The sequence below is a fragment of the Balaenoptera musculus genome, chromosome 14 (assembly GCF_009873245.2).
Source record: "Balaenoptera musculus isolate JJ_BM4_2016_0621 chromosome 14, mBalMus1.pri.v3, whole genome shotgun sequence".
Taxonomy (NCBI): Eukaryota; Metazoa; Chordata; class Mammalia; order Artiodactyla; family Balaenopteridae; genus Balaenoptera; species Balaenoptera musculus.
This window is the reverse complement of record NC_045798.1, coordinates 59,920,884-59,992,972: the sequence shown is the minus strand read 5'-3', so window position 1 is coordinate 59,992,972 and position 72,089 is coordinate 59,920,884.

Here is a 72,089-nt window from a genome sequence, read left to right as displayed (position 1 = left end):
TAATCCCCCTTCATCAAAACCACGTATATACTGACCTTCCCCCCTTTCTTTTTTGGAGCAGTTTCTCAAAGCTATCTGAAATGCTGTCTCCCAGGTTATTGTCCTCATTTTGCCCCAAATAATGCTTAACTTACAACTCTCATGTTGTGCTTTTTTTTTTTTAAAGTCAACATGCTTAATGAAGAGAAAGAGCCAAATCCATAATAGAAACTTTGCATTATCTGATGAAAAATAAATAAATTCCTTAAGACAGATCAACAATAAGAGTGTAATAGCTGATGCATATTTCCTGAATTTTTCAGATGCTAAAACCACCAACAAATGGAAGAAATTAACTATTTGATGATCATGATATTGATCATCTGATCACTATCAACCAGAGAATTGTGCACAAACTGGTCACATACTCTGGGATGCCCCTCCCTCACCTTGCCTCTAAAAATATATACACTACCAAATGTAAAATAAATAGCTAGTGGGAAGCAGCCACATAGCACAGGGAGATCAGCTCGGTGCTTTGTGACCAACTAGAGGGGTGGGATAGGGAGGGTGGGAGGGAGGGAGACACAAGAGGGAAGAGATATCGGGATATATGTATATGTATAACTGATTTACTTTGTTATAAAGCAGAAACTAACACACCATTGTAAGGCAATTATACTCCAATAAAGATGTTAAAATTAAAAATCCTTTGCTGAAACTCTTGGGGAGTCTGTGTTCTTTTGAGCAGGAACCACCTCTTCTCCTTGCTTGACCCTGCAAAAACTTCCTCTGCTCCACAATCTGATGTTTCAGTTTGTTTGGCCTCACTGTGCAGGCACACACACTTGCATTCAGTAAAAAAAGGATGGTTCATTGATATTCACAATTCCCAAACCCTGGTGAGTTTACAATTCCCAAAACTTGTTGAGCACTGGTAGATTCTGAGAGGATGGTGTTTATAGCTTGGTCTCAAGTTATGAGCCTGATTTGGGTTGTTTTGATTATGGATGAGTAACCTCAGGCATGTATCAGGTTCAGAATGAATGGCTTTAAGCACCTTTTTCTTTTTTTCTTTTTTACAAAATTTCAATTTGGCAAAACTCAAAACATTCTTTTTTTGTCAAGCATTTTCTCTTAATTATTAAACCCATGTGAATGCTAATGGAAGCTTAATCCATATGTTTCTCATTCACTTGCATTCAATTCATCAGGTGCTGTTTTGTAACAGCCTTTGACATGAAAGCAGCATTCTTAGAAACAGGAAGTGCCATTCTGCCAAAAGGTAAATGAATTCTAACTCTCAAAGATTTAAATTCCTTTTGAAATGCTGAGGCTAAAAAAGAAACACAGGATTTAACTTGGCAACAAATGTTCTCTAACCATTCATTTCTTCAATTTTAGTTGTGGAAAATTACGTGAAAATTAGGGTGGGTTTGTTTCCTCTTTGCTGATACCACACAGCTCATTGTCAAGTCAAATGGAGGGAGAATATTTGTTCTGAGTATGGCTGATGTTCCTGTGCCCAAAAATATTTGATATGTTGTTGGTGAAATTTTCTTCACCTTCAGGAAGAGGCTGTAAACAGGGAAAGGAGAAACCCTGCATTCTGATCAAACCCTACTCTATTTCAACCATCAGATAATTATTTCTCTCTTTTCTGGATTGGATAATCAGCTAAAGGTGTAAGGCTAATATGAATTATATTAGCATAAGTTGCTTTTATTCTCTGGGGTTCTCTAGAAAAAAAAAAGGTTCTCTAGGCATCTTTTTCTAATTTTTATTTTTTTATTCCCCAGAATGATTACAATGCGCAGTCAAGTTTAAGAATGGGTCTCCAGTTCCCATGGCACTCAATATAAAATCTTCACTCCTCCCCTCGAAAACCTACTGAATCAGAATCCTCTGCTTAAAGATACCTTCAGATGATTCATGTGAGCATTAACATTTGAGAAGCAAGCTTTGAAAATGTCAATGCCTAAATCCACCATCAGAGATTTTGATTTAACTTAGCCTGGGCATTGGGATTTTTTTCAAACTACCCAGGGATTTCTCATGTGGCAGAAAAATTTGAGAAAGAGTACTCTAAGATACTTTGTGGAATCTCAGGTTCAATGAGTTTAAGAAAATCACTGTCAGAATTTGATGATAACATATTTCTGACCTAGCAGGGTAGAAAAAAATGGCTAATGATCTCATCTTGTGACATCACTGTCTATTTCTAGGTTGAGTGTATCATCATCCAGGTTAAATGGCTGCCCTAAAAAGAATTCCCTAATTATCACCTTTAAGAAATACCACATCACTGGAAAAGCCGTCATTAATGTTTTATTTTTTTTCTTCCTCAAATTTCTCTTCCAAAATACAAATCTTCCCATGAAGGTCAATATTCTTATCACTGCAATATAAATAAGCATGTTCAATCACCTTTCTCTGATTCACTGAATTATCAGTAATAACTCTGAAACTGAACGTCATGTTGTTGAATAAAACTGTGTTAATCCCCAGGTTACAGAAGAGGAAGAAATGGCAGCCACTCACAGCCAATGAAAGAGAGCTGCAGTGTCTGAACGGTGGTGTGGGGGTGTACTTTGAAAGCCATCTTTTGAGAGATTATCTGGGTAGGACTACAAGGCCTTGGGAATAATTACAGTTGATTTGTAAGTGATGCCTGTAGTGGCAGTAAGGAGTAAAGGGCTGGCATGAGGAAATCTGAATTTTAGGATTAAAATAGTAATAATCAATGAGAAACCTGGCAGGCCTTTAGAATGGAGTCTAGAGTGCAGGATTGGTTTTATTAAATGAATAAATGAAATGGGTCATAATTTTACAAACCAAGACTCGGAAGAAACAGAAAAGTGAATGGTGAAAAACAAATAGCAAAACAATCAAACTGAGAAGCATGAGTAGAGGACCAAAAGAAAAAAAAAAAGAAAGTAAAATCAAAGTTGGTTCACAAATCATAAGTGTGTTTATAAAAAGGTATTTAAGGAAAAATAATTGGAGTGGTTTTTTTCCCTCTATATTACCCTCTACATCTATTCAATCATTATGTTCCATTGAATTTATTCCCTATATGCTTTCAAATTCTCTCATTGGAATATTCCATCAGCACTAAATTTTCCCTTTCAGGTTGGTCTTACCATCCCATTCCCCACATAGCATACAGAGTGGCATACAACTCCAAAATACACAGTTATCAAACATACATGAAAACATTTATAAAAATTTAACCTTATATTGTGCCATAAATGAGTCTCAACAAATATCAAAGCATTGAAATCATACAGAGTATATACTCTGACCACAGTGCAGTTAAGCTAGAAATCAATAATAAAAAGTTAACTGAAAAAATACTGTTTAGAAATTAATAAATAATCTTATAAAATAAACCATGTGTCAAGAATAGATTGGGGAAAAGGAAAAGATTGAATAGAATAATATCACAATATGGTTATGCAGCTAAATCCATAATTAGAGGGAAATGTGTAAAATTAAGCAATATATTTTTTAAAAAGAATAACTGATAATTAATGAAGAAGTTAGAAATAGAACAATAAAATGGATCACAATAAAGTGTGAGGAAAGAAATGACAAAGATGAATGCAGAGTTAAAATAAAATTCATGCATGCAAGATAGATAATCTTCAAAGCTTAAAATGAAACAGCATTTTAAATTCATAATCTCAGACAGGATTAATCATCAATGCCAGGAATAAAAAGTAGCCAGCAGTACCAATTATACTATTAATAGACAATAAGGGATACTAAGAAAATATTTAAGAAATATTATAACTAAGAAAATAACTAAGAAAATTATTATGGAAAATAATTTGAAATGTTTGGTAATCAACATTGAAATGATGAAATTTACAGAAAAATATAATTTTCCAAACTGACCCACCCATAGAAGAAATGGAAAGTCAGAAATTCACCAACACTGAATTTTACCAAGCATTTAGGAAAGATATAATGGTTATTACCCAATGCCCAAATTCTTCAAAATGTAAGAAAAAAAAAAAAGGAAACAATTACAAACTCATTTTATGAAGCATCTTTTATATGTAAATCTGATAAGCATATTAACAAAGAGGAAATTGCAGCCAATCTAAGTGTTAATAAATTATATCTGTATATGTGTGTGTATGTATGTATACATATAGATGTGTAGAATAATGTCATGAATAATCTGAAGTTATTCTGTACATTTGACTGATTTAAAATATCAATATAATTTATTACATTAACATAAAATTGACAGAAATAATAGAATCTCATGATTGAAAAAAAATTTTTTATAATTTCAACTCATATTAGTGATAAAAAGTACAATATCCAAGTTTAGAAGAAAACTGTATTAATCTGATGAAACATCACTGAAAAAAACCCTGCAATAACCATTACATGTTAATGGTTAACCATTACATGCCAACATAATAAATGTTGAGTGACAATAATCCCCACTACTATGCCTCATACTCAGTATTGTTCTGGGAACTCTATCTAGTGCAAAAATGAAGACAACAAATAAGTTTGTAAGCATGAAAAAACTGAAAAATGTCATTATTGTAGATGATATAATCACAAATAAGGAAATCCACCAGAATGTAGAGGTATGTTATTAGAAATGACATATGAGGTTGTTGAGTTGACAACAGCAAGGTTGTTAGCTACAGGTCAATACAAAAAAAATCAGTTTTATTTTTATATTCAAGCAACGAATAGAAAGTGTAACTTTTAAAAATATTATTTATAATTGGAAGAAAATCAAATGGCTTAGAAAAATATTTAATAAAAGATATGCATATATCTAAATAGAAAACTATAAAATATTGATAAAAATAAAGACCTTAATAAATGGGGGGAAAACCATTTTCATGGAATGGAAGGTGCCAATTGTCACTAAACTAGTCTCTAAATGCAGTTCAGTCCTAGTCAAAATCCTAGCACGTTTCTTTTTTCCTCTTGGTGTGTGTGTGTATGTTTGTGTGTGTGTGTGTAACTTCAACTAATTTTAAAATGTGTGTGACAATGCAAAGAGCCAAGTATAATTGAAAAATCTTGAGGGAAGAGAAATTCAGTGAGTATATGTTGTATCAGATACCAATACTTTTTATAAAGCTACAATAATTAGATCAAGGTGTAATCAGGCTGAGAATAGGCCTAAGACCAAGGCTTAAGAGCAAATGAAAGAGAATCTAGAAGCAGACCAATGCCTATATGGACATATGATGACATTCATTTCTAGGGGACTGTTCCTCTAGACAGAATATACCAGGACCCAACTCTTCTGGAGTCAGAAATGAATAGGGAGTCTGAATGCCATATAATTTATGTCATCAATCATCAGAATCAGAAAATACACTTGACTTAGACATTCTTTTTGCTTATTTCTTTATTTTCCCATAACATCCTATTGTCAACTGAAAAAAAAATGCACCACCTAAAAGTTGAGAGCTAAGTTTTATTTGGTGGACAAAACTGAGGACTTAAGCTTGGGACACAGATAATTTTAAGAGACTGCTCTGAAGGGGATGTGACGAAGCCAGGATATATAGGAGTTGTTCAACAAAACCAAATAGTCAAAACATCAAAAAATTATTGTTAATAAAAGAAAACCAGATATCTCAAGTTAAGGAATTCAGCACTCTTTTATATATTGGAAGATGCAAGAGTCTGGGCTCACTGAAATCATTCCTTTGCTATGCACCTCAGCCATCTGGGGCCAGTATCCTCTTTTCTCAACTTGAGTTCCATCAGGATGCAGCATCAGAAGTGACTGCAGCAGCTGACTGCTAGATGGGCTTGGCAGTGGGCAGCCCAATTGTCTCCATCCTGAGTTCCCTCAGGGCTCACTGTCTAGTCAGCTGTAATGTGATGGTTTGAGGGCTGCAACATCCTTTGTTTACTGATATGGCAGGTAATATTTTAGTTTACACTAGCAAAGTTTTGTTTTCAATGCTTCTGTTAAAAAAAGAGAGAGAAAGAGAGAAATAATTTTCTCAGATTTGCTAATGGTTGATATGGAAAATTGTGGGATAAGACAAAAGAGAAAAACATCTGACTGTGCTTTATCAGAAGAGCTGGGGTAAGCACAGCACCTTGGAGACATGTTGAGATCATGCCAACTGGAGGGTCAGGGTAAAGTGGGAGAGGATAAGTTCTCCATACCAAGGGTACTGCTGGGAATAACTGAGATGGCTGTTTTTGTCTCTTAACTATTAAAAAAAAAAAAATATATATATATATATATATATATAATTGCAATTCAGAATGTTAAAAACTGCCCAGATGCCCCTTAATTCATTATCTGAATTATTTTCAGTCTCTGAGCATCTTCCATTATTGTCATCTTTGCTTGGCCTTGTGGTGTGAATTCTATACTTCTCCCCAAGAAGTGCCACGGAAGTTGTGAAGCACAGCTATTGCATATCTAAAAGTTATATTCAAGATTTAATTAATGGTAAAGGAGAGTGTCCATATAAGCCTAAAGCAAGGAAGAGGAACCACTGGAAGAAAACAAGGGGAAGAACCCCTCAAGGCAACTCTAAAACCCACCTTTTTAGGCCCCTGGCCTGGTATATCTTTATTCTGCAGAATAGAAGCAGCAGGGTGGGGAATAAAGTTTTCTCAGACATTTGAGTATAGATGAGTGCATAGCAGCTTACAGGGGGTCTCTGAGAATGCCCTCTTCTCTAGACATTCTGGGGCATAGATAATTACCTTATTAGCCTCAATGGACTATGTTAAGCTGAAAGAATGATTTGACTGCAAAATGAAACCATTTTAACTTTTAGCTTTGGCTGAATAAGTATATTGTCAAATCTCCCCAGAAATCAACTATGAAGCTGGGTAAAGTTGACAAAACAACTATTTTGGTGCTCTGGAAATTGATCAAATATAGATAATAATCTGAGAAGTATTTATTCTTGAAAAACTGCTGAACTTAAATTATATGTGAACTGTGGAATCTGTGGCACTCTGGCCTGGGCAACTCCCATCTCTGCAGCTTTGTTAACATAGGGCAGGGCAGGGCATGAGGAATGGCATCTGCCACTATTAAAAGTATCTCATTTCACAGGTTATATGCTTGTATTTCCCCTTCCATAAATGCCAGAGAAAATTATCCTTATCAGAAAGAACCATATATAGAGAAGTGTTAGTACTTTTGGTACCCAGCAACCCTAATGAACTCTTGAGCTACAAGTTCTCATGAATAATAATTTCGCTGATTAGATACTCCAACAAAGGGAGGCAGTCTTTATCCAGAGGGACCCCTTGGGATTTTGGCCTTGTCACCTCCCTCATGAATTCCAGGTGCAATCTTTTTGAAAAGTGACTACTACCTTGCTCTTAGCTCTTGTGAAAACTAAACGCCTGACCCATAGGAGCCTTGTGACTGTCTTGCCAGATTAGTTCACTTAGGGGAGAATCAATTCAAGTGCAACAACTAATAAGATGAAAAGGACCCAATAACCCTAGCTTGTCAAATGGAAATGCAAGAAAGCCGCTGTCCTGATTCTACTGACATTTCAGCTTTATATGAAAAAGTGACATTTCAGCCCTACATATAAAAATGGAAGCTATTTCCTTGGAGAAAACTTCAATCCCCCATTCCGCTGTATCAAGCAAAATTACTGGCTCAAGGGGGCCCTCCATTCACTTAGACCTCCCTAAATGCCTGGGCTTCCTTCACTGATGATTCTTCTTATTGAAGTCCAATGGTGTCTGCTGGGCTGCTATGGCTAGAGTCCAGCTCCAGTTACACAGGAACAAAAGCAGACATTGTCTCCCAACTCAGTGGGCAGAACTTAAGACATGTCTCATGACTCTGGACAATACTCCCCTTGATGAACATTGGCATAGTTTTACTCGTTCTTAGGCTATTGCCAGTAACCTAGCTATTTGGTCTTCCACTTAAATAATTAGAGACTGGCAAATTAAAGGCATCCCTCTCTGGGGCCACAAAATATGAAAACAAATAGTGGCTGCCAATTGAACTCTTTGGGTCACACAAGTAGATACCTATGGTAAGGGCCTGTTTTCTGATGAGACTAGCAAGAATTAAGTTGATTCTAGAGGCTGACTGAGCCTCTCTACCACTTAGATTGGCATAATTGCTGCCTGAGTTCATCATGGTACCAGACATGGCAACACATCCACTGTTATAAACTGGATACAAAGTAAAACTCTCTGTGTTTCTGTTAGCCCAGAAGAGACTTCCACTACCTGCCAAACTTGTGACTCTTGCAAACATTTGAACCAGTTGTCTCGTGGCGGAGAAAGCCTTCCCCATCTATCCCTGGCAACTTAACTGTATCAGAATTTTGACTTCCCTCTTGAGGTTTTCAGTGGTACCTCATCTCTGATGACATTTATTTAGGTTAGCATTTTGCTGTTCCAGCTTTATCAGATGGAACATTCAACGCCATTGAGATTTTTGAAACTAATATTTTAAGCTTTCCAAACCACTGTTAGTCTGATAATGGGCTGACAGTCATGGTATTTGATGGAACTTCTTTCTGTCACCCAGAGGCTTTTGGTATTATTGAACATTGGAACAGGCTGACACAAAAATATTCCTGATTCTACCTCCCTTAGCTTCTCCTGATCCACACACCTTAACAGAATATTTTAAGCCATTGAATGTGGCTGTCCCTAGAAAGGGATTGTCTCTTTTCATCTCAAAATAAAAGACCTATTTTGAACGTTTAATGTGCCATCTTGAATACTGATGCTTTTCTTTCCCGTAGAAGCAACCCTAGGCTGAATTTTTGGTTAACCCTCTGGTTGGCAACTTGGCCAAAAGTGGGCCTAGGATATAAAAACTTAATTTTGGTTCAATCGCTTGGATTGTCTTATTGGATTGGCATGGTTATAGTTCATAAGAATAATGACCACTAGGTTGAGTACAGAGGTAATCATAAAAAAATACCCTTTTCCCACTTGCACCTGGCCCTTCTGGATGAAAAGTCTAGGTATAAGAAGGGGATGATGGGAGAGGGGTGTGAAATTATGGCCAGTGGAATAGGATATAACAATTTTGTGGCATTCGAGAGAGAGCAGCAACATAGGCACCTCAGGAGAAAACACACTTAGATCTTGGGAGGAATGGAGAAGGGAGGACAATTAACAATCATTTGTATTTCGATGTTGGCCTTATAGAATTTCTCACAAGGGAAAACACCCTAGTGTCATTCTCCTAAACTGTTGCAAGTAACTGATAGTTGAGTCTGCCATTCACCATGTGTTCAGTAGAGCTCTGAACACAATTTGATCATTATTCTCGTTAACCTTAGTAAGAAGTCTGTCAAAAATAACTGAGGATGGCCCTAGCTCATAAACTTCCTACACAGATTACCTGTCAACACTTATGGATGTCTTCCCCATTCCCATTCTCAGTCATTCTATGAGAGCGGACAAATGTCACCCAGTAGGGAAGAATGAACTTGACCCTCCTTTGACAGCCTTCCAAAAACGAAAATTAGACTCAATTATTACAAGTGAACTGGGAAAAATTATGCCTAAAAACTGTCTGAAAAGCCACTTTAAAGATGTTGTCAATCTGCCCAACCTTTCTCCCCTCAGCAAATACAGTTCCCATTTGGTGTCTCCAACAATTGTTAATAATACTTTCTTTGCAGAAACACCAGGTATATTCTGGGATGGTATTTCTTGTGTGGGATTGAGGTATTAAATGGCCTCACTTCCAAAAATATTGTGACTTTCTTCTTAGGTTTGGCCGTAAAGTGACTACAAGTATGTTAACTTCATGTTCCTGGAAAGCATTCAGTTTAGTCTTAACTCACTGAGAAAAGCTGTTATAGATAGAATTCCCCTATGTTTCCTTACAGCTGTTTTATTTTTTATACATCTTAACTGGAGTATATTTGCTTTACAATATTGTGTTAGTCTCTGCTGTACAACAAAGTGAGTCAGCTATATGTATACATATATCCCCATATCCCTTCCCTCTGAAGCCCCCCTCCCACTCTCCCTATAGCACCCCTCTACATCATCACAAAGCACCGAGCTGATGTCCCTGTGCGATGCAACAGCTTCCCACTAACATTCTATTTTTCATTTGGTAGTGTATATATGTCAGTGCTACTCTCTCACTACGTCCCAGCCCCCTTTCCCGCCCTGTGTCCTCAAGTCCATTCTCAACGTCTGCATCTTTATTCCTGCCCTACCACTAGGTTCATCAGTACCATTTTTCTAGATTCCATATATATGCGTTAGCATAGGGTATTTGTTTTTCTCTCTTTGACTTACTTCACTCTGTATGAGAGACAGGTGAAGGTCCATCCACCTCACTACAAATAACTCAATTTCATTCCTTTTTATGGCTGAGTAATATTCCATTGTATATATGTGCCACATCTTCTTGATCCATTCGTCTGTCAATGGACATTTTGGTTGTGTCTATGTCCTGGCTATTGTAAATAGTCCTTCAATGAACATTGTGATATATGTATCGTTTTTAATCATGGTTTTCTCAGGGTAAAAGACCAGTACTGGGATTGCAGGGTCATGTGGTAGTTCTATTTATGTTCTTTAAGCAATCTCCATAGAGTTCTCCATAGTGGCTGTGACAATTTACATTCCCACCAACAGAGCAGGAGGGTTCCTTTTTCTCCACACCCTCTCCAGCGTTTATTGTTTCTAGATTTTTTTGATGATGGCCATTCTGACGGGTGTGAGGTGATGCCTCATTGTGGGTTTTTTGTTTTTAATTTTTTTTAATTAATTTATTTATTTTTGACTGCATTGGGTATTTGTTGCTATGCACAGGCTTTCTCTAGTTGCGGCGAGTGGGAGCTGCTCTTCATTGTGGTGTGCAGGCTTCTCATTGTGGTGGCTTCTCTTGTTGTGGGACACAGGCTCTAAGCACACAGGCTTCAGTAGCTGTGGCACATGGGCTCAGTAGTTGTGGGTCTAGGGCTCTAGAGCACAGGCTCAGTAGTTGTGGTGCATGGGCTTAGCTGCTCTGCAGCATGTGGGATCTTCATGGACCAGGGCTCGAACCCGTGTCCCCTGCATTGGCAGGTGGATTCTTAACCACTGCGCCACAATAAAAGCCCCTCATTGTGGTTTTGATTTGCATTTATCTAATGATTAGTGATGTTGAGCATTTTTTCATGTGTTTGTTGGAAATCTGTATGTCTTCTTTAGAGAAATGTCTATTTAAGTCTTCTCCCCATTTTTAGATTGGGTTGTATGTTTTTTTGATATTGAACTGCAAGCTGCTTGTATATTTTGGAGATTAATCTTTTGTCAGTTTTTTCATTTGCAAATATTTTCTCCCATTTTGGGGGTTGTCTTTTCATCTTGTTCATGGTTTCCTTTGCTGTGCAAAAGCTTTTAAGTTTCATTAGGTCCCATTTGTTTAGTTTTGTTTTTACTTCCATTATGTTAAGGTGGATCAAAAAGGATCTCCCTGTGATTTATATCATAGAGTTCTCTGCCTATGTTTTCCTCTAAGAGTTTTATAGTGTCTGGCCTTATATTTAGATCTTTAATTGATTTTGAGTTTACATTTGTGTATGGTATTAGGAAGTGTTCTAATTTCATTCTTTTACATGTAGCTGTCCTGTTTTTCCAGCACCACTTATTGAAGAGGCTGTCTTTTCTCCATTGTATATTCTTACCTCCTTTATCAAAAATAAGGTGACTATATATGTGTGGGTTTATTTCTGGGCTTTCCATCCTGTTCCATTGATCTATATTTCTGTTTTTGTGCCAGTACCATAATGTCTTGATTAGTGTAGCTTTGTAGTATAGTCTGAAGTCAGGGAGCCTGATTCCTCCAGCTCCATTTTTCTTTCTCAAGATTGCTTTGGCTATTCACGTTCTTCTGTCTTTCCATACAAATTGTGAAATTTTTGTTCTAGTTCTGTGAAAAATGTCATTGGTAATTTGATAGGGATTACATTGAATCTGTAGATTGCTTTGGGGAGAATAGTCAATTTTACAATGTTGATTCTTCCAATCGAAGAACATGGTATATCTCTCCATCTGTTTTTACCATCTTTGATTTCTTCCATCGCTGTCTTATAGTTTTCTGCTTATGGGTCTTTTGCCTCCTTAGGTAAGTTTATTTCTAGGTATTTTATTCATTTGCAGCAATGTAAATGGGAATGTTTCCTTAATTTATCCTCCTGATCTTTTGTTGTTAGTGTATAGGAATGCAAGAAATTTCTGTGCATTAATTTTTACCCTGCAACCTTACCAAATTCATTGACCAGTTCTAGTAGTTTTCTGGTGGCATCTTTAAGACTTCTTATGTATACAATCATGTCATCTAAAAAGAGTGACAGTTTTACTTCTTCTTTTCCAATTTGTATTCATTTTATTTCTTTTTCTTGTCTGGTTGCCATGGCTAAAACTTCCAAAACTATGCTAAATAATAGTGGCAAGAGTGTACATCCTTTTCTTGTTTCTGATCTTAGAGGAAATGCTATCAGTTTTTCACCATTGAGAATGATGTTTGCTGTGGGTTTGCCATATATGGACTTTATTATGTTGAAGTAGGTTCCCTCTGTGCCCACTTTCTGGAGAGTTTTTATCATAAATGCGTGTTGAATTTCGTCAAAAAGCTTTTTCTGCATCTATCAAGATTCTCATATGGTTTTTATACTTCAATTTGTTAATATGGTGTATCACATTGATTGACTTGCATATGAAAATCAATGTAATGATTGATTGCATTGCAATGAAGAATCCTTGCATTCCTGGGATGAACCCCATTTGATCATGGTGTATGATCTTTTTAATGTGCTGTTGGATTCTGTTTGCTAGTATTTTGTCGGGGATTTTGGCATCGATGTTCATCAGTGATATTGGCCTGTAAGTTTCTTTTTTTGTGACATCTTTGTCTGGTTTTTGTATCAGGGTGATGATGGCCTCGTAGAATGAGCTTGGGAGTGTTCCTCCCTCTGATATATTTTGGAAGAGTTTGAGAAGGATAGGTGTTAGCTCTTCTGTAAATGTTTGATAAAATTCACCTGTGAAGCCATCTGGCCCAGGACTTTTATTTGTTGGAAGATTTAAAATCACAGTTTCAATTTCAGTGTTTGTGATTGGTTTGTTCATATTTTCTATTTCTGCCTGGTTCAGTCTTGGAAGGTTGTATTTTCTAAGAATTTGTCCATTTCTTCCAGGTTGTTCATTTTATTGGCCTATAGTTACTTGTAATAGTCTCTTATAACACTTTGTATTTCTGCAGTGTCAGTTGTTACTTCTCCTTTTTTGTTTCTATTTCTGTAAGTGTGAGTCTTCTCCCTTTTTTTCTTGATGAGTCTGGCTAATGGTTTATCAATTTTGCTTATCTTCTCAGAGAACCAGGTTGATCTTTGCTATTGTTTCCTTCATTTCTTTTTCATTTATTTTTAATCTGATCTTTATGATTTCTTTCTTTCTGCTAACTTTGGGTTTGTTTGTTTTTTCTTCCTCTTTCTCTAATTGCTTTAGGTGTAAGGTTAAGTTGTTTATTTGAAATTGTTCTTGTTTCTTGAGGTAGGATCGTATTGCTATAAACTTCCCTCTTAGAACTGCTTTTGCTATATCCCATAGGATTTGGGTTGTTGTGTTTTCATTGTCATTCGTATCTAGGCATTTTTTAAATTTCCTCTTTGATTTCTTCAGTGATATCTTGGTTATTTGCTAGCGTATTGTTTAGCTTCCATGTGTTTGTATTTTTTACAGTTTTTTTCCATTATTTATATCTAGTCTCATAGCATTGTGGTCGGGAAAGATGCTTAATATGATTTCAATTTTCTTAAATTTACTGGGGCTTAATTTGTGACCCAAGATGTGATCTATCCTGGAGAATGTTCCGTGTGCACTTAAGAAACTGTATTCTGTCGTTTTTGGATGGAATGTCCTATAAATATCAATTAAGTTCCTCTAGTGTATTGTGCCATTTAAAGCTTGTGTTTCCCTATTTATTTTCATTTTGGATGATATGTCCATTGATGAAAGTGGGGTGTTAAAGTCCCCTACTATTATTGTGTTACTGTTGATTTCCCCTTTTATGGTTGGTGTCATTTGCCTTATGTATTGTGGTACTCATATGTTGGGTGCATAAATGTTTACAATTGTAATATCTTCTTCCTTAATTGATGCTTTGATCATTATGTAGTGTCCTTCTTTGTCTCATGTAATAGTCTTATTTTAAAGTATATTTTTTCTGATATGAGTATTGCAGCTCCAGCTTTCTTTTGATTTCCATTTGCATGCAGCATCTTTTTCCATCCCCTCATTTTCAGTCTGTATGTGTCCCTAGGACTGAAGTGGGTCTCTTGTAGACAGCATATACACGTGGGCTGTTTTTGTATCCATTCAGCCAGTCTGTGTCTTTTGTTTGGAGCATTTAATCCATTCATATTTAAAGTAATTATCAATATGTTTTCCTGTTACCATTTTCTTAATTGATTTGGGTTTGTTTTTGTAAGTCATTTTCTTCTCTTGTGTTTCCCGCTTAGAGAAGTTCCTTTAGCATTTGTTGTAGAGCAGGTTTGGAGGTGCTGAATTCTCTTAGCTTTTGCTTATCTGTCAAGCTTTCAATTTCTCCATCAAATCTGAATGAGATCCTTGCTGGGTAGAGTAATATTTATTGTAGGTTTTTCCCTTTCATCATTTTATATATATCCTGCCACTCCCTTCTGGCTTGCAGAGTTTCTGCTGAAAAATGAGCTGATAACCTTATGAGGATTTCCTTGTATATTATTTGTTGTTTTTCCCTTGCTGCTTTTAATATTTTTTCTTGGTATATAATTTTTATAGTTTGATTAATACGTGTCTCAGTGTGTTTCTCCTTGGGTTTATCCTGTATGGGACTCTCTGTTCTTCCTGGACTTGATTGACTATTTCCTTTCCCATGTTATGAAAGTTTTCAACTCTAATCCCTTCAAATATTTTCTCAGACCCTTTCTTTTTTTCTTCTTCTAGGACCCCTATAATTCGAATGTTGGTGCGTTTAATGTTGCCCAAGAAGTCTCTGAAACTGTCCTCCATTCTTTTCATTCTTTTTGCTTTTTTCTGCTCCATGGCAGTTATTTCCACCATTCTATCTTCCAGCTCACTTATCTGTTCTTCTGACTCAGTTATTCTGTTATTGATTCCTTCTAGAGTATTTTTAATTTCAGTTATTGTGTTGTTCATCACTATTTGTTTGTTCTTTAGTTCTTCTAGGTCCTTTTTAAATGTTTCTTGTATTTTCTCCATTCTATTTCTGAGATTTTGGATCATCTTTATTAACATTACTCTGAATTTTCTTTTCTGGTAGACTGCTTATCTTTTCCTCATTTGTTTGGTCTTGTGGGTTTTTACATTGCTCTTTTATCTGCTGCATATTTCCCTGTCTTCTCATTTTGTTTAACTTACTGTGTTTGAGGTTTCCTTTCTGCAGACTGTAGGGTCATAGTTCCTCTTACGTCTGTTGTCTGTACCCAGTGGGTGAGGTTGGTCCAGAGGCTTGTGTAGGTCTCCTGGTGGGTGGACTGCTGTCTTCATTCTGGTGGGTGGAGCTCGATCTTGTCCCTCTGATGGACAGGGCCATAACCTTTGGTGTGTTTTGTGGAGTCTGTGAGCTTAGAATGACTTTAGCCAGCTTGTCTGCTAACAGGTGGGATTGTGTTCCTCTCTTGCTAATTGTTTGGCATGAGGTATCCAGCACTGGAGCTTGCTGGCCATTGGGCATAGCCAGGTCTTAGTGTTGAGATGGAGACCTCAGGGAGAGCTCTCACCAATTAATATTACATGGGGTCAGGAGTTCTCTGGTGGTCCAAAGTCCTGGACTCAACTGTCCTACTTTGGAGGCTCAGGCTCAACCCCCGGCCAGAGCACTAAGACCCTTTTTGGAAGTCTGAGGTCCCCTCCCACGATTCAGTAGTTGTTCTGTGGGTGCTGTTCCACATGTAGATGTATTCTTGATGTATTTGTGGGGAGGAAGGTGATCTCCATGTCTTACTCCTCTGCCACCTTGCGGGTCTCTTTGTCTCATGGCTGTTTTAGGTTGAATTGTGTCTCCAAAATGATATGTTAAATCCTAATAAGCAGTACCTATGAATGTGACCTTGTTTGGAAACAGGGTCTTTGCATGTGTAATCAAATTAAGATGAAGTCATACTGGATAAGAGTGGGTTCTAAACCTAATGATTAGTGTGCTTATAAGGAGAGAGATACAGAGCCACAGAGAAAAGCATAGTGAAGAAGATTATATGATGATTGAAGTGGGGATTGGAGTGATGCATATAAAAACCAAAGAATGCCAAGAATTGCTGGCAATCATAAGAAGCTGGAAGAAAAAAGGGAAGATTCTTCCCCAGGACTTTCAGAGGAGCGTATCTCCATGGACACCTTGCTTTTGGACTTCTAGCCCCTAGAACTCTGAGAGAATAAGTTTCTGTTGTTTTAAGCCACCCAGTTTGTAGTAATTTTTATAGCAGCCCTAGGAAAATAATACATGGACCAAGGTAGTGTCTGGACATTTGCTAATTCATCTTGCTGTACCTGGATAAATGCCTCAGTTCAAGTGAAATGTTCAAGAAGTTAGCTATGATATCTATGGTGAGGGAAAAATGAAGTTTCAACTTACATTTATGAGTATATTTTTTTCCATTTTATCTTTGAAATCACACTCTCTACCTGTAGATATTACTCTGATCTTTCAAGGCCAAGCTAAAAATAATTTACTTCAAGTAATGTCAAAATATCTTAGTAAAATTTAGTATCCCCTTCTCTACATTCCTTCAATAACACTTTCAGAACTTTGTTTTATCCACATCATCTTGCACGAATTATTTGTTTTTGCATATACAGGTCGAATATTATCAAGGTCGAATGGGATCTCCATTTTATTCATTTTAGTGTCTGTTGGAATAAAGACAATGCCTGGTTTATTTTATGCATTCTAAATTGCCAATTAAAAATTAGTGAATGAATCAATGTTTTACACCTGTTTATTCTTCATTTTATCTCTCTTATATGGTTGTACTCAATTGCAATTAAAGTATGGAACTGACAGTCGTAGTCCAGATAGCAGAGTAGGAGGATGCAGAGTTCACGTCTCCTCACAACTAGAGCACCTACCAGGCACTGGTGGGGGAACCCCTGAGCAACTGGGTAGGACATAGGAGGGAGGGAGGGGGAGGAGAAGTGGAGGCAGGATAGAACCGGCACCCCTCAGGGGCGGCTGGGGGAGGGAAGGGGTTCCTACATATGGAGTGGTCCACCTTCAGTGAGGGGAGCCATGGGGATGGGAAGAGACCCTTGAGAGATTGCAGGATCAGAAGGGAATGAGGCCAGCATTTACACTGCCCACTGGGTCCCCAGGAGGCTGCTGAGGTCCTGGGCCTGTTCCTCTACCCTCCGAGGTCTCATCTGGCCACATGAGTCCTGAGAACGTAGGAGGGAGAGATAGGGGGAGAAAAAGTAGATGTCAGATGGGACCAGCACTCCTGGAGGAAAGGAGGGGTTCCTATGCTTGGGAAGGGCGCATCTGCAATGAAGGGATCAACAGGGATGGGAAGAGACCCTCAGGGGATTGGGGGATCAAAAGAGAACTCGGCCAGCATTTCCCCTGCCCACTCGGCCCCCAAGAACCTGCTGAGGTCCCGGGCCTGATCCTCCACACTCTCAGGTCCCCTCTGGCCATGATGAGGCTGCACTCCACCCCTGTACCTACTCCCAGGGCCTTACCTCCAAACTCGGCAATCTATCGCCCCCTGCGGCCATGCTGCCTATGCCGGCCACACTGCATTTTCCTGCCTCATGGGTCCTGAGCCTAAGCCCCGCCCCCCGCCTAAACCCCAGCTTGTCTAATTCCCACCCACACCTAAGCTCTGCCCCCCCCACAGCCAAGGCATGTTCCTGCCTTTTTTTTTGGGTTGTGGCTCTGTCAACCTTGTTGTTATTTCATTTATATTTTTATTTTCTCTAATAAATATTTATTTTTCTAATTTTATTTTATCTTTTATTCTTTTTTTAAATTTATTTATTTATTTTTGGCTGTGTTGGGTCTTCGTTTCTGTGCAAGGGCTTTCTCTAGTTGCAGCGAGCGGGGACCACTCTTCATCGCAGTGTGCGGGCCTCTCACTGTCGCTGCCTCTCTTGTTGTGGAGCACAGGCTCCAGACACGCAGGCTCAGTAATTGTGGTTCATGGGCCTAGTAGCTCTACGGCATGTGGGATCTTCCCAGAGCAGGGCTCAAACCCGTGTCCCCTGCATCAGCAGGCAGACTCTCAACCACTGCACCACCAGGGAAGCTCCTTATCTTTTATTCTTTGTTATTGTTCTCATTTTGTTTTGTACCCCACCCTTTTTTTGGCTTCTATTTTACCTTGTTGTTTCCTGTATATTTTTACTTTTTCTAATATATTTTTTATTTATCTAATTTTATTTTAATTTTTATTCTTTGTTACTGTATTGCTCTTTTTTTTTTTTTTTTTTTGCCATGCCACACGGCTTCTGGGATCTTGGTTCACAGACCAGGGGTGGGTCCTGAGCACCTGTGGTGGGAGCATTGAATACAAGCCACTGGACTAACAGAGAACCTCAGACCCCAAGGAATATTAATCAGAGTGAGGTCTCCCAGAAGTCCTCACCTCAGCACCAAGACCCAGCTCTACCCACCTGCCTGCAAACTCCCATGATGGACACTTCAGGCCAAGCAACCAGTAAGACAGGAACACAGTCCCACCCATCAAATAAATGAGACAACAAAAAATATGTCACAAGTGAAGGAGCAAGATAAAAACCTACATGGCCAAATAAAAGAAGAGGAAATAGGCAACCTACCTGAAAAGAATTCAGAGTAATGATAGTAACGATGATCCAAAATCTCAGAAATAGAAAGGAGGCATGGCTTGAGGATATACAAGAAATGTTTAACAAAATCCTAGAAGAACTGAAGAATGAACTGCGATGAACAACACAGTAACTGAAATGAAAAATACGCTAGAAGGAATCAATAGCAGAATAAATGAGGCAGAAGAACGAATAAGTGAGCTGGAAGGTAGGATGGTGGCAATAACTGCTGAAGAGCAGAATGAAGAAAACAGAATGAAAAGAATTCAGGACAGTCTCAGAGACTGCTGGGAAACATTAAACACATCCACATTCAAATTATAGGGGTCCCAGAAGAAGAAGAGAAAAAGAAAGGCATTGAGAAAATATTTGAAGAGCTTATAGATGAAAACTGCCCTAACATGGGAAAGGAAATAGCCACCCAAGTCCAGGAAGCACAGAGAGTCCCATACAGGATAAACCCAAGGAGAAACACACCAAGAAACGTATTAATCAAACTAACAGAAATTAAATTCAAAGAAAAAAAATATTAAAAGCAGCAAGGGAAAAGCAACAAATAACATACAAGGGAATCCCCGTAAAGTTATCAGCTCATGTTTCAGCAGAAACTCTGCAGGCCAGAAGGGAGTGGCATGATATATTTAAAGTGATGAAAGGAAAAAACTACAACAAATATTACTCTACCCAGCAAGGATCTCATTCAGATTCGACAGAGAACTCAAAGCTTTGCAGACAAACAAATCTAAGAGAATTCAGCACCACAAAACCAGCATTACAGCAAATGCTAAAGGAACTTTTCTAGGCAGGAAACACAAGACAAGAAAAGACACACAAAAACAAACCCAAAACAATTAAGAAAATGGTAATAGGAACATACATATTGATAATTACCTTGAATGTAAATGGATTAACTGTTCCAAACAAAAGACACAGACAGGCTGAATGGATACAAAAACAACACCCACATATATGCTGTCTACAAGAGACCCACTTCTGTCCTAGGGACACATACACACTGAAAATGAAAGGAAAATGACATTCCATGCAAATGGAAATCAAAAGAAAGCTGGAGTTGCAATACTCATATCAGATAAAATAGACTTAAAAATAAAGACTGTTACAAGAGATAAGGAAGGACACTACATAATGATGAAATGATAAAACCAAGAAGAAGATATAAAAAGTATAAATATTTATGCACCCAACATAGGAGAAATACAATACATATGGCAAATGTTAACAGCCATTAAGGGGGAAATTGATAGTAATACAATAATACTGGGGGACTTTAGCACTCAACTTGCACCAATGGACACATCACGAACAGAAAATAAATATGGAAACACAAGCTTTAAATGACACAATAGACCAGATAGACATAATGGATATTTATAGGACATGCCACCTGAAAGCGACAGAATGCACTTTCTTCTCAAGTGCACACAGAACATTCTCCAGGATAGATCGCATCCTGTATCACAAACCAAGCCTTGGAAAATTTAAGAAAATTGAAATCATATCAAGCATCTTTTCTGAATGCAATGCTATGAGATGAAAAATCAATTAAAGGAAAAAAAACAGTAAAAAAACACAAACACATGGAGGATAAACATTGCACTGCTAAATAACCAAACGATCACTGAAAAAATCAAAGAGGAAATCAAAAAATACCTATAAACAAATGACAATGAAAACATGACAATGCAAAACCTGTGGGATGCAGCAAAAGCAGTTCAAAGAGGGAAATTTATAGCAATTCAATCTCACCTCAATAAACAAGAAAAATCTCAAATAAACGATCTAAACTTACACTTAAAGCTATGAGAGAAAGAAAAACAAAGAAAACCCAAAGGTAGTAGAAGGAAAGAAATCATAAATATCAAAGCAGGAATAAATGAAATAGAAATGAAGAAAACAATAGCAAAGATCAACAAAACTAAAACCTGGTTCTTTGAGAATATAAACAAAATTGATAAACCTTAATCAGACTCATGAAGAAAAAAGGGAGAGGACTCAAATCAATAAAATTAGAAATGAAAAAGGAGAAATTACAACTGACACAGCAGAGATACAAAGGATCATAAACGACTACTACAAGCAACTATATGCCAATAAAATGGGCAACCTGGAAGAAATGGACAAATTCTTGGAAAGGTACAACTTTCCACAAATGAACCAGGAAGAATTGAAAATATAAACAGACCAATCACAAGTACTGAAATTGAAACTGTAATAAAAATTTTTCCCACAATCAAAGGTCCAGGACCAGATGGCTTCAGAGGCAAATTCTGTCAAACATTTAGAGAAGAGCTAAAACCTAGTCTTCTCAAACTCTTCCAAAAAATTGCAGAGGTATTAATACTCCCAAACTCTTTCTATGAGGTCACCATCACCCAATACCAAAACCAGACAAAGATCCTAAAATAAAAGAAAATTACAGGCCAGTATCACACAAAAATCCTCAACAAAATACTAGCAAACAGAATCTAACAATACATTAAAAATATCATACACCATGATCTAGTCGGATTTATCCCAGAGTTGCAAGGATTCTTCAATATATGAAAATCAATCAATGTGATTCACCATATTAACAAATTGAAGGATAAAAACAATATGATCATCTCAATAGATGCAGAAAAAGCTTTTGACAAAATTCAACACCCATTTATGATAAAAACTCTCCAGAAAGTGGGCATAGAGGGAACCTACCTCAACCTAATAAAAGCCATGTACAACAAACATCATTCTCAATGGTGAAAGACTGAAAGCATTTCCTCCAAGAGCAGGACAAGTCAAGGATGTCCACTCTCACCACTCTTATTCAACATAGTTTTGGAAGTCCTAACCATGGGAATTACAGAAGAAAAAGAAAGAAAATGAATACAAATTGGAAAGGAAGAAGTAAAACTGTCACTGTTTGCAGATGACATGATACTATACATAGGGAATCCTAAAGATGCCACCAGAAAACTACTAGAGCTAATCAATGAATGTGGTAAAGTTGCAGGATACAAAATTAATGCATAGAAATCTCTTGAATACCTATACAGTAACAATGAAAGATCAGAAAGAGAAATTAAGGAAACAATCCCATTTACCATCACAACAAAAATAATAAAGTACCTAGGAAGAAACCTAACTAAGGAGGCAAAAGACCTGTATGCAGAAAACTATAAGAGGCTGATGAACGAAATCAAAGATGATAGAAACAGATGGAGAGATATACCATGTTCTTGGATTGGAAAAATCAATATTGTGAAAATGACGATACTACCACAGATCCAATGTGCAACCACAGATCCAATGTAATCCCTGTCAAATGTTCAATGACATTTTTCACAGAATTAGAACAAAGTAATTTACACTTTGTATGGAAACACAAAAGACCCTGAATAGCCAAAGCAATCTTGAGAAAGAAAAAGTGGAGGATCAGGCTTCCTGACTTCAAGCTGTACTACAAAGCTACAGTAATCAAAACAGTATTGTACTGGCACAAAAACAGAAATATTGATCAATGGCACAGGATAGAAAGCCCAGAGATAACCCACATGCCTATGGTCACCTAATCTATGACAAAGGAGGCAAGAATATAAAATGGAGAAAAGACAACTTCTTCAATAAGTTGTGGTGGGAAAACTGGACACCTACATGTATAAGAATGAACACAACCTAACACCATACACTAAAATAAACTCAAAATGGATTAAAGACCTAAATGTAATGCCAGATACTGTAAAACTCTTTGAGGAAAACATAGGAAAAACACTCTTTGATGTAAATCACAGCAAAATCTTTTTTGACCTATGTCCTAGAGTAATGAAAATAAAAACCAAAACAAGCAAATGGGACCTAATGAAACTTAAATGTTTTGCACAGCAAACAAACCATAAAGAAGACGAAAAGACAACCCTCAGAATGGGAGAAAATATTTGCAAATGAAACAACAAACAATGGATTAGTCTCCAAAATATACAAGCAGCACATGTAGCTCATCAAAACAACAAACAACCCAATCAAAAAAAGGGCAGAAGGGGCTTCCCTGGTGGTGCAGTGGTTGAGAATCTGCCTGCCAATGCAGGAGACACGGGTTCGAGCCCGGGTCTGGGAAGATCCCACATGCAGCAGAGCAACTGGGCCCATGAGCCACAACTACTGAGCCTGCATGTCTGGAGCCTGTGCTCCGCAACAAGAGAGGCCATGACAGTGAGAGGCCCGTGCACCGCGATGAAGAGTGGCCCCCACTCGCTGCAATTAGAGAAAGCCCTCACACAGAAACGAAGACCCCACACAGCCAAAAATAAATTAATTAATTAATTAAAAAAAAAATGATCACAGTCCTTAAAATGATATATTTAAAAGAAAAAAAAAAAAGGGCAGAAGACCTAAACAGAGATTTCTCCAAAAAAGACATGCTGATAGCCAAGAGGCACAGGAAAAGATGCTCAACATCACTAATTATTACAGAAATGAAAATCAAAACTACAATGAGGTATCACCTCACACTGGTCTACCAACAATAAAGGCTGGAGAGGGTGTGGAGAAAAGGAACCCTCTTGCACTGTTGGTGGGAATGTAAATTGATATAGCCACTATGGGGGAACAGTATGGAGGTTCTTTAAAAAACTAAAAATAGAACTACCATATGACCCAGCAATCCCACTACTGGGCACACACCCAGAGAAAACCATAACTCAAAAACTTACATGTACCCCAATGTTCATTGCAGCACTATTTACAATAGCCACACATGGAAACAACCTAAATGTCTATCAACAGATGAATGGATAAATAAGATGTGGTACATATATATAATGGAATATTACTCAGCCATAAAAAGAATGAAATGTGGTCATTTGTAAAGATGTGGATGGACCTAGAATTTGTCATACAGAGTGAAGTAAGTCAGAAAGAGAAAAACAAGTATTGTATGCTAACGCATATACATGGAATCTAGAAAAATGGTAGAGATGAACATATTTTCAGGGCAGGAATAGAGACAGAGACGTAGAGAATGGTTGTGTGGACACAGTGGGGATGTGGGATGAATTGGGAAATTAGGATTGACATATATACACTACCATGTGTAAAATAGACAGCTAGTGGGAACCTGCTGTATAGCACAGGGAGCTCAGCTTGGTGTTCTGTGATGACCTGGACAGGTTGGATGAGAGGGGAAGGAGTTCCAAGTGGGAGGGTATATAGGTATACATATAGCTGACTCATTTTATTTTACAGCAGAACCTAACACGAACTTGTAAAGAAATTATACTCAATAAAATTAATAATAATAATAAAATATGGAACTGTGAAACTGATAAGGCATGAGACAGTTGATTTATAGCATATAAGTTAAACATCAGCTATGAGTTCAGTCAACCTAAACTTACTTGTGTCAATGAAAAGGTCAGGGAATTATGCATACTTATTCTCACTTTCCTAAGTCCACCCTTGTTCTCTGGGTCCTTGTTTCAATATTTTGTATTTAAAATGAGAAATCAGTTTTTCCACAGCCATTCCTATTTTTTAATGTTACTCATTAATGAGGTAATTTTATGCTACTGAGACAAATAAATCTACTAATAGGGTTATGCATTGGAGCTGAGTTAAAATCTCTGGAGCATTTCCAACTGTTTTGTTTTGTTTTTCCCCATCTCTCAGTCAAATATAGGAATGGGCTTCCAATGACTATTAAGTTATAATTTCCATTTCTACATAGAAAATGGAACTACAGTTCAGAAAAAAGGACTCTGTGTTTTGAGCTGGCAACTGACTGCTATATAATTATCATTGCTGTTCTTTATTAACTGCCCGCCTTTGCTTTATGTGGTGATATGTGGATAGAAATAACTTCAATCTTGTTCCTATGGTGACAGTAACAGTAGCTGAGAAGAGTTTGTTTGTGGTAAACAAATTCAGGCATATGCTTGAATCCTGGTGGAACAGTTTCCCTGCTTCTCTTACACTGATTTCCTTGCATAAAATTAAAGAACCCCAACTAAAAAATCCACAGACTGGATTTGAAATGGAAAAATGAGAACCAGTCCTAAGGTTATAATTTCCTCTGTGTGTGAGAATATCCTGATGTGTATGTCAATGTTCATAAGACAAGGCCTCCTCTGCTGGAGGGGCTTCCCTGTGGGACAGTTTCAGAGAAATGGACCTGAGAGTGAGAGAATGCCTCACAGCTCAGGGGACTGTTGGCATCGATAGCAAAGCTGTGGCAACCTATTATCATAACGACAAAAATTGTTTCTCTCTTTTTCTTCCTAAATCCTCTCTGCTACAGCTGCCTGACTGTTTAAATGTTGGAGAGAGAATTCCTTCCAGAAAATACACTCATAAACATTTAAGTCAGACACACTTAACCCCACCTCTTAAATTTTTGGATTCTATGAAAGTGAACCACCATTTGAAGGATAATAGCTCTCATGTGAATTAGAATCTAAGGTCAGATTTATGTTTGTGGTTTGTCTGGTTTCAATGACCTAAGACACTCCCCATCTGTCAGTCCCTGTACCTTCAACCTACCTCCTCAAGCATTTGCTATCCAACCCAAAAACTGAAGTCTACAGTTAAAACACCAAAACTTTTCTCCCCACTCTTCTCCTTTCAGGGAAGACTTTGATGGCTCAACTAATAATGGAAATTTGAAAAACTTTAAGATATTATCCGTTATTTGTGTCCAGTAGTGTGCATGAATTAGAGATCTTTTCCAAATACAAAACAATAGAGGCAGAAAGTACATTACCCAATTGCATATGTAAATCTTTCAATAGAGAGCAGAAGGACCACTGGCCTGAAATACCAAGAACCACTTTTTTATACTTAGTAATAGTTTCTGAGGACTAGTAGAATCCTGATGTGCTTGCTTAGGTTTTTTGCCGCTTTTTAATAAAAGAGCTTGCTGACGCCTAGCTTTCAGGTTCCATGGTCCTCCAGTACCTAGCTCTACTAAAAGGCTAGGTTTTAACATAGCAATATAAGGAGACGATTTTCAATCTCTCAACTACAATTAAAGTTCCTGCTAAATATTTTCATGTTTTAACCTTCTATTCATATGTTTGTTTCATAGACCCATACTGAGATTAGAGTGACAAGGGGTTTGATGTAGCTCATTAATTCATGTCCTCCAATTAGGATTCTGGGGGTAGGAGTGGGGTGAGCAGTACAGACCAATGTTAAAGTGATTTCTCTCCTAAGAACATTAATCAACGTACTACTGGATGGTGTGGGATTATTTTTATAATTTACTTATATAAGGTAGCAAAAACAAAAACCAAGTATTTCTTGATAAAGAACTCTGAAATTATTAAACAGTGATAACAATAATAAATAAAAGAGAATAGTTTTACAATTTAAAAGAGAATTTTCTGTTTCATACAATCAAAATGTGTTGAAGGCAGGAAGCTGAATAAGAAAGATGACTCAACTGGACTTGCTGATGCAGCTTCCCACTCTCAGACTTGGTGTATTTTTAGTGCCTTAGTGTCTTTTTTAAAAATTTTGATTGATTGATTGATTTTTAATTTTAGGTGGCATCTTCTTAAAATTTATTTTATTGAAATATAGTTGATTCGCAATGTTGTGTTAATTTCTGCTGTACAGCAAAAAGATTTTGTTTATATACATATGTATATGTATATATACATATGTATATATATTATTTTTCATATTCTTTTCCATTATGGTTTATTACAGGATATTGAATATAGTTCCCTGTGCTATACAGTAGGACCTTGTTGTTTATCTATTCTATATATAATGTTTTCATCTGCTAATCCCAAACTCCCAATTCATGCCTTCCCCACCCCCTCCCTCTTGGCAACCACAAATCTGTTCTCTATATCTATGAGTCTGTTTCCGTTTCATATATAAGTTCATTTGTGTCATATTTTAGCTTCCACACATAAGTGATATAATATGGTATATGTCTTACTCTTCTGACTTACTTCACTTGGTATGATAATCTAAGGCCTATCCATGTTGCTGCAAATTGAATTATTTTATTCTTTTTATGGATGAGTAGTATTCCATTGCATGTATATACCACATCTTCTTGGTCCATTCATCTCTTGGTGGACATTTAGGTAGTTTTCATGTCTTGGCTATTGTAAATAGTGCTGCTATGAAAATAGAAGTGCATGTATCTTTTCAAATTATACTCTTCTCCATATATATGCCCAGGAGTGGGATTGCTTGATAATATGGCAACTCTATTTTTAGTTTTTTGAGGAAACTCCAACAGTGAGGGAAGTTTCCCTTATCTCCACACTCTCTCCAGCATTTGTTATTTGTAGACTTTTTAATGATGGCCATTCCGATTGGTGTGAGGTGGTAACTCATTGTAGTTTTGATTTACATTTCTCTAATAATTAGTGATGATGAGCATTTTATCACATGCTTATTGGCCATCTGTATGTCTTCTTTGGAGAAATGTCTGTTTAGGTCTTCTTCCCATTTCTTGATTGGGTTTTTGGGGTTTTTATTTTTGTTGTTGTTATTGAGTCATATGAGTTGTTTGTATATTTTGTAAATTGTAAGTCCTTGTCAGTCTTATCATTTGCAAATATTTTCTCCCAGTTCATAGGTTATATTTTTGTTTTGTTTATGGTTTCCTTTGCTGTGCAAAGCTTGTAAGTTTGATTAGGTCCTATTTGTTTATTTTTGCTTTTATTTCTATTGCCTTGGGAGACTGACCTAAGAAAACATTTGTACAATTTATGTCAGAGAATGCTTTGCCTATGTTCTGTTCTAGGAGTTTTACAGTGTCATGTCTTATAATTAAGTTTTTAAGCCATTTTTAGTTTATTTTTCTGTATTGTGTGAAGGTGTGTTCTAACTTCACTGATTTACATTTGGCTGTCCACCTTTCCCAACACCGCTTGCTGAAGAGACTGTCTTTTCTGCATTGTATATTCTTGCCTCCTTTAATGAAGATTAATTGACCATAGGTGTGTGGGTTAATTTCTGGGCTCTCTATTCTGTCCAGTTAATCCAGATGTCTATTTTTGTGTCAATGCCACACTGTTTTGATTACAGTAGCTTTGTATTATTGTCTGAAGTCTGGGAGGGTTATGCTTCTTGCTTTGTTCCTTTTCTTTGTTCACGATTGCTTTGGCAATTCTGGGTCTCTTATGGTTCACTATAAATTTTAGGATTATTTATTTTAGTTCTGTAAAAAATGTCAGGGCTAATTTGATAGGAATCATATTAAATCTGTAGATTGATTTGGGTAGTATGACCACTTTAACAATATTGAATCATCTTCAATTTTCTTTATTCATGTTTTATACTTCTTACCATATAAGTCTTTCACCTCCTTGGTCAGGTTTATTACTAAGTATTTTTAATGCGATTTTAAAAGGGATTTATTTTTTGTATGCCATTTCTGATATTTCATTAATAGTGTAAAGAAATGCAACCAACTTCTGTATGTTAATACTGTCTCCTGCTACCTTACTGAATTCATTTATCAATTCTAGTAGTTTTTTTGTGGAGTTTTTAGGATTTTCTACAATACATAGAGTATTGCATCATCTGCATATAATGACAATTTTACCTCTTCCCTACCAATTTGAATACAATTTTATTTTGGTGTGATTGCTGTGGCTAGGACTTCCAATACTATGTTGAAGAGAAGTGGTGAGAGTGGGTATCCTTGACTTTTTCCACATTTTAGTGGGAAGTCTTTCAATTTTTCACCATTAAATATTATATTGGCTGTGGGTTTGTCATAAATAGCTTTTATTATGTTGAGATATGTTCCCTCTTTACCCACTTTGGTAAGAGTTTTTTATCATAAATCGTTGTTGAATTTTATCAAATGTTTTTTCTACATCTATTGAGATTATTATGTGGTTTTGTCTTTCATTGATGTGGTGTATCACACTGATTGATATGTGTATATTGAAACATCCTTGTGACCCTGGGATAAATCCAACTTGGTCATGGTGTATGATCTTTTTATGTGTTGTTGGATTCAGTTTGCTAATATTTTGTTGAGAATTTTTGCATCTATATTCAACAAAGACATAAGTCTGTATTTTTTTTTTTTTTTGAGTGTCTGGTTTTGGTATCACGGTGATGGTGGATTCATAGAATGTCTTTGGGAGTGTTCCTGCCTCTTCAGTCCTTTCAAAGAGTTTGAGAAGGATCAGTATAGGGTTTTTGTTTTTGTTTTTGTATGTTTTGTAGAATCTACCTGTAAAACCATCTGGTCCTGGACTTTTGTTTGTAGGGAGTTTTTTTGTTTGTTTGTTTTGTTTTTTACAGATTCTATTTTACTTTTGGTGATTGGTCTGTTCAAATTATCTATACCTTCTTGATTCAGTTTTGGTGGGCTGTGCGTTTCTAGAAACTTGCACATTTCTTCTAGGTTGTCCAATTTGTTGGCATATGATTGTTCATAGTGTTCTCTTATGGTTTTTTGTTTTTCTGCAGTTTCCATTGTAATTTCTCCTCTTTCATTTCTTATTTTGTTTACTTGGGTCCTCTCTCTTTTCTTCTTGGTTAGCCTGGTCAGAGGTTTCTCAATTTTGTTTACCCTTTCAAAGAACCAGCTTTTGGTTTCATTGATTTTTTTCTATTATTTTTTAATATCTATTTTATTATTTCTTCTCTGATCTTTATTATTTCCTTCCTTTTACTGACTTTAGGTTTTGTTTGTTCTTCTTTTTATAATTTTTTTTAAGGTAGTAATTTAGGTTATTTGAGATTTTTCTTGACTCTTGATGAAGACCTGTATCACTATGAACTTCCCTCTGAAACTACTTTTGCTGCATCCCATAGATTTTGCATGGTTGTGTTTTCATTGTCATTTGTCTCAAGGTATTTTTTAATTTACTCTTTGATTTCATTTTTCACCCATTGGTTTTTTAGTAGCATGTTGCTTAGTCTCCATGTAACCATTTTTTCTCATTTCTTTGTCTGTAATTGATTTCTAGTTTCATGCTATTGTGGTGAGAAATGGTGCTTCAGATAATTTCTATACTCAAATTTGTGAAGTTGGTTTTGTGCCCTGGTATGCGGTCAGTCTTAGAGAATGTTCTATGTGCACTTGAAAAGAACATGTATTCTAGTATATTTTTGGATGTAATGTCCTGAAAATATCAATTAAGTCTAACTGTTCTATTGCATCATTTAGGATCTCTGTTGCCTTATTGATTTTCTGTGTGGAAGATCTTTCCACTGATGTGAGTGGGATGTTAATATCTCCTGCTATTATTGATTCCCATCCCTTTATGTCTGTTAGTATTTGTTTTATGTATTTGGGTGCTCCTATATTGGGTGTATATGTGTTGATAAGTGTAATATTCTCTTCTTGTACTGATCCTTTTATTATCTTTTAACATCTTTATTAGAGTATAATTGCTTTACAGTGGTGTGTTAGTTTCTGCTGTATAACAAAGTGAATCAGCTATACATATACATATATTCCCAATCCTTTTATTATTATATAGTGTCCATCTTTATCTTCCTCTATACCCTTTGTTTTAAAGTATATTTGTCTGATATGAATATTGCTACACCTACTTTCTTGTCATTTCCATTTGTATGAAATATCTTTTCCCATCCCCTCACTTTCAATCTATGTGTGTCTTTTGCCCTAAAGTGTGTCTCTTGTAGGCAGCGTATTGTAGGTTCTTGTTTTTTTTTATATACAATCTGCCACTCTATGTCTTTTGATTGGAGTATTTAGTCCTTTAACATTTAATTGTAATTATTGATAGATATATATTTATTGCCATTTTAAACTTTGTTTTCCCATCGATTTTGTATTTCTCTCTTTTGCTTTTTGTTTTTCCTTTTGTGGTTTGTGATTTTCTTTTGCATTATTCTTCTGTTCTCTTCTTTCTGGCTTTTGTGAATCTATTGTACGTTTTTGATTTGTGGTTACCCTGTTTATCAAGTATGTTAAAGCCTTCCTATATCTACTTGCTTTAGACTGATAGTCATACAGACTCAAACACATTCTGAAAAAAATCTACATTTTCTTACTTTCCTCCCCCACATTTTATGATTTTGATTTCCTCTTTTACGTCTTCATGTTCATCCTTTTTCTGTTCATTGTGATTATCATTACTTTCACAGAAACTTTTTTGATTTTTTAAAATCTGTGTACTGGCTGAAGTGATTTACTTTCCAATTATGCTTCTCTCTTTCCTACAGATTCGTATTTCTTTTCTATTCAGAGAAGACCTTTCAATATTACCTTTAAGATAGGTTTAGTATTGCTGTATTCTTTTAGTTTTTACTTGTCTGAGAAATTCTTTGTGTCTCCTTCTGTTCTAAATTATAATATTACTGGGTAGAATAGCCTAGGTTGCAGAATTTTCCCTTTCAGGACTTTGAATATATCTTGCCACTCCCTTCTGGCCTGCAACGTATCTGTAGAGAAATCAGCTGATAGCTTTATGGGGGTTCCCTTGTAATTAATCTTTGTTTTATTCTTGCTGCCTTTAGAATCTTCTCTTTATTTTTAACTTTTGCCATTATAATTATAATATGTCTAGTGTAGGTCTGTCTGGGTTCATCTTGTTTGGACCCTCTGTGCTTCCTGTATCTGGAAATCTGTTTCCTTCTTTAGGTTTGGGAATTTTTTCAGCCATAATTTCTTCAAATACAATTCCAGTCCCCTTTTCTCTTTCTTCTCCTTCTGGGATCCCTATTTTCTGTAGATTAGCATGCTTTATATTAACCCATAGGTCTCTTATTTTGCTTTCATTTTTTTCATTTGTCTTTCTGTTTGCTGTTCTGTTTGGGTGGTTTTCATTATTCTAGCTTTCATATCATTATTTATCACTTATTCATTCTTCTGCATTACTCAATCTGATATTTATTGCTTTAAGCTCAGCTTTCATCTTGGCAAATGAGTTTTTAAATTTTTCTTGGTTCCTCTTTATATTTTCTAGTTCCTTTTTAAAAGAAATCTGCATTTCTATTCTTAGCCCTTCTTAATTCCTTCAGTATTTTCATTATCTTCTTTGTGAACTCTTTGTCTTTTACACTGAAGAGATCTGTTTCATTGTTTGTTTATTCAGGGGTATTCTCTTGATCTTTTAATTGGGAGAGGTTCCTCTGCTTCTTCATTCTACTCGTATTTCTATCACTCTAAAAGTTAGGAAAAACAATTATCTACTGTGGTATTGGAGGGCTATTTTTATGTGGGAGCATCCCTGTGTAGGCTGTGTGGATTTAATATTTTTGGTATGAGCACCATTTTTTAGTATAATGACTGCCAAATCTTTCCTTGGTGTGTGCTGGCCATTATCCCCTAGATAGGGGGTGTGACTGGTGTTGTGGTGGCCATAGCCCACACTGTTGAATGGGGCCTCCTCTTTGCTCTATGGTTGACACAGCCCTGTTGGTGGCAGGGTCTGCTCCCTATTGTTGGAGTAGAAGCCCCCAGGGCCATTTCTAACCTGCAGTGTGACGTAGGCAGGATTGGAGCACTCATTCTGGGAGAAGAGCCACTGAGTATTCCTCTGCTGGAGCTGTCCACTGGGAAGTGAGCTTTGTGTCACCCATCGTGCAGGCTTACAAAGCACACTGTTGTTCGCATTGCCTCAGCCCTGCCTCCACTCTGGGAATGAATGCAATAGGCCCTGGTGTCCCTCAGGCACTGTGTTCACAATCCACCAGTGCAGATCCATAGGCACCAATTCACTAAAGTTAGGTACAAGGACTGCAGTAGTGGTGCACCTGGACCTACTGTAGGGGCTATGGAAGCAGCCCAGACCCCAGCTCTGCCTCCGTGTGCATGCACCCAAAAAGTCCACAGCTGTTAAGGTCAGACGAATCACAACCAAGGGAGCACCCATTGTCCACTTGGATATCCTGCAGTCACTGAGTTTACCAAGCTGGTTGCAGGGGCATAAATCTATGGATTTCAAAGCTGTGGGGAGAGGGCTCTGATTTCAGTCCCACCTCCATGTGTGGACAACCCATAGATATTTGCATGCTTCCAGAGCTCATAGAGCTGTCGCCAAGAAAGAGGCTGCTATGGCAGGCCCCGTCCCTCCCTTCACTTGCACAATTACAAAGGGGTTTCAATGGTGGTACCCACCATCAGTGAGCACGCCAAAAATCAGGCTGCTATGACAGCCCTCACCCCTCTCTTTGGGCACCCATTAACAACGGTGTTTTGCTTCTATGGTGGGCTGGTTTCTTCCATGTACAGCCCTGGTTGTGGCCTGTAGCACACTCTAGCCCCTTCAGGCTGTCTCTGAACAGCTAAATCCAGTCCTCTCCCCACGTCTGTCCTCTAAAGGCTGACTTTTGCACCGAGCCACCAAAGGTGCATGCCTTGGTCTGGGGATTGCAACGACGTAGCACATATCCTCTGTGCTGGCCTTTCTCTGTTTTGCCTGTGGCAAACCGAGTGTTGTGCTCTCCTCCAAGCCTCTGAAACTCCCTTTCTCTCCCAGCTGATCTCCCCACCAATGAAGGGGCTTCCCATGGAACAGGAACATTTTCTCTTTCCAGCTCCCTCTCAGGGATGCAGGTTCTGTCCCATTTCCTTCGTTTTTTTTTTTTTTTTTTCCTTTTGTCCTACTCGGTTATGTGGACATCTTTCTTAATCTTCTGGGTGTCTGAGGATTTCTGCGAGTGTTCGGTAGGGATTCTGTGAGAATTATTCCACATGTGTGCGTGTATGTATGTATATATACATACATACTGAATATATATATTCAGGAACACAGCAAAGAAACTCAGCAATACAGATACATTTATTAATTCTCCCCTAAACTCCCCTCCCATTCAGGCTGCCTCATAACATTGAGCAGAGTTCTCTGTGCTATACAGTAGGCACTTGTTGGTTATCCATCTTAAATATAGCAATGTGTACATGTTGATCCCAAACTCCCTAACTATCTCTTCCCCCCACCTTTCCACCCTACCCTGGTAACCGTAAGTTCAACCTCTAAGTCTGTGAGTCTGTTTCTGTTTTGTAAATGAGTTCATTTGTGCCATTTCTTTTTATATTCTACATATATGGGATATCATACAGTATTTCTCTTTCTCTGTCTGACTTACTTCACTCAGTATGACAATCTCTGTGTCCATCCATGTTGCTGCAAATGGCATTATTTCATTCTTTTTAATGGCTGAGTAGTGTTCCACTGTGTATATGTACCCCATCTTCTTTATAAATTCCTCTGTCGATGGACATTTATGTTGCTTCCATGTCTTGGTTATTGTAAACAGTGCTGCAATAAACATTGGGGTGCATGTATCCTTTCAGACTATGTTTTTCTCTAGATTAAAGACCTAAATGTGAGACCGGACACTATAAAACTCCAAGAGGAAAACAAAAGCAGAACACTCTCTGACATAAATTGCATCGATATCTTTGTTGATCTGTCTCCCAGAATAATGGAAATAAAAGCAAAAATAAGCAAATGGAAACTAATTAAACTCAAAAGCTTTTGCACATCAAAGAAAACCATAAACAAAGCAAAAAGACAACCCACAGATTGGGAGAGAATATTTGCAAATAATGTGACCGACAATGTCTCCAAAACTTACAAACAGCTCATGAGGCTTAATATCATCAAAACAAACAACCCAATCAAAAAATGGGCAGGAGACCTAAATAGAGATTTCTCTGAAGAAGATATACTGATGGCCATGAGGCAAATGAAAATATGTTCAACATTGCTAATTATTAGAGAAATCCAAATCAAAGCTACAATGAGATATCACCCCACGCCAGTCAAAATGGCTATCATCAAAAAATCTACAAACAATAAATGCTGGAGAGGGTGTGGAGAGAAGGGAACCCTCATACACTGTTGGTGGGAATGTAAATTGGTACAGACACTAAGGGGAACCGTATGGAGGTTCCTTTAAAAACTAAAGATAGACCTACCATATGACTCTGCAATCCTACTCCTGGACATACATCCACATGTAGATATATTTTTGATGTATTTGTGGGATGAGTTGAGTTCCATGTCCTTCTATTCCACCATCTTGATTGGAGCCTTAGTGTCTTAGTATATTAATAGCATATATGCTCATAGCATATAAGTTTGAATCCACTGATATTCTAGTTCACTTTCTGGGACCTTCACCCATACATTTACCCTCTTACCTGCCAGTTTTAGGGTCCTTCTATTCCTCTGTAATTGCTCAAATACCATTTACACACACATACACACTGCCCTACTCTTCACATGTGCCCTGTTTATTTATTTTTTGAGGCGTGTGTGTGTGTGTGTGTCTGTGTGTGTGTTTGGCATCATTTGTGTGTGTTTTTGGTATCATTTTATTTTTCTTCTTCCAGTTTCATTGAGATATAATTGACATGCAGTACAGTGTAAGCTTAAGATGAACAGTATAATGATTTGACTTACAGACATCATGAAATGATTACCAAAATAAGTTTAGTGAATATCCGTTATCTCATTTAGAAACAAAATAAAAGAAAAAGAAAAAATATATTTTTCCTTCTGATGAGAACTCCCAGGATCCACTCTCTTAACAACTTTCATATATACAGAAGAGTAAATTGCATTTTTTATGTTGTATATTAAAGCCCTAGTATATGTTTATCTTATCACTGGAAGTCTACAACTATTGTTTTTTTTTTACAGTATCAGAGATAATATATTTGCATTTTCCAAGTTTTCTGTGATAATGAAAATTACTTGTCATCCATAAAAACATGCTTATTAAAAAAACCTAAATAACCTAGAAGTAAATGAAGTAAATTACGTAGAGCCCCTTTTCAGTCCTCCTCTCCCAATCCTACTGCCTTAGGCAGAGGAAACCATCAACATCTTCATATACATTATTACAGACTTTTTTCTAGGCACACACAGACACAAACATGTCATATATATGTAAACAGGTCCATAAATATAAATGTAAACAGGAGTGTGAGATTCAGTATTATTGTGCAACTTGTTTTTCATATCACTATGTCTTAGAAATATTTTCATGTCCACACTATAGAGCTCTTTTTATCTGCTGCAGAGTATTGAATGGTAGGAGCTGGTATGTATTATTTCAAAAATTTCTTCATTTATGTACAATCATGTTGTTTCAAATTTTTTATTATTTCGAAAAATGCTTTGATACACATACTTATACCTGACTCCTAGCACTTGCATGAAGATATATTCAGGTAGGATGCCTACACTCAGAGCTGTTAAATCAGAGGCTAGCCACCTTTTAAGTATTGATATACACTGCCAAACTGTCCACCTGAAAAGCTACATGGATTTATAATTTCTCCAACAATGACAGAGTGCTCATTATCTCCAACACTAGTTATTACCAATCCTTCCATATCTGCCTTTTCAAGGGATGGGAAAATGGTATTCATTTTAACTTTTGACTGCTTATGAAGTTGAAAATGTATACATGTTTGTTTATATTTCTTCTTCATAAAAATATTTTTTATATATTTTGTTTGGTTTCTAGGTGCTTTTATATTAAGGATATTTAACTTTCTGTTATATTTCACATAATCCCCCAAACTTTTGTCTCCTATTTATATTTGTGTACAAAAGTTTGTTTTTTTTTATTTTAAGGTAGTGAAATCTATCAGTTATTTTTTCTTTTTTCTTTCATGGATATTGGGTTTTGTGTCTTTTTTTTTTTTGGTAACATTTTTATTGGAGTATAATTGTTTACAATGGTGTGTTAGTTTCTGCTTTATAAAAAAGTGAATCAGTTCTACATACACATATATCACCATATCTCTTCCTTCTTGCATCTCCCTCCCTCCCACCCTGCCTATCCCACCCTTCTAGCTGGTCACAAAGCACTGAGCTGATCTCCCTGTGCTATGCGCCTGCTTCCCACTAGCTATCTATTTTATATTTGATAGTGTATATGTGTCCATATTTACACTACCACTCTCTCACTTTGTCCCAGCTTACCCTTCCCCTTCCCCGTGTCCTCAAGTCCATTCTCTAGTAGGTCTGCGTCTTTATTCCCGTTCTGCCCTTAGGTTCTTCATGACCATTTTGTTGTTGTTGTTGTTTTTATACTCCATATATATGTGTTAACATACGGTATTTGTTTTTCTCTTTCTGACTTACTTCACTCTGTATGACAGACTCTAGGTCTATCCACCTCAGTATAAATAACTCAATTTCGTTTCTTTTTATGGCTGAGTAATATTCCATTGTATATATGTGCCACATCTTCTTAATCCATTCATCTGTTGATGGACACTTAGGTTGCTTCCATGTGCTGGCTATTGTAAATAGAGCTGCAATGAACATTATGGTACATGACAATTTTTGAATTATGGTTTTCTCAGGGTATATGCCCAGTAGTGGGATTGCTGGGTCGTATGGTAGTTCTATTTTTAGTTTTTTAAGGAACTTCCATACTGTTCTCCATAGTGGCTGTATCAATTTACATTCCCACCAACAGTACAAGAGGGTTCCCTTTTCTCCACACCCTCTCCAGCATTTATTGTTTCTAGATATTTTTTTTATAGATTTTTTGATGATGGCCATTCTGACTGGTGTGAGATGATATCTCGCTGTAGTTTTGATTTGCATTTCTCTAATGATTAATGATGTTGACCATTCTTTCATGTGTTTGTTGGCAATCTCTATATTTTCTTTGGAGAAATATCTATTTAGGTCTTCTACCCATTTTTGGATTGGGTTGTTTGATTTTTTGATATTGAGCTGCATGAGCTGCTTGTAAATTTTGGAAATTAATCCTTTCTCAGTTGCTTCATTTGCAAATATTTTCTCCCATTCTAAGAGTTGTGTTTTCGTGTTGTTTATGGTTTCCTATGCTGTGCAAAAGCTTTTAAGTTTCATTAGGTCCCATTTGTTTATTTGTGTTTTTATTTCCAGTTCTCTAGGAGCTGGGTCAAAAGGGATCTTGCTGTGATGTATGTCATCGAGTGTTCTGCCTATGTTTTCCTCTAAGAGTTTCTTAGTGTCTGGCCTTACATTTAGGTCTTTAATCCATTTTGAGTTTATTTTTGTGTATGGTGTTAGGGAATGTTCTAATATCATTCTTTTACATGTAGCTGTTCAGTGTTACCAGCACCAGTTATTGAAGAGGCTGTCTTTTCTCCACTGTATATTCTTGCCTCTTTTATCAAAGATAAGGTGACCATGTGTTCGTGGGATTATCTCTGGGCTTTCTATCCTGTTCAATTAATCTATATTTCTGATTTTGTGCCAGTACCATACTGTCTTGATTATTGTAGCTTTGTAGTATAGTCTGAAGTCAGGGAGCCTGATTCCACCAGCTCCATGTTTCATTCTCAAGATTGCTTTGGCTATACGGGGTCTTTTGTGTTTCCATACAAATTGTGAAATTTTTGTTCTAGTTCTGTGAAAAATGCCAGTGGTAGTTTCATAAGGATTGCATTGAATCTGTAGATTACTTTGGGTAAGATATTCATTTTCAAAATGTGGATTCTTCCAATCCAAGAACATGGTATATCTCTCCATCTACTGGTATCATCTTTAATTTCTCTCATCAGTGTCTTATAATTTTCTGCACACAGGTCTTTTGTCTCCTTAGGTAGGTTTATTCCTAGGTATTTTATTTTATTTCTTTGTTGCAATGGGAAATGGGAGTGTTTTCTTAATTTTACTTTCAGATATTTCATCATCAGTGTATACGAAAGCAAGAGATTTCTGTGCATTAATTTTGTATCTGGCTATTTTTCCAAATTCACTGATTAGCTCTAGTAGTTTTTTGGTAGCATTTTTAGGATTCTCTATGTATAGTATCATGTCATCTGCAAACAGTGACAGCTTTGCCTATTCTTTTCTGATTTGGATTTGTTTTATTTCTTTTCCTTCTCTGATTGTTGTGGCTAAAACTTCCAAAACTATGCTGAATAATAGTGGTGAGAGTGGGCAACCTTGTCTTGTTCCTGAGCTTAGTGGCAATGGTTTCAGTTTTTCACCATTGAGGACAATGTTGGCTGTGGGTTTCTCATACATGACCTTTATTATGTTGAGGTAAGTTCCCTCTATGCCTATTTCCTGGAGGGTTTTTATCACAAATGGGTGTTGAATTTTGTCAAAAGCTTTCTCTGCATCTATCCAGATGATCATATGGTTTTTCTCCTTCAATTTGTTAATATGGTGTATCACATTGATTGATTTGCGTATACTGAAAACTCCTTGCATTCCTGGGATAAACCCCACTTGATCATGGTGTATGATCCTTTTCATGTGCTGTTATATTCTGTTTGCCAGTATTTTGTTGAGGATCTTTGCATCTATGTTCATCAGTGATATTGGTCCGTAGTTTTCTTTTTTTGTGACATCTTTGTCTGGTTTGGGTATCAGGGTGATCAGGGTGATGGTGGCCTCAGAATGAGTTTGGGAGTATTCCTCTCTCTGCAATATTTTAGAAGAGTTTGAGAAGGATAGGTGTTAGCTCTTCTCTAAATGTTTGATAGAATTTGCCTGTGAAGCCATTTGGTCCTGGGCTTTTGTTTGTTGGAAGATTTTTAATCACAGTCTCAATTTCAGTACTTGTGATTGGTCTGTTCATATTTTCTATTTCTTCCTGGTTCAGTCTCGGAAGGTTGTGCATTTCTAAGAATTTGTCCATTTCTTCCAGGTTGTCCATTTTATTGGCATATAGTTGCTTGTAGTAATCTCTCATTATCCTGTTTATTTCTGCAGTGTCAGTTGTTACTACTCCTTTTTCATTTCTAATTCTATTGAGTTGAGTCTTCTTCCTTTTTTTCTTGATGAGCCTGGCTAATGGTTTATGAATTTTGTTTATCTTCTCAAAGAACCAACTTTTAATTTTATTGATCTTTGCTATCATTTCCTTCATTTCTTTTTCATTTATTTCTGATCTGATCTTTATGATTTCTTTCCTTCTGCAAACTTTGGGGTTTTTTTCGTTCTTCTATCTCTAATTGCTTTAGGTGTAAGGTTAGGTTGTTTATTTGAGATGTTTCTTGTTTCTTAAGGTAGGATTTTATTGCTATAAACTTCCGTCTTAGAACTGCTTTTGCTTCATCCCATAGGTTTTGGGTCTTCGTGTTTTCATTGTCATTTGTTTCTAGGTATTTTTTTTTTAATTTGTATTTATTTATTTATTTTATTTATTTATGGCTGTGTTGGGTCTTCATTTCTGTACGAGGGCTTTCTCCAGTTGAGGCAAGCGGGGGCCACTCTTCATCGCGGTGCATGGGCCTCTCACTATCGTGGCCTCTCTTGTTGTGGAGCACAGGCTCCAGACACGCAGGCTCAGCAATTGTGTCTCACGGGCCTAGTCGCTCCGCAGCATGTGGGATCTTCCCAGACCAGGGCTCGAACCCGTGTCCCCTGCATTGGCAGGCAGATTCTCAACCACTGCGCCACCAGGGAAGCCCCTCTAGGTATGTTTTGATTTCCTCTTTGATTTCTTCAGGAATCTCTTGGTTATTAAGTATTGTATTGTTTAGCCTCCATGTGTTTGTGTTTTTTACAGATTTTTTCCTGTATTTGATGTCTAGTCTCATAACGTTGTGGTCAGAAAAGGTACCTGATATGATTTCAAGTTTCTTAAATTTACCAAGGCTTGATTTGTGACACAAGATGTGATCTATCCTGGTGAATGTTCCATGAGTACTTGAGAAGACAGTGTATTCTGTTGTTTTTGGATGGACTGTCCCATAAATATCAATTAAGTCCATCTTGTTTAATGTATCATTTAATGCTTGTGTTTCTTTATTTATTTTCATTTTGGATGATCTGTCCATTGGTGAAAGTGAGGTGTTAAAGTCCCCTATTATGATTCTGTTACTGTCGATTTCCCCTTTTATGGTTATTAGTATTTGCCTTATGTATTGAGGTGCTCCTATGTTGGGTGCATAAATATTTACAATTTTTATACCAGCTTCTTGAATTGATCCCTTGATCATTATGTAGTGCCTTTCTTTGTCTCTTGTAATAGTCTTTGTTTTAAAGTCTATTTTGTCTGATATGAGAATTGCTACTCCAGCTTTCGTTTGATTTCCATTTGCATGGAATATCTTTTTCCATCCCCTCACTTTCAGTCAGTGTGTATCCCTAGGTCTGAAGTGGGTCTTTTGTAGACAGCAGATGTATGGGTCTTTCTTTTTTTTTTTTTTTCTGTCCTTTCAGCCAGTCTATATCTTTTGGTTGGAGCATTTAATCCATTTACATTTAAGGTAGTTATTGATATGTATGTTCCTATTACCATTTACTTAATTGTTTTGGGTTTGTTATTGTAGGTCTTTTCCTTTTCTTGTGTTTCCTGCTTAGAGAAGTTCCTTTAGTATTTGTTGTAGAGCTGGTTTGGTGGTGATGAATTCTCTTAGTTTTTGCTTGTCTGTAAAGGTTTAAATTTCTCTGTCAAATCTGAATGACATCCTTGCTGGGTAGAGTAATCTTGGTTGTAGGTTTTTCCCTTTCATCACTTTAAATATGTCCTGTCACTCCCTTCTGGCTTTCAGAGTTTCTGCTGAAAGATCAGCTGTTAACCTTATGGGGTGTCCCTTGTATGTTATTTGTTTTTTTTTCCCTTGCTGCTTTTAATATTTTTTCTTTGTATTTAATTTTTGATAGTTTGATTAATATATGTCTTGGTATGTCTTTCTGTGTATTATCCTGTATGGGACTCTCTGTGCTTCCTGGACTTGATTCACTATTTCCTTTCCCATATTAGAGAAGTTTTCAACTGTAATCTCTTGAAATATTTTCTCAGTACCTTCTGTTTGTCTTCTTCTTCTGGAACCCTATATTTAGAATGTTGGTGCCTTTAATATTGTCCCAGAGGTCTCTGAGACTGTCCTCAAGTCTTTGCATTCTTTTTTCTTTATTCTGCTCTGCAGTAGTTATTTCCACTATTTTATCTTCCAGGTCACTTATCCGTCTTTCTGCCTCAGTTATTCTGCTCTTGATCCCTTCTAGAGAATTCTTAATTTCATTTATTGTGTTGTTCATGATTGTTTGTTTGCTCTTTAGTTCTTCTAGCTCCTTGTTAAACATTTCTTGCATTTCCTCCACTCTATTTTCAAGATTTTGGATAATGTTTTCTATCATTATTCTGAATACTTTTTCAGGTAGACTGCATATTTCCTCTTCATTTGTTTGGTCTGATGGGTTTTACCTTGCTCCTTCATCTGCTTTGTGTTTCTCTGTCTTCTCATTTTGCTTAACTTACTGTGTTTGGGATCTCCTTTTCATAGCCTGCAGGTTTGTAATTCCCATTGTTTTTGGTGTCTGACCCCATTGGTTAAGGTTGGTTCAGTGTGTTGTGTAGGCTTCCTGTTGGAGGGGACTATTGCCTGTGTTCTGGTGTATGAGGTTGGATCTTGTCTTCCTTGTGGGCAGGTCCACATCTGGTGGTGTGTTTTTGTGTGTCTCTGACCTTATTATGATTTTAGGCAGTCTCTCTGCTAATGAGTGGAGTTGTGTTCCTGTGTTGCTAGTTGTTTGGCATAGGGTGTCCTGAACTGTAGCTTGCTGGTCGTTGAGTGGAGGTGGATCTTGGCATTGAGATGGAGATCTCTGGGAGATTTTCGCTGTTTGATATTATGTGGAGCTAGGAGTTCTCTGGTGGACCAACGTCCTGAACTTGTCTCTCTACCTCAGAGGCAGAGCCCTGATGCCTGGCTGGAGCACCAACAGCCTGTCATCCACATGGCTCAGAATAATAGGGAGAAAGAAAAGAAAGAAAAAAGGAAAAGATTAAATTAAATTAAATTAAATTAAATTAAAAAGTTATTAAAATAAAAAACAAAAAAATGATTATTAAAAAAAAATTTTAAGTAATATTAAAAAGAAAGAAAGAAAGAAAGAAGAGAACAACCAAACCAAAAAACAAATCCACCAATGATAACAAGCACTGAAAAATATACCAAAAAAAAAAAAACAACCGACAGACAGAACCCTAGGACAAATGATAAAAGCAAAGCTATGCAGACAAAATCACACGCAGAAGCATACGCATACACACTTACAAAAAGAGAATAAGGGGAAAATATATATATATATATATACACACACATATATATATCTCATTGCTCCCAAAGTCCATCTCCTCAATTTGGGATGATTTGTTGTCTATTCAGGTATTTCACAGATGCAGTGTACATCAAGTTGACTGTGGAGATTTAATCTGCTGCTCCTGAGGCTGCTGGGAGAGATTTCCCTTTGTCTTCTTTGTTTGCACAGTTCCTGGGGTTCAGCTTTGGATCTGGCCCTGCCTCTGCATGTAGGTTTCCTGAGGGCATCTGTTCTTCACTCAGACAGGATGGGGTTAAAGGAGCAGCTGATTAGGGGCCTCTGGCTCACTCAGGCCAGGGGGAGGGAGGGGTTCACAGTGCGGGGTGAGCCTGTGGTGGCAGAGGCTGGTGTGATGTTGTACCAGCCTGAGGTGCGCCATGTGTTCTCCTGGGGAAGTTGTCCCTGGATCACGGGACACTGGCAGTGGCAGGCTGCACAGGGTCCCGGGAGGGGAGGTGTGGATAGTGACCTGTGCTTGCACACAGGCTTCTTGGTGGTTGTAGCAGCAGCTTTAGTGTCTCATGCCTGTCTCTGGGGTCTGCACTGATAGCCACGGCTCGTGCTTATCTCTGGAGCTCCTTTAAGCAGTGCTCTTAATCCCCTCTCCTCATGCACCAGGAAACAAAGAGGCAAGAAAATGTCTCTTGCCTCTTTGGCAGTCCCAGACCTTTCCCCGAACTCTCTCCCTGCCAGCCGTGGTGCACTAGCCCCCTTCAGGCTGTGTTCATGCAGCCAACCCCAGTCCTCTTCTGGGATCTGATGTCCAAAATCCTAGCCTCAGCTCCCACCTGCCACACAAGCCTCTCGGACTGGTGATGGCTGGTGGGCACAAATCATCTGTGTGGGAATATCTCTGCTTTGCCCTCTGTACCCCTGTTGCTGCGCTCTCCTCCATGGCTCCGAAGCTTCCACCCTCTGCCACCCACAGTCTCCGCCCACAAAGGGGCTTCGTAGTGTGTAGAAACCTTTCCTCCTTCACAGCTTCCTCCCACTGGTGCCGGTCCCATCCCTATTCTTTTGTCTCTGTTTTTGCATTTTTCTTTGCCCTACCCAAGTACGTTTGGAGTTTCTTGCCTTTTGGGAGGTCCGAGGTCTACTGCCAGCGTTTACTAGGTGTTCTGTAGGAGTTGTTCCACATGTAGATGTATTTCTGATGTATTTGTGGGGAGGAAGGTGATCTTCACTTCTTACTCTTCCCCCATCTTGAAGCTCCTCCACCGAAACAATCTTATTCAATCTTCCTCATAACAACTTTGTTATTAACTCCCTGATCTGGCTGAAATCCCAGGTTTCTAGGCCTTGGGGCCTCATTTACTCAGCTTGCCCCACCTTTTGCTTCCTCTGACAAGCAGACACTAGGCATGTCAGAGGGAGCTGTTCAGTGAGGACTACACGAGCTACCGACCCGAGGCCTGACCTGGATGCGGGATGCTGCCTGGGACCTGGTTCAGCTCCAACCTGCGGAACCCGGAAGCTCTGGAAGACTAAACCTTCTGAGTCCCTACATCCCATTTCCCCTACACCTCCCAGGATTCTGATAACCAAAAGTCTGATGTCTTTTTTATAAGTTTGTTTGGTTTTGAAGTACAGTTGATCTACAACACTATGTAAGTTCCTGGTGCACAGCATAATGATTTGATATTTCTATAGATTACAAAATGATCACCAGAATAAGTCTACTTACCATCTTTGATCATACAAAGATATTACATAATTATTGGCTATGTTCCAAACACTGTACATTACTTAACTCTGACTCATTTATTTTGGAACTTGAAGTTTGTAACTTTTAGTTTCCCTCACTTATGACTCTCATGTCCCCACCCCCACCTCTGGCAACCACCTGTTTTTTCTATGTATCTATGACTGTTTCTATTTTTTGTGTTTGTCCATTTTTTTTGTTTTTTAGATTTCCATGTATAAGTGAAATCATGAGGTATTTGTCTTTCTCTCTTTGATTTACTTCACTTAGTATAATATCCTCTCTATCCGTGTTGTCACAAATGGCAAGATGTCATTCTTTTCTGTGGCTGAGTAATAGTAATATAGAAACAGTAATTAGTAATAGTAATATATATAAAATACATATTATATACACCACTATATATATATATATATATATATATATATAATACATATTATATATATCACTATATTTCTACCACATCTTCTTTATCCATTCATCTATTGATGAACATTTAGGTTGCTTCATAATTGGCCATTGTGAAAATGCTTCACTGAAAACAGGGGTGCATATATCTTTTTGAATTACTGTTTTCATTTTCCTTAGATTAATATCCAGGAGTGGAATTGCTGGATCATATGGCAGTTCTATTTTTCATTTTTTGAGGACTCTCCAAATTGTTTTCCATAGATGCTGTAACAATTTACACTCCCATCTACTATGCACTAGTGTTCCCTTTTCTACACATTCTCACCAACATTTATTATTTATTGTATTTTTGATGATAACCATACTGACAGGTGTGAGGCAATATCTCACTGTGGTATTGATTTGCATTTCCCTAATGATTAGTGATGTTAAGAATATTTTCATGTGCCTCTTGGCCATTTGCTTGTCTTTTTGGAAAAATGCCTATTAAGATACTCTGCTAATTTTAAAACCATATTGCAAATATCTTTTTTCCCATTCTGTTGGTAGCTTTTCATTTTGTTGATAATTCCCTTCACTATGCAAAAGTTTTTTAGTTTGATATAGTCACAGTTGTATATTTTTGCTTTTGTTTCCCTTGCCTGAGGAGACATATCCAAAAAAAGTTGCGAAGACCTACATCAAAGAGCATACTATGCATGTTTTCTTCTAGAATATTTATGATTTCAGGACTTACATTTAAGTCTTTAATTCATTTTGAGTTTATTTTTGTATATGATGTCAGAAAGTAGTCCAGTTTGATTCTTTTGCATGTCACTGTTCAGTTTGCCGAACAACATTTGTTGAAGAAGTATTTCTTCCCCACTGTATAATTTTGCCTGCTTTGTCCTAGATTAATTAACCATAGAACTGTGGGTTCATTTCTGGGCTCTCTATTCTATTCCATTGATCTATGTGTTTGCTTTTGTGTCAGAATCATACTGTAGCTCTGTAGTATAGTTTGAAATCTATGCTACTATACATCTTACAGTTTTGAGAGTACATGTCTTTTGCCTCCTTAGATTTATTCCTAGGTATTTTGTTCTTTTTAATATGAATGTAAATGGGATTTTCTTAATTTTTCTTTCTGATAGTTTATTGTAAGTTTACAGAAAGCAGTGGATTTCTATAGATTAATTTTGTATCCTGCAACTTTACCAAATTCATATGATGAGTTCTAATAATTTTTTTACTGGTGTCTTTAGGATTTTCTATGTATGGTATCATGTCATAGGCAAACTGTGACAGTTTTACTTTTTTTCCAATTTTGATTCCATTTATTTCTTTTTCTTGTCTGATTGCCTTGGCTAGGACTTCCAAAATTATATTGAAGAAATCTGACAATAGTGGGCATTCTTGTCTTATTCTTGATATTAGAGGAAATGCTTTCACTTTTCATCACTGAGTAATATTAACTGTGGTCTTATCATATATGGCCTTCATTATATTGAGGTATGTTCCCTCTATATCAACATTTAGAGTTTTTAATATTAAAAGGATGTTGAAATTTATCAAAAGTATTTTTCTGAGTTTATTGAGATAATCATATGATTTTTATCTTTGTTTTTTTAATGCGATTTATCACATTGATTGATATGCAGTTATTGAACCATTCTTGCATCACTGGGATGAATCTCACTTGATATTCGTGTATGATACTTTTATTGTATTGTTGAATTCAGTTTGCTAATATTTTGTTGAGATTTTCCATCTATGTTCATCAGTGATGTTGGTTTGTGCTTTTCCTTTTTGTAATGTCTTTGTCTGGTTTGGTATTAGGCTGATGCTGGCCTTTTAGAATGAGTTTGAAAGTGTACATTCCTCTTCAATATTTGGAATAATTTGATAAGGATAGTTGTTGACTCCTCTTTAAGTGTTTGAAAGAATTCACCTGTGAAGCCATCTTGTCCAGGACTTTTGTTTTGGGGGAGTTTTTTTGATTAGTGAATCAATTTCATTATTGGTAATTGGTCTGTTATTATTTTCTACTTTTTCCTGATTCAGTCTGGGAAGATTGTACATTTCTAGGAATTTGTGCATTTCTTCTAAGTTGCACATTTTATTAGTGTATAATTGTTCATAGTATTCTCTTATTATTCTGTGTATTTCTGTGGTATTGGCTGTAACTTCTTTCTCATTTCTGATTTTTTCATTTGGGCTCTCTCTCATTTTTTTTTTTTTCTTGATGAGTCTGGCTAAGGGTTTATCAATTTTGTTTACCTTTTCAAAGAACCGTCTCTTAGTTTCATTGAACTTTGCTATTGATTTTTGTCTCTATTTCTATTTATTTTTGCCCAGATCTTTATCATTCATTCCTTCTAGTAATTGTGCATTTTGTTTATTCTACTTTTCCTAGAGCCTTTAGGTATAAGCTTCAGTCATTTATTTGGATTTTTCTTGTTCACTGAGGTAGGCTTGTATTGCTATAAAGTTTCCTCTTATAACTGATTTTGCTGTGTCCCATAGATTTTGGATAGCTGTGTTTTTGTTTTCTTTTGTCTCCCGGAATTTTGATTCCTTTTTTTCTTTCTTTAGTGACCCATTCATTGTTAAGTTGCATATTGTTTAGCCTCCACTCCACATATTTATGGTTTCTGCAGTTCTTTTCTAGTCTCATAATATTGTAGTTCAAAAAAAATGCTTGATATGATTTCAACCTTCTTAATTTACTGAGATTTGTTTTGTGGCTTAGCATGTGATCTGTCATGCAGAATGTTCCATGTGTATTTGAGAAAAGTATATTCTACTGCTTTTGGATGGAATGTTCTTTATATATCTATTAAGTCTATTGTTCTGCTGTATCATTTAAGGGCTGTGTTTCTTTATTGATTTTCTGTCTGGAATGATATGTCCATTGATGTAAATGGCATGTTAAAGACCCTTACTATTATTGTGTTCCTATCATTTTTTTCACATTATATGTGTTAATATTTGCTGTATGCATTTAGGTGATCTTATATTTGGTGCATATATATTTACAATTATTATATCTTCTGGTTGGACTGATTCCTTTATCATTATGCAATGTTCTTCTTTGTCTCTTGTTACAGTCTTTGTTTTAAAGTCTATTTTGTATGGTACATTTATTGCTACCTCCACATTCCTCTTATTTCCATTTGCATGGAATACCTTTTTCAATCCTCGTTTTTTCAGTTTTTGTGTTTCTTTAGATCTGAGTGAGTCTCTTGTAGCCAGCATACATATGGGTCTTGTATTTATATCCATTCATCCACTCTATGTCTTTTGATTGCAGCATTTGTTCAATTTACCTTTAAAGTAATTATTAAAATATATGTACTTATTGCTATTTTATTAATTATGTTGGGGTTGCTTTTGTAGTTTTTTGTTGTTGTTGTTGTTGTTATTCCTTTCTTCTTCTTTTCCTCTCCCTTGTGATTCGATATCTGTCTTTAGTGTTAGTCTGGATCCCTTTCTCTTTTTTGTTTATGTATCACAAATTTTGGTTTGTGGTTACCATGTGGTTTATTTTTAGCAACCTCTCTCTATATATACATGATTAATTTAACTTGATGATCTAAGTTTGAATGCATTTTTTCCTCCCACCCAATGATTAATATTTTTGATATCATATTTTACATCTTTTTGGTTTTGTATCCCTTAACCACATATTATGGATATAGATGATTTTACTACTTTTGTCTTTTAACCTTACTCTTAGCTTTATAGGTCGTTGATAATCTACTTTAACTTTATATTTTCCTTTAACAATGCTATTTGTCTTTTCATACTTTTTATATTTCTAGTTGTGGCCTTTTCTTTCCTTTTAAAATTTCTTGTAAAAACACTTCTGTGGTGCTGAAGTCTTAGTTTTTGCTTGTCTGTAAAACTCTTGATTTCTCCTTCAAACCTGAATGATAGTCTTGCCAACTAAAGTTCTCTAAGTTATACGTTTTTGTTTTTGTCCTTTCATTACTTCCTTCTGGTCTGGAGAGTTTCTGCTTAGAAGTCCATTGATAGCCTTATGGGAGTTTCCTTGTACAAAACTAGTTGCTTTTTCCTTGATGCATATAATATTCTCTTAGCTTTAATTCTTATCATTTTAATTACAATTTACCAATTTAATAACAATATGTCTTGGTGTAGACCTCATTTGGTTGATTTTGTTTGGGATACTCTGTGCTTCCTGTGCCTGGATGTGTTTCTTTTCAATTTTAGGGATTTTTCAGCTATGATGTCTTCAGATACCTTCTCTGTCCCTTTATCTCTTCTCCTTCTGGTACCCCTACAATATGAATGCTAGTACCCTCGATGTTGTCTGAAGTCTCTTAAACTCTCTTTTTTAAATTATTTTTTTCCCATTTTCTGTTTAGCTAGATTGATTTCCACTACTCTGTCTTTGAGTTCACTGATCTCTTACTTTGTATCATCTAATCTACTGTTGATTCCTCCTAGTGTATTTTTATTTCAGTTATTGTATTATTCAGCTCTGTCTCATTCTTACTTATATTTTCTAACTCTGTTAAACTTCTCACTGTGTTTGTTCATTCTTTTCCTGAGTTCTTTGAGCATCTCTATGTCACTACCCTGAACTCCTTATTGGGTAATTTGCTTATTTCCATCTCACTTAGTTCTTCTTCTGAGTTTTTATGTTTTTCCTTCTTTTGGAACTCATTCCTCTGTTGCCTCATTTTTTGCCTAATTCTCTGTTTTTATTTCTGTGTTTTAGATAGATTGATTATGTTACCTGATCTTGGAAAAGTGACCTTATATAACAGACATTCTACAGGTTCTAGCAGTGCAATAACCAGAGGTATATGCTCTAAGGGTGTTCTCTATGTGGGCTGTTTGGGCCCTTCTATTGTGACAGGGATAACTACTATGGGCACAGTGATAGGCATGGCTGGCTCCTAGCCTGGTTGTTGCCAGGCCTGCCTAGTGTGGAGGTTACCAGCTGCTTGTGTTCAGCCCATGTACTGGCATGGCCGGCTACATGGCTCAAGGAGTCCTAGTCCTGGTGCCAGCCTGCTGCTTGGTGGGTTAGGTCAAGGAGTGGCTGGATGCATGGCCCCTGGTTCCTGGATCTGGTGTCAGCTCACTGGCGGGTGGGCTGGGTCCTGACATGACTGTCTGTAGGGATGCACTGTTCCCAGAGCTTTTGTCACTTGTGGATGGGCAGGGTCTGGGCCTTGTGCTAGTGCCATCCCACACTGGTGGGTGGGGCTGGATCCTGGTATGGATGGCTGAAGGTCCTAAGTTGTCCCATAGCTGATGTTGCTCACTGGTGGGAGGGGCTATAGCCCAGTGAGACCTGGAGCTGGTACCCACCCACCGGTGGATAAGGGATAAGGTCCCAGGGCTAGTGTTAGCTTACTGGTGGGTGAATTTGTAACTTGAGGTCTTTGGCTATTGGGTTCAGGATTCTCAGAGCTGACATTGGTTCTTTGGTGGCTGAGGCTAGGTTCTGCATCTAGAACAAGTCCACTGGTGGGTGGGGCCAGATCCCTGAGTGGCTGACCGAGGGGTTCAAAGTGACTTGGAGTTGGTGCTGGCCCACTGGTGGCAGAAACTGGGCCCCAAGGTCTCTGACTGTGGGGGCCTGAGAGTCCTGGAGTTGATGCCAGCCTTTTGGTGGGTGAGGTTGTGTCCTGATGTGGCTGGCTGCAGGAACTCAAGGGATCCCAGGGTTAGTCCTGGGCCCTCTGTTGGGGGTCAGGATACTGGGGTGCCTGGGGCCTTAGGGGTCTCTACAGCTGCTTCTGATCTGCTGTTAAGTGGAGTTGTGTCCCCATGAAGCTAGCTGCTTGGCCTGGGCAGTCCCAGAAATGGTGCTGTCTGAGTGGTGAGTGGGGCTGGGTCCTGGTGCTAATAAGCTAGAGAGAAAACTCCAAAATTATGCTTTCCAACACCAGTGTACTCCTGGTAGAAGTGCTCTCAAAAAGCATTGCCATCAGTGTCTATGTTCCCAGGGTGAGTCCCAGTTGCCTCCTGCCTCTCCATAAGGCTCTCCAAGATTAACAAGTTGGGTCTGACCCAGGCTCATCTTAAATTACTACTTCTGCCCTGGGTCTCAGAGCATGTGAGATTTTGTATGCACCATTTAAAAGCAGAATCTCTATTTCATACAGTCCTTTGGCTCTTCTGAAATCCAGCCCTGCTGGCCTTCAAAGCCACACTTCTGGAGGCAAATCTTCCTGGTACAGGATCCCCAGGCTCAGGAGCCCAGTGTGGGGCTTGGACCTGTCACTTCTTGGGGACCACCACTGCAATTGTGATTATCCTCTTATTTGTGGGTCACCTACCCAGGGGTCAGATCTTGACTATACCTTGTCTCTGGCCCTACTGACTTTTTGTGGTTCCTTCTCTATATCTTTAGTGGTAGGTTATCTTTTCTGATAGTTTTCAGGCCATTATCATTGATAGTTGCTCTGTAAATTGTTGTAATTTTGGTGTGCCTATGGGAGGAGGTGAGCTCAGGGATTTCCTACTCCACCGTCTTGGTCACTACTTTTGCCCTGCTTTCTTTTCTAACTCTTGTTAAAACATCCCATTTAGCCACTCACCACTATGACTCCTCATTGTTTGGAAATTACATTATATTTGTTAGTATCTAATGAGAAAATTGGCAAACATCATCTCTTTTATTCTGTATGACTACCAGTTGAAATATATGTACTATTTCTTATGTGTCTGATGGAAAAATTGGGTATGGAAGGTCACATATATCTAGGAATCACAGTTTTAACTCATGCCTATCTAACTACAGAGCCCACGTTCTTTATAAAAAATACTTTGTTCCTGAGCAAAGCTTCTGCTCATAAAACCTGTTTCCCTACTTTTCATGCTGAGAATATCTGTGAATCCTAGAATAAAACTTCAAAGACTCACTTACCTCTCGTTTTTAGAGTCTGGAGCCAAATCTGGCCAAAAACAACTAGTGCCCAATCCTTCTCTTCTTTCCCCTACCGTGTGCCTCTAGCTCTGCTTAGAGAGTTTCATCCATTAAATGTAACTTCAAATGTGTCTTCCAATCCCAAAATTCCAACCAGAAAGGGAAGAGGTCAGAATTTATTTGCCCATGGAAATTATGATACTTTTTAAAATCATTTAAAGGCTGATGCTTGATCTCCATTTGAATTGTAAACACTTGGCAGTTACATTCAGTCTTATCCTAAGAAACACAGTATAATAATGGAGCAGAAGGGAAGAATGTGGATCTAGCATGCCTCAGGAACTAATAATTCATTAATATTTCACTTTCACACTAGTCTTATTGTGGTGATCATTTTGTAATGTATAGAGATATTAAATCACTATGTTGTGTACCTGGAATTAACATTTTGTAGGTCAATTATCCTTCAGTTAAAATAATTAATTAATTTTAAAAATAACAACAGTATTTCACTTCCAACCTCTTCTATAAAAGTCTGGGGACTCCCCTGGTGGTGCAGTGGTTAAGAATCTGCCTGCCAATGCAGGGGACACGAGTCCGATCGCTGGTCCGGAAAGATCCCACATGCTGCAGAGCAACTAAGCCTGTGCACCACAACTACTGAGCCTGCACTCTAGAGCCCTCAAGATACAACTACTGAGCCCATGTGCCACAACTATTGAAGCCCACGTGCCTAGAGCCTGTGCTCCGCAACAAGAGAAGCCACCGCAATGAGAAGCTGCATACCTCAAGAAGAGTAGCCCCCACTCTCTGCAACTAGAGAAAGCCCGTGCACAGCAATGAAGACCCAACGCAACCAAAAATAAATAAATAAATAAATTTAGGGAAAAAAAAGAAATCTCTCTTACAGGAGGGACTGCATTATAAAAGCCTGACTATGCAAAGTCTAGAATAGCTGACTGTAAGCTCCTTCTCACTGTATAGTTCAAGAGATTTTCACATTTTAAAAAATAAACGGGAGGTGTTAGAGATAAATAGGGGATTTTTAAGGCAGTGAAACTATTCTTTATGATACTATAATGGTGGGCATGTTATTATACATTTTTCAAAACTCATAGAACTATATAACACACAAAAATACTTTTTACTTAATAATATTAATATATTTCATCAGTTGTAACAAATGTACACACTAACGCAAAATGTTAATAATAGGGTAAACTGTGGGCAGGAGAAGAAGGGAGCATGTGGAACTGTACTTTCTGATCAAATTTTCTGTAATTCTAAAACTGCTGTAAAAGCAAAGTCTATTAATTAAGAGAGAGAGAGAGAAAGAGAAAGAGGGAGAGGTTAGTCCATATTTCTGGCAAGGGGAAATCGAAACTGAAGAATGTCAGAGGCTGAAGGTGAGGGTGTTTGGCTCTTCTTAGTCCCCTTAGTTATTCCTCTACTTATTTCTGAAAATGTTTAGACTGTTATGTCTACCCATGTAAACCAGTCATCTGGGCTCTGAAGTGAATTGTATTTAAAATTCTTATGAAGGTAAAAATTATTGAACAGCCCTCCTTCCTCCCCCAAGAGAAAACACAATTTGCCTATGCTTCCGTTTCTATAAAATTCACTGGTTTGCTAGAATTTAGTTGTCTCCCTGGGGAGCAGTATTGTTCTGAAGTTTTTAAATACTGGAAAATCACAGGACCTGACACTGTTTTGGAACACAAAGTAAGAGATAAACCCCAAATTAAAAGCAGTATTACTTGGGACATTGTAGTTTAACACATATTACAGTCAATCTTTCTCTGTCTACTAAGTTTTCTTTCTTATTTCTTGCAGAATACCTTGTGTCACGATACTAAGGGCAGACCTTGATTCAATCTTTCATCCTAACATAAGAGGAGGGAGATTAGGTGAAGATTACATGTGTAGTCTTTGGCAAAAACTTTGCATGTACTGTCTTCCAACACTTTAACTGTCAGCCTCAGTGCCAGCATTGCCACCCATTTCTAGAACCTTCACATCTTTCAGAGATTAGATCAAATCTACCTCCTAAAACTACATCTTGATAGTCATCTTCATCCGTGCTTTCAGCTTCTCACTGAGCACTTCAGCTGGCCAACTCAAAGTTCAGAACTTGACCACATGCCACTGTATTCTACATTGTACTTTCAATTTACAATCTTGTCTAACTTAAAATATAGAATATATATATATGTATATATATTCCTAAAGCTAGGACTTTCTTCTTACATCTGTTGAAACTTTACTTCTAACCACTCTCAATCCCTGCCACTGTGTGTTGGTTCAAAGCAATATGTTGGAGATTTGAAAGGAAGAAAAACCTCAGAAGCCTTCTGTGTGCACTATTTCCTTTCTTAATTAGACCCTGAAATTCTAAATTTTTACCATTACATTCCTAGGCTTACTGGGTTGACTCTGATATTATCCTCTTTGATATTTACTATGAAAATTTTGTGTCATTAGTCAATTAATACAGACCCTTTTAGCTTATGCTTGAGACTTTAGGAAAACAAGGTATCCTGTTTAAATGAGGAATGTGAGAATAGAGTCTTTCTATGAATAGAGAGGAAGAACAGGATAGCAAAGCTGTGGGACAGAGGGCACAGTCCCTGTATGATTAGATCAGTTTGGAGCATCAACCACACAGTGTTGGACCCTGAGATAGAACATGGTCCCAAGAAAGAAATAAGGATTTGGGATTCAAATACTTGTTCTAATACTTTAAAGTCCTGTGAGCAAGTTTCTTAACCTTAAAACTCAGTTGTCACATTTGGAAATAAGTTTTGTTTCTGTCTCACACACATCAGTGAAAGCCACATAAGACAATACCTAAGAAAGTTACAAACAGCAAAATGCAGGTATGGATTTGTCAGTGATAAACGAAAAGTCAGCATGACAGCATTTTCTATTTTGGGAAGGTGGGATGTATAATGAGAGATATAGATTCTAGAAAAACAGGAAGTGATTGCCAATTATAAAGTGATTGCCAATTATAAAGTTTCCCTACTTCTTTATCTGAGATTAAGCCTGTTCAAAGAAACAGAGAATTCAAAATGACTGAAACAAACTTTGATAACTGTTTAGTTGAATGTCTTTGTTTTCTAAATAATGAGATTGAGTCACCAAAAGATTAAATACAAGCCCAAGTTTCAGTGCATGAAACGTAGTCACATTCATATATCTCTGGCAAAAGCATGTGAAGATTTCCAAATTATTGGGCTTGACCTTAGGTAATTTTTTCTTATTGATTATCTTAGCCATAGTTTTTATTCTTATCATGGAAATTTTGAAAGTCATCTGGCAAAAGACCTGTCAATTTACCTCTTTGGTTTCCAGTATTGAATCAACTACTTTGCCTAATGTTAACACTAACTAGCACCCCAAAATGGCTAGGTCAAATTTATGTTGTACTTTGCATTTATACAGTTTTGCTTTCTCCCACCTATGTAATACAGTGACATTTTCTGCAAAGTAGAAGGAGAAATTTGTCCTCTGGAGGTGTTCCTTTTCCTATAAACTCCTCCCAATCACTTGCATTCCCCAAAGTGAATTCTCTCATGGAATTCTGTATCAATGACATCCTAAACCTAAGGCTTGTTTGTTTTTCTTTTCTTTTTCTTTTGTCACAGAACTGACCAAGAACTGATGAGTAGTCAGTTAACCAGGATTTATTGAGAGCTTACTGTGTTAGATAAAGATCAAAAAGGAGGCATAAAGACCCTGCCCTATTCAAGGAGGCAAGCTCTATACTTCACAGAAATAAAAGAGGCTACGATGTGGGGCAAACTGAACTCTAACAATGACACATGGAGTTCATTGGAAGGGTAGTTGTACTAAATATGGAAGCTCAGGGGATGATGCACAGAATGGATCATGTTGAAGACGGTCTGAGAAACGTCAAGGTTTAAATCAGCAGAGTGGAGGAGAGGAGAATGTCATGTGTAGGAAACTGGAAGTAACGAAGGGCAGAATTAGGCAAATCAAATAATAAGGTTGAGGAGAAGATTGTTATGCCTGGAATGTAAAGTTGGTCTGGGGAGATGATGAAAAATGAGGCAGAAAAACATTTTAGGATAGACTGTGGATCACCATTCCTGCCAGGATGAGAAACCAGGACTTGTGTTGTTAGCACTGATGTGTGAACACAGAATGGGTTTTCAGAGCCTGAGCACAGAGACAGAGACATTCAATTTTGACTTGTGGCACATAAATCCACCATCTGCAGGATTGGGGTAACTTGCATGATTTCTCTGAGTCTTGATTTCCCTCAATGTAAAATTAAATTAATAAAATCTCATAGGTCTATATACTATATAAAGTAAAGTAGGTACTATAATAGAGTAGGTGCTGAAAATTGTTTGGGGGCTATTGCTTTCCAGTATTGGTTTTATTTTTTATTTGTTTTTGAATAACAGTCATGTTGATGTGATTGTTTTTCTTCTTAGCTTCTTAGTAATTATCCGACTTAGAATGCTCCTTTAAAAATACATCTTTTTCTATCTATTTCATTAATGGTTTTCAGAGCCAACATATTCTTCCTGATTATGGGATCATGAACTTTGAATTTCCATTTCCCTCTAGTCAGCACTTCTTTACATTTTGGGAGATACAACCCTCAGTCATCATCTGACCTTGTGTCATTTTCATAAATTAAAAGCCATAGAATAAATCTTTACAATGAAAAATGACAAGTAACCTGCAAATAACTTTTATTTTTATACTAAAAGAAAAAAACTGCTTCAATGAGTAGGTAAAATCAGCAACTTTAAAAGAGTTTTCGTCTTCAACAGAAATATTTCCCTCACTGACCTCCCATGGTGCCTGAAATTCCACCATATGCTCTCCTCCTTAAAAAGTCATGGACCCAACAGGAGCATATTGATACAATTATGGCTTTCATGGGCATTATATTCTCTGGGAAAGGTAACACATTTACAAGCCAATGCACCAAAAGTATATCTTTCATCTCATATTGGTCACACTATTACTCTCCTCTAACATCATGGAGGTGCTTCAAAGGTGGTCAATGACAAAATAAGAATAATAGAAAATACCTATAGTACTTGCTATATGCCTGGTATGCAAAATTCTTATAACATTTTTTGGAGATGGGTACTAATACTACCCTCATTTTACAGTCAAAATAACTGAAGCAGAGAGAGATGCCTGAATTTAAAGAATAAGTTACAGGACTGGAATTTGATTGAACTCAGATCCTTTGGCTTTAAGTCTAGTGCTTAACCATTGCTCGAAACTATCTTGCTCTATAAAATGGTTGCTTATTTCCTCCTCCATGATCAATGATGGGACCTTTTTGGGAGACATGAGGGAAATAGAAGTAGATCTGATGACAGAATTTTTTTTTTTTCGTCTATAGGGCTTCGTCTATAGTTGTGTACATCTGTGTCCCCGCCTCCTCCATCTTTGGGGATTGTAATTGACATTTCAGGGCGGCTTCACCTGCAAAGCTTTGTAAGGCTATCAATGTTTATCTTTACCTGATCAGGGGAAATTAAAGAAGTTGCCTTCTTATGCCTGGCCTTGTTTCAAAACTTTAAAACTGAATAGCAAACAGTATTTTATTAAAGTTTTTACAGTACACATTCAAGGTCTCCACAGCCTTGTATAGCCTAAATCCTAGCCAGCAATGAAAAGCATACATTCTGTCAAAGTAATTGAACAAGGAGGCCATTAGGCTATTAAACAAGGTGGCTCTTATGACTTGGCAGCATAAGTAAGCAAACCAAAACCTAAGCTAGTCTCAATTCTTATAAATGCCTCAAGGTAAAGAAATCAAAATTTAAGAACAACTAATCACAAATAGCCAATTAGGCTTTCCCAAATAAGGCAACAGCTTAAGCTATAGTCAATCAAATCATTTCCTTGTTTGCTTGTTTTGCTTCCAGTCTACCCAATAGAAGTCTTTCCCTTAGCTCCTGCTGATGGAGTATTTCTAATCAGTTTTTGGTTTGTTGCTGCCTGATTCAAATAGACTTTGCTCAAATAAGCTCTTCAAAATTTTAATGTACCTCAGTTTATCTTTTAACAGTCACATTATGCTAAATCTTCTGGGTGTCTCATTTTATCAGCAAAGACCTGGAAAGAGGTATATAGAAGAAGAAAGGAAAACGTCCCACATCATGTATGACTACCCATCCTGACAGAATGGAAACAAGATCAGATAACTTTGATAGGGGGAGAGGCTGAAAGAAGGATGCTCAAAGGAACATGAAAGCTCAGAATTTTTATGAAGTAGAACATATAAAGCAGAAAGAGATCTAAAAGTCAAGGCACTAATATATGGAGGATTTGACACATACTATTTGAAGCTTAACAACCCAGAGATTGCATATCAATAATTGTGGAAGACTATATTTTCCAATGATGACCACAACAGTATCTCCCATTCCTTTGTTCTGCAATGTGACTTTGCTGCTCTTCCATCAAGAGTAGAATCTATATCTCCACCCTCCCTCCTTGAATCTGTGTGAGATGGAGTCAGTGACTCTTATCCAATATAATCTTGTGGTAGTGACACTGAGAACCCAGAAAACATGTTGAAGCATCCAAGGTGCATGGAGTAATCATGTATAGGTGTTCCCATAGACAGTCCCAGCTCCCAGCTAACAGCCAGCATAAACTCCAACCACATAAGTGATCTTAGTTATCTAAACTAGTCCATCCTATCAATGGTTCCAGCTCCAGCTGTTGTCTGACTGCAGCTATGTATAAGACCTTGAGCAAACACTGTGCAGGTGAGCTCAGTCAACCCACAAAACCACAGAGATAATAATAAATTGCTGTTTTAAACCACTAAGTTTTAGGATGACTTATTATACAGAAAAAGATAATCAAAAGAATACTGCAACCAAAGGGGGCAGAACATAATGCTACCTAAAGAGTTTTTAACATCTAAGAACTAAGCAGAAGGAATTCTAGGGTACTGATACACCAGCATATGACATTTATGAAAACCACACTAGACATATCTTCCCCTTTATTGAGGTCCTATGCCTTCATTCTAGTGAAGACCACCATTCTCACTACCTTTAGCACAGAAAAGACTTAATTTCTTCTTGAGATTTTTGGCCTCTTTCTTCTGAATCAATGTACTGCAGATTTACACTGGAGGTTTTATCTCTAGGTCCTGCTGTAGTTCCTATGAGAAATAATTCCTCCCCTGAACCCACCTGACCTAATAATAAAGACCTATCAGGAGATGGGGAGTAATGGACAGGAGATCACTTGAAACTCAACGAACAGGCCAATAATTCCACTCCCATCTTTCATTCTTCAAATATCAATGAAATTTTTCATGAAAAAGATAAAAATAAATACAGCATTGACCAAAATAATAACTCCTGCACCAGTGAATTATTGGTGAGTTTCTCTATTTCCATCTTCATCTTCCAAATTTCTTTCAAGTCTTCTGCAGGTGTGTCATGAAAATTCAAACTGGGTATCTTGGAAATACACTGGCCACTTGCTGTTGCACTTGGGCCTCTAGAACCTCCATGAAGTTCTTCTACTTCTTCCTATTCTCCTATGCTTTTGATGTGGCTGCTTGCAGTTTGTTATCTGTGTTCTACCCTCTCAGGTGCCTTCAAAGCATGTCTGATAGTTTCACTAGTTTAGTCAATTTATATGTATTTGATTTTTTCCTGCTTTGATTAAATGTCAGTGACACTTCAGTTGGTAGCACAAACACATTAATGTTACCAGTAAGCTTAACAAAAAGCACAAGTTTTTCTCCAGCTTCTTAAACTTCCATTTCTAGATATTATTTTGGAGAAGATTACATCATATTTCTAAGATTTTCTTTCTTAACAAAATAAAGGTACAATAATAGATCCCTTCTTGAGCTCATCTATTAATAGAACTCAAAGTGTCCCTAGATACCAAATGTCAAGGTGGCTAAATAAATCACATCATTTAGATATGTAATAGATTAACAACTATCTACTTGAGTATACTTTGCTTTGAAAAGTCCACTGTGAAGTGGGCCAGGGGGTTATAAATCCCTGAGAAGAGCCTTTTTAGGCATGGTGATTCAAAGTAGAGATGGGCAGTGGCAATCAAAGAGTTGGAGCTGTCGCTAGGTGATAAACTGAGCCTAGAATTAATACAGTTTAGGAGCGAAGGCACATTTCTGCCTGGACTCTTTTCTAGCAGATAAGGCAGGCTTGGGGATCATGAGGGTGCGTGGAATTTAACAGCAGTATAATTGCTAGCTCTCTGCTGTATGAGTTTTGGTGAAGATTGACCCTATGCTCATGTCCTTGAAAAAAAGTTGTCCTTTTATTTTTTATTTTTTTATTTTTATTTTTGCTTTGACCCCTTGCAAGATTTTATTTGTCTTTCTGTAATATCTTTTTACTTAAGCAAAACTACACCAAACAAAACAATCCTTACAATATATAACATACATATTAAGAGCAACAATCCCAGCTGAAAGAAAACATTTTGTGTTTCATTACAGAGCAGTGTTAACAGCACAAATAAAGGTGATTATGAACTGGCTAAAAGATTTTTCCTGTTACCTTATTTGATGAAGTTTCTTTACTGAACCTCCAAGATCACCCTCACATAAAAAAAGCAGACTAACATCTGGATTTCAAAGAAAATTAATCACTTATTCTTTTTTTTATTATTATTATTAAAAGTTTATTGGCTATTCTATGTCCTTTTCATTCCCATATGCTTTTTTTTTTTTTTAACATCCTTATTGGAGTATAATTGCTTTACAATGGTGTGTTAGTTTCTGCTTTGTAACAAAGTGAATCAGTTATACATATACATATGTTCCCATATCTCTTCCCTCTTGCATCTCCCTCCCTCCCACCCTCCCTATCCCACCCCCCTAGGTGGTCACAAAGCACCGAGCTGATCTCCCTGTGCTATGCGGCTGCTTCCCACTAGCTATCTATTTTACAATTGGTAGTGTATATATGTCCATGCCACTCTCTCACCCTGTCACATCTTACCCTTCCCCCTCTCCATATCCTCAAGTCCATTCTCTAGTAGGTCTGTGTCTTTATTCCCATCTTGCCACTAGGTTCTTCATGAGATTTTTTTTCCTTAGATTCCACATATATGTGTTAGCATACTGTATTTGTTTATCTCTTTCTGACTTACTTCACTCTGTATGACAGACTCTAACTCCATCCACCTCACTACAAATAACTTCATTTCGTTTCTTTTTATGGCTGAGTAATATTCCATTGTATATATGTGCCACAGCTTCTTTATCCACTCATCTGTCAATGGACACTTAGGTTGCTTCCATGTCCTGGCTATTGTAAATAGAGCTGCAATGGATATTTTGGTACATGACACTTTTTGAATTAAGGTTTTCTCAGGGTATATGCCCAGTAGTGGGATTGCTGGGTCGTATGGTAGTTCTATTTTTAGTTTTTTAAGGAACCTCCATACTGTTCTCCATAGTGGCTGTATCAATTTACATTCCCACCAACAGTGCAAGAGAGTTCCCTTTTCTCCACACCCTCTCCAGCATTTATTGTTTCTAGATTTTTTGATGATGGCCATTCTGACCAGTGTGAGATGATATCTCACTGTAGATTTGATTTGCATTTCTCTAATGATTAATGATGTTGAGCATTCTTTCATGTGTCTGTTGGCAATCTGTATATTTTCTTTGGAGAAATGTCTATTTAGGTCTTCTGCCCATTTTTGGATTGGGTTGTTTGATTTCTTGTTATTGAGCTGCATGAGCTGCTTGTAAATCTTGGAGATTATTCCTTTGTCAGTTGCTTCATTTGCAAATATTTTCTCCCATTCTGAGGGTTGTCTTTTCGTCTTATTTATGGATTCCTTTGCTGTGCAAAAGCTTTTAAGTTTCCTTAGGTTCCATTTGTTTATTTTTGTTTTTATTTCCATTTCTCTAGGAGCTGGGTCAAAAAGGATCTTGCTGTGATTTATGTCATCGAGTGTCCTGCTTATGTTTTCCTCTAAGAGTTTGATAGTGTCTGGCCTTACATTTAGGTCTTTAATCCATTTTGAGTTTATTTTTGTGTATGGTGTTAGGGATTGTTCTAATTTCATACTCTTACATATACCTGTCCAGTTTTCCCAGCACCACTTATTGAAGAGGCAGTCTTTTCTCCACTGTATATGCTTGCCTCCTTTATCAAAGATAAGGTGGCCATATGTGTGTGGGTTTATCTCTGGGCTTTCTATCCTGTTCCATTGATCTATGTTTCTGTTTTTGTGCCAGTACCAAACTGTCTTGATTACTGTAGCTTTGTAATATAGTCTGAAGTCAGGGAGCCTGATTCCCCCAGCTCCATTTTTCGTTCTAAAGATTGCTTTGGCTATTCGGGGTCTTTTATGTTTCCATACAAATTGTGAAATTTTTTGTTCTAGTTCTGTGAAAAATGCCAGTGGTAGTTTGATAGGGATTGTATTGAATCTGTAGATTGCTTTGGGTAGTAGAGTCATTTTCACAATGTTGATTCTTCCAATCCAAGAACATGGTATATCTCTCCATCTATTTGTATCATCTTTAATTTCTTTCATCAGTGTCTTATAATTTTCTACATACAGGTCTTTTGTCTCCTTAGGTAGGTTTATTCCTAGATATTTTATTCTTTTTGTTGCAATGGTAAACGGGAGTGTTTTCTTAATTTCACTTTCAGATTTTTCATCATTAGTGTATAGGAATGCAAGAGATTTCTGTGCATTAATTTTGTATACTGTTGCTTTACCAAATTCATTGATAAGCTCTAGTAGTTTTCTGGTAGCATCTTTAGGATTCTCTATGTATAGTATCATGTCATCTGCAAATAGTGACAGCTTTACTTCTTCTTTTCCGATTTGGATTCCTTTTATTTCTTTTTCTTCTCTGATTGCTGTGGCTAACACTTCCAAAACTATGTTGAATGATAGTGGCGAGAGTGGGCAACCTTGTCTTGTTCCTGATCTTAGTGGAAATGGTTTCAGTTTTTCACCATTGCAGACAATGTTGGCTGTGGGTTTGTCATATATGTCCTTTATTATGTTGAGGAAAGTTCCCTCTATGCCTACTTTCTGCAGGGCTTTTATCACAAATGGGTGTTGAATTTTGTCGAAAGCTTTCTCTGCATCTATTGAGATGATCATATGGTTTTTCTCCTTCAATTTGTTAATATGGTGTATCACATTGATTGATTTGCATATATTGAAGAATCCTTGCATTCCTGGAATAAACCCCACTTGATCATGGTGTATGATCCTTTTAATGTGCTGTTGGATTCTGTTTGCTAGTATTTTGTTCAGGATTTTTGCATCTATGTTCATCACTGATATTGGCCTGTAGTTTTCTTTTTTTGTGACATCTTTATCTGGTTTTGGTATCAGGGTGATGGTGGCCTTGTAGAATGAGTTTAGGAGTGTTCCTCCCTCTGCAATATTTTGGAAGAGTTTGAGAAGGATAGGTGTTAGCTCTTCTCTAAATGTTTGATAGAATTCGCCTGTGAAGCCATCTGGTCCTGGGCTTTTGTTTGTTGAAAGATTTTTAATCACAGTTTCAATTTCAGTGCTTGTGATTGGTCTGTTCATATTTTCTATTTCTTCCTGGTTCAGTCTCGTCAGGTTGTGCATTTCTAAGATTTGTCCATTTCTTCCAGGTTGTCCATTTTATTGGCATAGAGTTGCTTGTAGTAATCTCTCATGATCGTTTGTATTTCTGCAGTGTCAGTGGTTACTTCTCCTTTTTCATTTCTAATTCTATTGATTTGAGTCTTCTCCCTTTTTCTCTGGGTGAGTCTGGCTAATGGTTTATCAATTTTGTTTATCTTCTCAAAGAACCAGCTTTTAGTTTTATTGATCTTTGCTATCGTTTCCTTCATTTCTTTTTCATTTATTTCTGATCTGATGTTTATGATTTCTTTCCTTCTGCTAGCTTTGGGGTTTTTTTGTTCTTCTTTCTCTAATTGCTTTAGGTGCAAGGTTAGGTTGTTTATTCGAGATGTTACCTGTTTCTTGCGGTAGGCTTGTATTGCTATAAACTTCCCTCTTAGAACTGCTTTTGCTGCATCCCATAGGTTTTGGGTCATCGTGTCTCCATTGTCATTTGTTTCTAGGTATTTTTTGATTTCCCCTTTGATTTCTTCAGTGATCACTTCGTTATTAAGTAGTGTATTGTGTAGCCTCCATGTGTTTGTATTTTTTACAGATCTTTTCCTGTAATTGATATCTAGTCTCATAACGTTGTGGTCAGAAAAGATACTTGATATGATTTCAATTTTCTTACATTTACCAAAGCTTGATCTGTGATGCAAGATATGATCTATCCTGGAGAATGTTCCATGAGCACTTGAGAAAAATGTGTATTCTGTTGTTTTTGTGTGGAATGTCCTATAAATATCAATTCAGTCCATCTTGTTTAATGTATCATTTAAAACTTGTGTTTCCTTATTTATTTTCATTTTGGATTATCTGTCCATTGGTGAAAGTAGGGTGTTAAAGTCCCCTACTATGATTGTGTTACTATCAATTTCCCTTTTTATGGTTGTTAGTATTTGCCTTATATATTGAGGTGCTCCTATGTTGGGTGCATAAATATTTACAAGTGTTATACCTTCTTCCTGGATCGATCCCTTTATCATTATATAGTGTCCTTCTTTGTCTGTTGTAATAGTCTTTATTTTAAAGTCTATTTTGTCTGATATGAGAATTGCTACTCCAGCTTTCTTTTGATTTCCATTTGCATGGAATATCTTTTTCCATCCCCTCACTTTCAGTCTGTATGTGTCTCTAGGTCTGAAGTAGGTGTCTTGTAGACAGCATATATATGGGTCTTGTTTTTGTATCTATTCAGCCAGTCTGTGTCTTTTGGTGGGAGCATTTAATCCACTTATATTTAAGGTAATTATCGATATGTATGTTCCTATTCCCATTTTCTTAAATGTTTTGGGTTTGTTTTCGTAGGTGTTTTCCTTCTCTTGTGTTTCTTGCCTAGAGAAGCTCCTTTAGCATTTGTTGTAAAGCTGGTTTGGTGGTGCTGAACTCTCTCAGCTTTTGCTTGTCTGTAAAGGTTTTAATTTCTCCATCAAATCTGAATGAGATCCTTGTTGGGTAGAGTAATCTTGGTTGTAGGTTTTTCTCCTTCATCACTTTAAGTATATCCTGCCACTCCCTTCTGGCTTGCAGAGTTTCTGCTGAAAGATCAGCTGTTAACCTTATGGGGATTCCCTTGTGTGTTATTTGTTGTTTTTCTCTTGCTGCTCTTAATATGTTTTCTTTATATTTAATTTTTGATAGTTTGATTAATATGTGTCTTGGAATGTTTCTCCTTGGATTTATCCTGTATGGGACTCTCTGTGCTTCCAGAACTTGATTAACTATTTCCTTTCCCATATTAGGGAAGTTTTCAACTATAATCTCTTCAAATATTTTCTCAGTCCCTTTCTTTTTCTCTTCTTCTTCTGGGACCCCTATAATTCGAATATTGTTGCGTTTAATGTTGTCCCAGAGGTCTCTGAGACTGTCCTCAGGTCTTGTCATTCTTTTTTCTTTATTCTGCTCTGCAGTACTTATTTCCACTATTTTATCTTCCAGGTCACTTATCCGTTCTTCTGCCTCAGTTATTCTGCTATTCATCCCTTCTAGAGTATTTTTAATTTCATTTATTTTATTTTTCATCATTGCTTGGTTCCTCTTTAGTTCTCCTACCTATTTGTTAAATGTTTCTTGCATTTTGTCTATTCTATTTCCAATATTTTGCATCATCTTTACTATCATTATTCTGAATTCTTTTTCAGGTAGACTGCCTATTTCCTCTTCATTTGTTAGGTCTGGTGTGTTTGACCCTGCTCCTTCAACTGCTGTGTGTTTTTCTCTCTTCTCATTTTGCTTATCTTACTGTGTTTGGGGTCTCCTTTTCACAGGCTGCAGGTTCGTAGTTCCCGTTGTTTTTGGTATCTTTCCCCAGTGGCTAAGGTTGGTTCAGTGGGTTGTGTAGGCTTCCTGGTGGAGGGGGCTAGTGCCTGTGTTCTGGTGGATGAGGCTGGATCTTGTCTTTCTGGTGGGCACGTCCATGTCTGGTGGTGTGTTTTGGGGTGTCTGTGGCCTTATTATGATTTTATGCAGCCTCTCTGCTAATGGATGGGGCTGTGTTCCTGTCTTGTTAGTTTTTTGGCATAGGGTGTCCAGCACTGTAACTTGCTGGTCGTTGAGTGAAGCTGGGTCTTGATGTTGAGATGGAGATCTCTGAGAGATTTTCACCATTTGGTATTACACGGAGCTGGGAGGTCTCTTGTGGACCAGTGTCCTGAAGTTGGCTCTCCCACCTCAGAGGCACAGCCTTGATGCCTGGCTGGATCACCAAGAGCCTTTCATCCACATTGCTCAGAATAAAAGGGAGAAAAAATAGAAAGAAAGGAAGGAAGAGGATAAAATAAAATAAAGTAAAATAAAGCTATTATAATAAAAAATAAGAAAAAAATATTAAGAAAAAATTTATTAAGAAAAACATATTTTTAATTTTTTAAAATAAAAAATAAGGAAAAAATTATTAAGAATAAATATATTAAGAAAAAAAATTTTAAGTAAAAAAAAAACAAAAAAAAGGATGGACCGAACCCTAGGACAAATGGTGAAAGCAAAGCTATACAGACAAAATCTCACCCAGAAGCATACACATATACACTCACAAAAAGAGGAAAAAGAAAAATTAATATATCCTGCTCCCAAAATCCACCTCCTGAATTTGGGATAATTCGTTGTCTATTCAGGTATTCAACAGATGCAGGTACATCAAGTTGTTTGTGAAGCTTTAATCTGCTGCTTCTGAGGCTGCTGGGAGAGATTTCCCTTTCTCTTCTTTGTTCGTACAGCTCCCAGGTTTCAGCTTTGGATTTGGACCCGCCTCTTCATGTAGGTCACCTGAGGGCGTCTGTTCTTCGCTCACACAGGACGGGGATATAGGAGCAGCTACTTTGGGGGCTCTGGCTCACCCAGGCCGCGGGGAGGGAGGGGTACAGAGTGCGGGGCGAGTCTGCGGCGGCAGAGGCCGGCGTTACGTTGCACCAGCCTGAGGTGCGCAGTGCTTTCTCCCGGGGAAGTTGTCCCTGGATCACGGGACCCTGGTAGTGGCGGGCTGCACAGGCTTCCTGGAGGGGTGGTGTGGATAGTGACCTGTGCTCACACACAGGCTTCTTGGTGGCAGCAGCAGCAGCCTTAGCGTCTCATGCTCGTCTCTGTGGTCCGCGCTGATAGCCATGGCTCACGCCCGTCTCTGGAGCTCATTTAGGTGGCGCTCTGAATGCCCTCTCTTTGCACACCACGAAACAAAGAGACAAGAAATAGTCTCTTGCGTCTTCGGCAGCTCCAGACCTTTTCCCAGACTCCCTCCTGGCTAGCTGTGGTGCGCTAACCCCTTCAGGCTGTGTTCATGCCGCCAACCCCATTCCTCTCCCTGCGATCTGACCGAAGCCCGAGCCTCAGCTCCCAGCTCCCACCCACCCCGGTGGGTGAGCAGACAAGCCTCTGGGGCTGGTGAGTGCAGGTCGGCACCGCTCCTCTGTGCCGGAATCTCTCTGCTTGCCCTCCACACCCCTGTGGCTGTGCTCTCCTCCGGGGCTCTGAAGCATCCCCCCTCTGTCACCCGCAGTCTCCACCCGTGAAGGGGCTTCCTAGTGTGTGGAAACCTTTCCTCCTTCACAGCTCCCTCCCACTGGTGCAGGTCCCTTCCCTATTCTTTTGTCTCTGTTATTTCTTTTTTTTTTTGCCCTACCCAAGTACGTGGGGGAGTTTCTTGCCTTTGGGGAGGTCTGACTTCTTCTCCCAGCGTTCAGTGGGTGTTCTGTGGGAGCAGTTCCACGTGTAGATGTATTTCTAATGTATCTGTGGGAAAGAAGGTGATCTCCGCATCTTACTCTTCCGCCATCTTGCCCCCCTATTCCAGTTGTCCTTTTATTAAAAGCTGATGCTTGAAGAAAGTGTCCAAATTTCCTTGTGCATAGCATCATTCAGTGGCTGTGTCCAGCAAGAAGAGTATCTGCTCCATGCAACTGAGAGAGTATGTAGAATATTTCTGTCTTGGCATAACTTGTCAATTCTATTTTTTATTCTCTTAGTGTGATCTGTTAAATAAGCTGCTTTGAAAACCAAAATAAGACTTAGAAAAAAGATCATTTCATAAAATCAATACAGATTTTTAGCTCCAAAGGTAAATCTAAACAACAGATTGCCTTCAGTAAATTGCTTTTCCCACTGCACAGTATAGTTTTTGTTTTGTTTTGTTTTGTTTTGTTGCATGTACAAGTGTGTGTGTCTGTGTGTAGGCCATAGGTCATCATCATGGTGTTTTTCTTTCACTCATTAATTTACTAATTCTTTTTAAAAAAATTTTGTTCAACAAAGGATTGTAGAGTACCTATTAAGTCCCATGCTCTCTTTAAGTACTGGATATGATATTGAATAACACGTCTCATCTGTGCTCATAACCTGATCAGAGAGACAAAGAAATAATAACAATAGAGGGTAAGGGCTGAGAGGCAAACATGGACCTTGTGCTAAAGGAGTACAAGTGAGAGGGTGACTTACTTTTCCTCGAAGGGTCAGAAAACCTTTGCAGGAGTGGGAACTAAAGCGAATATTAAAGAATTTTCCTGGTTGTAAGCCATATTTTTAAAAAGTGGTACATTTTAGACAAAGAAATGGAAAAATAGAATGGACAGTGCACTTGGGGTTTAGTATGGCAAGGAGCAAAGCCCCGTGTTAAAGAGGGTAAGCACCATGTAGGCTTAATCTCTGGGGTACCTGGCTGGTTGTGGGAACTTAAATAAGCCTCTGACCTCCCTGTGTCTCACTTTCCTCATCTGGCAATAACAATTATATCTACCTCATAAGGTTGTTCAGCAGACTAAAACAGTTCCTGTCAAGTTCTTACAAAAATGAATTACTACATAAATGCTTTATTGAAACATGGTGATTCCAAGTAGAGATGGAAAAGTGACAATAAAAGACTTGATTTTTATAGATGAAATTAAGGGTCTGATTTGGGAAAGAGACGGGAATGAAATGAAAACTTAGGAAGGTATAGAGCATAAACTGCAGATTGTAGTATGAGGTTTGGATTTTATTTCTAGCCAAGATCATGCCTTAGAAATGCTTTTAAGTAGGATGATTGCCTAATTAAATACTCATCTATAAAAATGTTCCTTGATGGTGATATATATAGGAAGGAAACCCAATTTTGAGATCCTTACAGTAATGCAAATAAGATAAGTACTTGAGCTAGAAACAAGGGAAGTGGAGGAGTGAGAATGTATATTAAAGATTATAAAGACAATCTATAGCATTTGGGGACTATATTTTGGATTATAAATAGCCTAAGATAATTGACATATTCTTGTTTACATAACTAGGTGTACAGTTTCTATTCATTAAAATAGAAAATTCAGGGAAAAAGTAAGTTGAAAATAGTATGATGAGTTGGTTTTCAGACATGATGAGCTTGAAGTATTTAGGGCTATCATGGTAGACAGCTATATGTCCTGATGTCAGGTGTTGAATATTTATTCAATATGAATCTTGAAATATAGAATTAATAATCCTGAGCTTAAGTATGGTTAAGCCATAGAAACTGTTAGATAATAAAACTAGAATTTATTGAGTAATTACTATATGCTAGGACACAAACTAATCTCTCTGCATGAATAATCCTACATGTTATACACAACAAAATGAAGAGTCTTTAAAAGATTAGGCAACTTGCCAAAGTTCACATAGCTAAAAAGTGGAGAACAGAAATGAACAAATTGCTACTAAATTCTTGTGAGTGACAGATCCCTCAATATAATAGTGAGTTAAATAATGATAATACATTTCCTTTTCATCTAATATAAATCTAAAGGGACCAAATTTCCTTCTAATTTATTTCTCTGCAATACTTAGCATCTGGTGTTCTTTTCAAAATCCATTGTGTCTGTATTCCAACCAGCAGAAATGATAAAACAAGAAACTAAAGTATGTTACTCTGGTATGAACTCTCTCTAGAAGTTGGACACAATGCTTCTTCTTACATTCTACTGGTAGTTCTTAGTCACATGACATTCTACCTGCAAGGGAACCTAGAAAATGCTGTGTTTTAATTTTTCCTCCTGGGGAGCTATTGCTCAGTTAAAAAATGGAGATTTTGGGCTTCCCTGGTGGCACAGTGGTTGAGAATCTGCCTGCCAATGCAGGGGACACGGGTTCAAGCCCTGGTCTGGGAAGATTCCACATGCCGTGGAGCAACTAGGCCTGTGAGCCACAACTACTGAGCCTGCGCGTCTGAAGCTTGTGCTCTGCAACAAGAGAGGCCGCGACAGTGAAAGGCCCACGCACCGCGATGAAGAGTGGGCCCCGCTCACCGCAACTAGAGAAAGCCCTCGCACAGAAACGAAGACCCAACACAGCCAAAAATAAATAAATAAATAATTTAATTAATTTTAAAAAAAGTCAAGACCTTAAGAAGTATTAAAAACAAACTTTAAAAAACATTGGAGATTTCATTACTACATAGAAATTGGAAAATAGATACTAAGACAGAACTAACAACCTCTACTTCAGGGATCCACTAAAAAAGGTTTCACTTCAGGAACTAACAACCTCTACTTCAAGGATCCACTAAAAAAGTTTAGAAAACTTAACTGAAGACATCAGTTAGATTCCTGGAGAACTTCAGCATTAAATGGAGAAGCTGAAGGAAATGAGTCAAAAAACATACTCAGATATCCTAGCAGACTAGAATAGGTCTGAGACTTATCATTGTTATCATCATGAGTACATTAATGGGATGAATATTGAGGCCTAACAGTAGGTTGGGCACACTGAAAAATGAATATTCTTGGTAGGAACTTGGTGTATGTAATACACACAACTCTGTTGAAGAAAAACATGGAGAAATCTGGAGAGCTATAACTAGATATAAGTCAAGGCATCAATTTAGTTCAACCCCCACTTTAAGGCCACTACGAATAAATCAAGCATAATGAAAAGATGATTATTTACTTATTAAATGTTTGCTCAAATTACAAAAGGATTTACCTCAAGGTTTCTGTAAATAATGAACTCCCCTAGTGCACTTAAAATATAATTCATTTTAAGACATTGAATTTGCAGGAAATTTTCAGAAACATATTTATGAGGTAAGCAAGATGTACCTAAATCTCAGGAATGGAAAGGAGTGATTGGTGCAAAGAGGATCATTGCAGGTAAATATTTAGATTTGAGGAGAGAAACTAAGTGTTTATGTTCTGAGGGAGCTCCTTTGGAGTGATAGGTTTTTATATAAGGTGCTTACCTTGAATAGTTTTTCTTAAGAATACCTGAAAAGAATCTTCAAATAGAACTCTCCTGAATGTTCCTGGTTCTATGTCAAAGCTAATTCTCAAATGTATACTTTTATATAATTTTGAAAAAAAAGGTTGTGAATGATGAAGAGATTTTATAAATTGCCTCACAGACTGAGAATTATGTGAAAGGAGAATAGAGAGGCAAATCTTCACACTGTCCTGCCTATACATTTCCTGTTTTTCAGGGATACATAGATACATAAAAACATACATACATACCATTCACCTAGAAACATTTGCAGATTCATATTGAATCAGAGATTCAATAACAGGCTTTGAATCCTTAGGATGTGTACGACAGTCCTTACATTTGTAAGTCAAAGACAGTGCCTTTTGCCCCAAAGGTAACCTGGTCTCATCCTTAGTCTAATTCTGTGTTTAGACTTTTTTCTGAAATCTAGACACATTGGTTTACTACAAATGTCTCTTTAGCACCTCCCCCAAACCCTATCCTTCATATCTGTCACTTTAGTTTAGTGAAACCTGCAATTTCATCATTACAAAAGTATAGCTTTAGTTTAAGCACAATGGGATATTTTACCTTTATACGAAGGTTTCTAGTAATAGAACATAGAAATCTTGCCACCTATTTACATCTTAGTTACCAAAGGAAAACCTAAAGTACCTGAAGATGGTGTATAAAGGGTATAGATATACGAACTGTGAGTATATTTCTACTTCCATACTGTACCTGATATTCAGAGAGTAAATTGCAAATTGTTTAAGAGTCTACTCAGCAGAGTTTCCTCTAGGCTATTTCTTTTCCTTTTAATTAATTTTTTACTGAGGTATAATTGACATTTAACATTACATTAGTTTCAGCTGTACAACATAATGATTTGATATTTGTATACACTGAAAGATGATCACCATAAGTCTAGTTAACATCTATCGCCATATATAGTTACAAAAATATTTTTCTTGTGATAGAACTTAATTATTTTTATTTAAGTATCCTTGAC